General features: G+C 35.6%; 2 protein-coding genes across 2 annotated transcripts; one reads left to right on the top strand and one right to left on the bottom strand.

Moving 5' to 3' along the window:
* The first annotated feature begins 7,093 nt into the window (after positions 1-7,093).
* On the top strand, positions 7,094-9,268 carry LOC140963543 (uncharacterized). Its single transcript, XM_073422908.1, has 4 exons — positions 7,094-7,354; positions 8,106-8,207; positions 8,578-8,738; positions 8,975-9,268. Exons 1-4 carry the CDS (start codon positions 7,258-7,260, stop codon positions 9,089-9,091), a joined length of 477 nt encoding a protein of 158 aa, XP_073279009.1. The 5' UTR covers positions 7,094-7,257; the 3' UTR covers positions 9,092-9,268.
* Positions 9,269-34,702: 25,434 nt separating this feature from the next.
* On the bottom strand, positions 34,703-53,891 carry LOC140962615 (uncharacterized). Its single transcript, XM_073421567.1, has 6 exons — positions 53,602-53,891; positions 38,848-39,145; positions 38,327-38,764; positions 36,925-37,001; positions 35,065-35,263; positions 34,703-34,957 (listed from the first exon to the last, which is right to left on the bottom strand). Exons 1-6 carry the CDS (start codon positions 53,889-53,891, stop codon positions 34,703-34,705), a joined length of 1,557 nt encoding a protein of 518 aa, XP_073277668.1.
* Between the last annotated feature and the right edge of the window lie 14,924 nt (positions 53,892-68,815).

Raw genomic sequence — 68,815 nt, 5'->3', positions numbered from 1 at the left:
TTATGATCATGATTAAAGGATTTATGTCATGTTGAGGATAATGTTAAAGTTTATGCATGTCATGAAATGTTATTTTACTTAAAAGTATTTTCACTGTTGCATGTGATTTTATTATTATACTACTCGTTATCAAGATTATGGTGTGTTGAGTCTTTAGACTCACTAGGTGTGATGGATGCAGGTGGTATTGAGGGAGGTCTTGATGAGTGATACTACTGGACTGAAGGTGCACACAACCCGAGGACCGGCGTTTCATTTTCCGCATTATGCTTTATGATTTAAATTAAAGATTTTAAGACTATTTATTTATGCTTTTGAGAGTTTCTGAGAGTTTTTGAGAGGCTTAGTATGAGCTATACCTTTTCAAACTTATTACTTTTAGATTTGGCAAACAGTAGACGCTATTACTTTATGACTATTTCACTTGAATTTTTAAATGCTAGTGGGTTGACGTTTATTTTAAAGAGGGCAAAATATTTTCATGTGTTAGTTTATTGGCCGAAAAAAAAAAAAAAAATTTTTCGAGTACTTTTAAAGCAATAAAAAGGGCAGACGTTTCAATGAATTTCCCTTTGCTTATATCCAGGTTTGTCTTTGTACTAGTTTCAAAAGTGCTTTTGAAACGTCTGACTTTCTTTTTGCTAAAAATGTGCTAGAAATTTTTTTTTAAAACCCTTACATAGTATCGGCCGAATCATACACATTTGCATAAAAATATTTTAGAACCATTTTAAAATTAAAACAACCAACTATATATTTGAGAAATACAGCCCATACTATAATTCTCTCAAAAATCACTCAAAAGCGTAAATAAAAAATCGTAAAAATCTTTAACATAAATCATAAACATAATTGCAGAAAGCTAGAAGCGCTGGTCCTCGGGTCGTGTGCACCTTCAGTCCAGTCAGATCAACCATTAAGACCTCCCATAACATGAATATCATAAACACCCATCAATCACACCTAGTGAGTCTAAAGACTCAACACGTCATATTCTTGATAACAAGTAATACGTATAAAACCACAAGCAACAGTGAAAAATACTTGTACTTAAAATATCGCTTTCATGAAGATGCATAAACTTTAAAAATGAACATTTTCGTAAACCTTTTTATGATGCATGAACTTTAAATAAAAAAATTTTCATAATGATGTATCAACTTTAAACATAAACATTTTCATGACATGCATAGCGTAAACCTCAACTTTTCCTTTTTCCTCATTTCATAACATAAATCATTTTATCATGATCATCAACATTTTTCCTTTTCCTTTTCCTTTTCCTTTTCTTTTTTTGAATTCAGATCGTTAATTGTGACTTTCATTAAACCTCAAAAAGTCGATGGATCCATCTACATGTAACCACAGCACTGGGCAGCGGGGACTCCAGCGACACTCTCACAGGTCAACTGGGCCTTGACCTATCCTCATCGAATAGAAATACGATCGTCAGGGTTCCCTCTGGGGCCTTTTCCCACAAATGGGTTCCTCGGGGGCCTTTTCCCCTCACGACATTCCCATTCTTACCGTTACCACAAAACTGTTACCACATAACCGTTACCACATATTCGTAATGATGAAAACACGATCGTTGGGCTCCCACTAGGACCATAACCCTCACGATATCTCCAACATTATCGAATTAGTCACAATTACTTCACATCCTTCAACGTTTAACATTCTCATTACTTTATAAAAATCATGCATAACATCACATTTTTCTTTTGAAACCAAGCATAAATCATGCATAACATCACATTTTTCTTTTGAAACCAAGCATAAAACATGTCTTTTAAATGTCAATCTTTAAATCATAAAAATCCATGGACATTTAAAAATCGTAATTTAATCATGAACATTTCATAAACATTTAAAAATAATCATTTTAACCTCAAAACATTTAAAATAACATTTTGACATATTAAATCATAAACATATAAAATTCCCTAAACATTTAAAATATCATTTTAACATATAAAATCCCATAAATGTTTAAAATATAATTTTAACATATAAAATTCCATAAACATCCATAACTATAGAAAATAATCATATTATCACATAAAACAGCATTCAGGACACTGCCATGACGTTTACTAATTTCTAGGTGTAAAATGACCGTTTCACCCATGGACGTAAAATTTCATGTTTTTGAATTTTTCTTTATTTCATTGACTCTAACATATCAGAAATATTTATTTAAGCTTACATGAATTTTCTCATAGTTTTATTTAGCATAAATCGATGACTTTTAAATTAATCTTTAAATGTGACATATTAATGCGTTTTAATCCCGAATTAAACCAAACCTTAATATAAAATTACCAAATTCAAAACTTAGACTTATAATAATTATTTAAGCTTAAACCAAATTTTTCATTATTTTATAAAGCTCAAAACTAGGTGTTTCAATTAACTCGTTAATTAACGTTTCGTGATGCGATTAAATCCAAAACTCGTTATTTTGATCCCAAATTTTAAACATAGTATTTTTATGATTTATTCTACCCTTCCAAGTAACAAGCCACGCCCGTGGACCCATGGATTCAATTTTAGTTTAATTAATCTCGTTTTTGACCCTTCGAGGAACACACCGAGCCATCTCCTAATTTACTCGAGCCACGCCCGAGTCACCTCGAGCCAAACCCGAGCCAACCCATCTAGGAACCTTTCTGACCAAGCCCAAGCCCCTAAACCTAGCCAAGGCTCGCTCAAACTCACCTGGAACTAAGCTACACAATCTACCCAAGGATGAACTCACGCATAAGAACTCCTAGTGACCCTAGGACTCTACCAACTGAGCCACCACCGAGCCCAGCACACCCTAACCTTCCCTGGACCACATCCAGATCCAGCCCAGACCGACCCAAACCCCTGGACGCGAGCAGCCACCAACTGAACAACACAGCAACCTCGCGTACGTAGGAGCTTCCCTCACGTTTTCTGTTGCTAACCACCCAACCATCGAGTCGCCCCTTGAACCAGCCCCCTAAGCACTCTCCTAGGACCCTATGGACCACACCTAGCCCACACCAAGCCCCCTGGCCGAGCCCTTTCTCCTTGCACCAGCTTCTGAAACATGCGCACAATTGCTGCCAATTCTCGGGTAGGAGTCCTTCATGGATAGGACTCCTCCCAGCCCGCTTATTTCGAATCCTAGCATGGCTAGGACCCTACTCAGCCCTAGACTGAGACCACCCCTAACCCTGGACAAGCCCTGGTCGAGCCCCATCAACCCATGCAACAGTAGCCGCACCCATGAAGACCCACAAACTCTCGGTTCTTCTAATTGATGCCTACGTTTTTTTTCCAGCTTTTTTTATTCAAGTTTGCAACTTATTTGGTGTGTTTCTAGGACCATAAACTTTGTGTAAAAACAATCTTAATCCATACCCTAACCGTGGCAGCCCCTTAACACAAATTAAACATGATTTTTGAACCAAAACACAAAAGTTTACCACACACATAGGCATAGTTACGAAAATATCATGATGTGCAATTTGTTTTTCATGCAAAACACAATTAAATAAATACTATGGTGTGATGGATGAGTAAAAAGAGAATTATGGCGTGCTTTTGCGTATTTAACGCACGATTAAACGTTGACGATTGCGAAGAACGGCGACGAACGACCTTGGTTTGATTTTCCTTGCAATATTTGAAAACTTTCTTCCTTGAAATCCTTGTGTGTGTGTCGTGTATTGTGTTGAGAGAATTTGTGAGATTGTGGGGTGTGTGGCGTGTGAATCCATAGGTTATGGGGTGGGTTTTTAGTTTTAAATAGTTAATTAAACACTAACAAAGGTTTAGGCCCATTAGGAAAATTAATTAGGCCCAAAAGTGTTTAATTAAAATACTAAAAATTATGTTGTTTAGAAAAGTTTGTGAATTTATTAGTCGGGTTGCCAAAACGTTCGTATTTTTGTTTCAAAACCCTTTATTTTCAAAAATAAGAAAAATCATTACCCTTAATTTAAATAATTAAAAACAATTTCTTAATAAAAAAATTTTCTACGTTTCAGCCCTCGGTCTCCGTTCCTCGATCGCAACTCGAATAACCTTTAAAAATACATTTTAATGAAACCATATAGAAAAATATAGTTTAAAAATGTAAATATACATAACATATTTAATTCATGGAATTAAAACAATTACTTAAAATACAAGAGAATTTAATAATTGTATGCATGTGGTTCGCGTGGACTTTAAAATTTTCGGGGCGTTACAGCTTTCATCATTAATGAAACCGAGACCACTCTTGTCTTTAGATTGTTTATGTAATTCTTGCATCTTTTCCAATGAAACAGAAGACTTGTTCCATGCATCTATCAGAACTGATAGCTTCTGATTTTCAGATTTCATTGTCTGGTAATCTGCATTCACTCTTTCATTCTCATTTTTCAATCTACTTATCTTAACTTTCAGATCATTACAGCTGTTCTCTTGTAAGAAAGTGAACTTACTGATTTGATCTTTTAAGTCTTGATTTTCAATCTTGACCTCCTTGAATGATTGAGAAAGTCCAGAGTAGTCTTCTACCATGTCATGCAGTGCTTTAACCAAATCATTTCTTGTAAATTCATCAGAATCAAAATCAAATACCTCTCCAGATGTCGAGTCTGATTCGGTGTCTGTCATGAGACATTTGACTTCATCTACATCACTGTCACTGGAATAGTTATCTGAATCAGATGACTCAGAGCTAGAGTTGCCCACTTTGATTTACTTTCCTCAGCAATCATTGTCTTGTGGTCTCTTCTGGACTTCTTATCATTACGCTTGTAATCTTTCTTCTTCTGGTCATCCTTCTTAGGCTTTGGACAGTCTGCAATGAAGTGCCCAATTTTTCCACAATTGAAACATGCCATATCACCAGGTGTTTTTATCAAGTGTCTTGTAGAGAATGTCTTTCGCAACGTTGTCTAGGTTGGCTTTCTTTTTGTCCTCGCCAGTCCATTCACTTCTATGCTTCTCAAGCATTTGTGGTGCGCCTTCAGTAATAGCAACAGCAGTATTAGGCTTTAGACTTTTCAATAGGCCATCTGTGATGACAAACCACATTTTATCGTCTTGAGCTGCAAGATGGGCTTACATCTTGATCTTCCAGTCATCGAAATCTTCTTTAGAGAACATAGGAACCTTGCTGAAATGTGCAATAACTGTTGTAAATTTTCAGAACAAGAAAAAATCTGCTCTGATACAACTTATTGGGGATCGATATAGAGTTTAGAAGGGGGTGAATAAACTCTTTCTTTTGTTGAATGTTTTTGCAAAGGGTGCTAGAATCCTGTTAGAGATCATAACTATTCTTGTTCGAATGATTATCCAGCAGATCACAAAATAAGTGCGGAAATAATCTGATGGTATAGGGTGAAAACAATAAAAACAGTAGGCAGTAGACGATGGTTGTTTCTGGAAGTTCGAAGATAAAATCTTCTACGTCTCCCCTTCTTCTGTTTCCAGAAGGTATCACTAAAAGACTTTGGATTTTACAGTACCACTCTTGTACACACACACTTCAGCAGGACTTATCCTTTGCCTACTAATACTCTTAGTTTCACAACACAACACAAGTAATACAGTAAGATTTTGATAAAGACTCTTTTCCAAATTACAGACTCTTCTCAGTGAAGTATATTAAATTGAATAGCTTCGAAGAGACTAAGAAACAACAATACAAATTGATCTCACAAGATCAGATATATGATATGAAACGTGTGCTGCTTTTCTGTATGTTGAGCTTCTTAATGGATAGTAGTTGAGATAGCTCAAAAGACGTTTTGACAGATAGTGTATTCTCAAATATGATTCGTGTATGTTTCTATGAAGATTGATTCTTATATAGAAACTTTGAGTCCAACGTCTATAAGCAAAACGGCTTCTTTTGACTTCTGAGTAGAATCAGCTTTGTCACCTAAAAAGGGTCCAACAAAAAGGTTTCAAAATTATCAGTCTTTGTTTCATACCACAAACGGTAAGGAGCGTTAAATGTCTTTGTACAACATTAATGGTGCAATTAATACTAGTACTAGGTAAAGTAACGATAACATTTAAGATAACAACGATCAATCAAAGACGTTAAGTTTTGCTTCTGTTTAACCTAAGTTCTGCTTCTGCTTTTCTAAGCTTATAAGTACTCATGAAATACTGCTTCTGTTTTAAGCGATACTAGGCTTCTGCTATATGTACTGTCTGCTGCTTAAACTTGATACGGTCTATATGTTTTGACTCTCATCACCACAATTAAATTAAGTCTAACACATTGTTTTAGGTGGCCAAACATATGGGTCTTTATAATTTTATAAAATATTTAATTAAATTAAATAAAGCTTTGTCACGATAAGTTTATTAAAGTATAAAGTTATCACGATCTTATTCAAATTTTAAAATATCAAATATAAATTATCTCAGGCTTATCCAAATCTGAAAATATTTATTTCAATGTCAACTAAATTATTCCTATCCCAAAAAATTATTAATAAAATAACAAATTTTAAATATCTCAAATTGTTATATAATATTAATTATTAAAAATATTCTAAAAATATTCTTAATGTAATCTCGAAAATCATGCCAAACATGTTAAAATCGATATATAACAAAAATACTCTTGAGAAACTGCCATGACTCAACCTTTTAAGATGGATCTCCGATAGGAATCATAAAAAATATTATTTGTTAATTTTCAAATTATAATTTTTTACTGCAAAAAGACTATTTTTTGGTTTGTAATAATATATGCTGATTAGACCTAAAAAAATTATTTTTTATATAAAAATATATGTATAATATATATCAATTTGAATAAAAAATATTATTTTTATGTTAAAAATATTAATTTTAAAATATATAAACTAAGTGATAGATCTCAATAAATCGAGACATATTCCTTAAAATATTATTGGTTTCAAGTCCCGGATAAATGATAATATAATATGAATAAAAGTTAGCAATATTTCAGTTTCTTAATCAATTTAATTTGTATTATTTCTAATAAAATATTTTTAAAATACCTATTTAAGTTTTCTAGAACATTCAAATCCAAATCAAATATCGATAAAGAAATTATATAAAAAAAAATAGGCGAGGATAGGACAGTTGGCCCTTTATAGTTTCCACACCTATTTTCATTTCATCATATTTTGCTCTCTCTTCAAGCAAGCCACAAAAATTGTTCACCTTGAGAGTTCTAGCAGAAAATTCTCATCAGAAAATTTCGATTTCTGTTCAGGTACTGATATTGGACTCGCGGTGACTATGGCGCAGTTGAAGAAGACGATTGGTGCCCTAATTTGCGTGGTTGGTCTGCTAGTGCCTTTGACTTCCGCTACGACCCGCGAAGTCGAATACTGCAGTATGATTCCCTTTGTTTTTTTCTATCTTAATTTTGTTTTTGATTTTGATTGTTATTATGATGAATGGGATTTACCCTATTTGTTCCCTGATGGAGGAGTTGAACGAATTTCTTCGTAAGTGTAATTACTCGTTTTGGAAGAGATCGGTTTAAAATCTTATCCGAGGATAATTCCAAAATTGAAGATGATATAGACTTCTGGATTGTGCTTGCTGAAGTTATTTTACCCGGAATTTCAAAAAATTTGAAATTGTAATCGAATTGTGTCATTTTGATTCCCGTTTCATGGTAAGTTCGAGCATTCAATCTCGATCTAGCTTTTTTTTAAGCTGATCTTTGTAAATAATTTTGATGAATCCCCGAAATCTTGAAATCTGTCCACTTTCACAGCTCCTGGATTTAACTTATGTATATAGAAAACGGTTGGATCTATTTGGGCATGCATGTTCCAAAATGTTAAGAAGAAAATTCAAATTTTCACTTTTTATTGTCCGAAACCATAACTTTGACCCCAAAAGTAGGTAATCCGCCCCAATCCTACATTCTTGAGCTGCCAATGTTTTCAGCTTATGCTGTCTATTTTTGTGTCCTGCTTTTTGAATTAAAGAAAATGGAGTGGATGTTTGTATGCAACATACCATCTCATCTTAGAATTGGATGGCTTTTTAATTTGCAGAAGATCTATACTCAAAATCTGCTGTAATTTTTGCATTATCTTTGTTGATATGTGGTTTGTCTAATTACTTGGCAGATAAGAAGGCCAACTATGATGTCAAGGTCAGTGGAATTGATATAACCCCTTTTCCCATTTCCAGAGGCGTCGAGACTACCTTTACAATTAACGCGGCTACGGGTAATTTCTTGATTGCTGCTTTAATCTTTTATGGTCCTATAATTGGTGTAGTACTATGTGAATGTAAAGCACCAGTTCCGTATTCTAATCATACTTGGTGGTGGAACATTTGAGGCTTGAGTTTGCGTTGTCCTTAGTTTGGGAGTATCAGTTCTCTTTTTAGAGCTTTAACCATGCTCGACAACATTTGCCTTAGCGGAAACAGGAGAAAACAATCGTCTTTCTGAACTCTTGTTGTCTTCACCGAGAGCACATTATAAACCTTGAGATAATTTATTTTCAGTTAATACTCAGCTTCTCAAAAATTTATTATGACAATTGAATTTTTATGTTCTGTTTTGCTGAAGTCTTACCTGAAGTATTCATGCAGATGAAGCAATTTCCGGTGGAAAACTGAAAATTGATGTTGCATACTTTGGATTTTACATCCACAGTGAGACTCACGACCTTTGTAAAAAAACAGAGTGCCCTGTTTCAAACGGCAATTTTACAATAACTCACAAGCAAGCATTGCCTGGAATCACACCATTTGTAAGTCATTGATCCTATCTGTATTTCAGTACTCTTTTTCGGCACTTTAATATCTGATCTTAATCTCATGGCATAAGCATTCACACGACGTGGATTTGTGGTGTTACAACATGAGACATCAGTACCACCAAGTTCGAACAAACCCCCTGATGAGACAGACTAAAATTTAATACAAGGAAAAGGTCGATAAATCATGCATAAATTTGACACTTAGATGCATATTATGTCGCATGCAGGGATCATACACCCTTAAAATGACGCTGATTGATGCAAAAAAGAAGGAATTGACGTGCATTAACTTTTACTTCAGCATGGGTTTTGTTGCAGCAGCAGAGGGTTTGGCTGAAGCTTAAATTGTTGAAGAATTTTCTTGTGGTTTCTTAATCCCAGTCTTACATATTTCCAAGTGTACTACTACTTCAAGTGCTCCGTATCGAGTGCCTGCTTATACTTCGTTGTTATCTATGCGTATGTATGGTGATATAGACTTGCAGCCACTGTTTAGACTCAAATCACCCTAGGTTGCATTATCTTATCTTGCTTTACTCGTTTACTTGAATATGAATATATCTTGGAGATATTTTTTCCCTTGGTAAAATATGATCCAAAAAGTAGCCCTCTCAAATTAGAGATCAAACACAGTACCTTGTGTGCCGAAACATATTTTCATTGGGTGTATTGATTTACATTAGACATATGGGGCATAACATTTATCCACCCTATAGATTAATACCTCGATCAATGTCGACATCAACCCAATTGTCGAATTTTTCCTAGGTTGCCCTTTTATTCACGATGACTATTATTAAATACTCATTTGTTAGATAAGAGAGTCTCGAATTCAAACACTGGTTCGAAGTTCGTTTTTCCCCTATAGTCGAGATGAGACGAGACTCATAATAATGAGACTCGTAATAGGTTGAGAATGAAAGATGGGAGAAAATAGTTCAAGCATCACACTAGCAGTTTTACCCAACAACTAAGGGGAAAGAAGGTGATTGTTTTGCTTAGACCGAATGATAAGGCCTTCCGTACGTCGTCTCTCCTTGGACCCAACTTTAGCCAAATCCAATACCTTTGCTAAAGTCTCGTGACCGTTTCATTGTCGGGATGATAAAAAATTTACCAATCACAAGGATTTTTCATTATAGAAATTACTTGAATGGCCTTCATACATATAGAATGTCTTGATTGGTTTGATAGAGCATTCCTAGTTTTCCAAACAAACACCAATTCAACTCAACAAGCCACTGCTATCGCCAAGAACACAGCAACGACATGATTTACTGGCTTCACATGTTAGATGGGTACAACCTTGGGGAAGACGTGCATCCATGTCCAAGATCATAAATCCAAGAAAAGCTAGACTCGGCACAAAATGTTTGGACACGTCTCTTTACACCACGATGAAGACCGAAAATCGACAGAATCTGATACTTCATTCAAGACTGCTGCTACAGAAATGGATATCTCTTCTGCAACTCCACTCCACTACCTCGCTTCACTTATAAAAATCACAAAAATGAGATATATTAAAGGAAAAGATCATCGAATTCCCATCGACACCAGGGAAATTTTATCCATCTTTATGACAGAAATCAGTAGTATAATGCACAACCCGCCTCAGAGGAATCAGGAAAACATTCAACCAATATTTTAATATGAAGGAGATTGTAAGATTGTTTTAGAATATTAGTTTTGGATAATGACAATACTTAAATTTAGTGAACTAACCTTTCTGTTGCAGCCTAACAAGGTCAGAGCAAAGGTACTCTAACATGATCAGAGATCAAGATTCGTTTCACATGAGAGATCAAGCTCAGTTCGTTAATAATCTTCCAGATAATCAGTTCAAGATAATCAAGATAGAGTATTAAGGCATTATTCAAAATTAGAGACCAAATATGTTCGTCAGATCAGATCAAATAAAAGAAGAATAATTCATAAAGTTCAAATGTTCCAAGATCAGGAAAAACTTTATGAGAACAAAAGAGAAATTTGAAGTACTCTAATCTTTTTAGAACAGAAGATTAAGAGCATCAGATCAGAAAGATTTCTCAAGTGATCAAGATAAGATCAGTGAAATCTAGAACATGACAACACTGAAGATATTAAAATCTTTAAGATAAGAAAACTAGAAGTATATATCCACAGAAAATTATGATAATCCGACATACGGACTCCAACGATTACTTTTACATTGATAGTACAAGATTAAATGAGCATTAAATGACTAGATACGATTCATCATTAGAAAAAAAGACACTCCTCAACTTGCAACAGATTCGATCATTTTCTATTTATGATTGTTGATCGTTGGGACCTAAGACTATAAATATCTATCATTGGGTCATTTATGAAGTTACGAAAACTCACTGAGTTCTTTAAGATCAAGATCATTCAAGAGCATTTTAGAGCATTTAAAGCTAACTTCAAAGACTACCATGATTGTCCACCTAGCTGATCTTATAATCATACACTAACAATTCTCTGTGTGTATATGCCAAGTTGCAAGCTACCGACCTCGTTTTTATATCAAACATGTGTTTGTATGTACTACTTGTAAATCGTCTTGTTTTGTGATCTCGACGTTTAATTAGTGTGCTGTAAATCATCATGTTTTGTCATCTTGACGTTAGTCGTCCTGCTATGTGATCTTGAAGTTGAGTTGAGACAGTAAATCTGTAATCCATCTTTTTGTGTGATGTAGACGTTTTCTAGCGATATCTTCCTAAGTTAAGAAAGAAGGAGAGGCGTATGATGAGTTTACCTTTGAACTTTCATAAACAAATTATGTCTATTTACTTTCCACACTTATTTACTCTTTGCTTGTTGTATTTCCGATCATATACTTATAGTCTTATCGAGTATGACTGGTTGGAAATTTAAATCAAATTTAGAGTTTGAATTAAAATTATGTCTCATGAATGTGTGAGTGCCTTTTGGCTCTCCACTTTCTTGAGTTAATTGAAGAGTTTTGGCTCTTCATATTCTTGAGTTAATGGGAAGATTAATTGAGTTAATTAATCTTGCATGACTCTTGATGTGCATTTTGGGGCTTATAAATAGTTGGTTCATTTCCTCATTTCATACACATGAAAATTTTATCGTTTTCAAGCACTCTCTTGCATTTCATATTGTTATCTTTCCATTTGGCCTCCGTTAAATCTCGGTGATAAAGTAAATATATGTTTTCAGTTCGCCGTAGTAGTCCCTCGTGCTAAGTCACTGCTGGTTGTTCCGTTGTATCCCGGGAAATAGACGTCCAAGACGATCTTCAAAGCACATACTGGAGGGGACGAATCTGTTTTAAGGAAACTGTACACGCTACAGGCCTCGGTTTGGTTTTGTTTTCTTTTGCACAATAATCATACTGTAAACAACTCACTTGTTTCGGTTACTACTTTATCTTTACAAGTTCATTTGTAATTAGCATATTTGGCTAACAAACTAAAAAAAAAAATTTACTCATTACGTGATAAAGTTTAGATATGGCTACTGAAACTAGCGTGCAAAGGGAAACTGGTCATGTTGTCCCTACTGTGCCTCATATTGTCCCTCATGCTACCCCACGTGCTGCTGCGGTTGCTGTCCCAGCCAGTCACGGTGAAAAACATGAGAAGTTCACTGGTGTGGACTTTAAAAGGTGGCAGCAGAAGATGCTATTTTACTTGACGATGCTGAACCTGACAAGATTCCTCTCTGAAGATGCTCCTAAACTCTAAGAGGGTGAGGGAGATATTGAATATGTTACTGCGGTGGAGGCATGGAATCATTCTGATTTCTTATGCAGAAACTATGTACTAAACGGATTGGCCGATTCGCTCTACAACGTGTTTTGCGAAAAGAAAACGGCTAAAGAGTTATGGGAATCCCTTGACAGAAAGTACAAAACCGAGGATGCCGATGCCAAGAAGTTTCTTGTTGGCCGCTTTCTGGACTTTAAAATGATGGATTCGAAGCTGGTTATCAGCCAAGTTCAAGAACTCCAAGTTATTCTTCACGAGATTCACGGTGAGGGGGTGACTTTGAGCGAATCATTCCAAGTGGCTGCTATTGTTGAGAAGCTACCACTAGCTTGGAAGGATTTCAAAAATTACTTGAAGCACAAGGGAAAAGAGATGAATGTTGAAGAGCTCATTGTTCGACTTCGTATCGAGAAAGACAACTAGAGTTCAGAAAGACGATTGTTTTCTCCTGTTGTCGCTAAGGCAAATGTTGTCGAGCATGGTCAAAGCTCTAAAAAGATAACCTTTTCCTCCTCCAACAAAAGGTTGAAGATGGGACCCAAAGGAGGCGTTTCAAAGCAGAAGTTCTCTGGAAAACGCTATAACTGTGATGGCATGGGTCACAAGGCATTTGTGTGTAAGAAGCCGAAGAGAAACCGAGAGGCGAATGTGGTAGAAAACATTTCTCAGGAAGTTTCGAACATGAATCTCTATGTTGTAATATCAGAAGTTAATCTCGTGGGTTCTAACCTAAGGGAGTGGTGGATCGACACTGGTGTCACACGCCATGTTTGCTCCGACAAGGAGATGTTTGCTACTCTTGAGGAATATGTGAATGGGAAAAAGCTATTCATGGGAAATTCCGCTACTTTTGTAATCAAGGGTCAAGGAAAAGTTGTCCTAAAGATGACATTTGGAAAAGAACTGACTTTGAACAACGTGCTGTATGTACTTGACATCCGCAAGAACTTGCTGTCAGGGTCGCTTCTTAACAAGAATGGTTTCCGCATTGTCTTCGAGTCAGATAAGGTGGTTTTGTCGAAAAGTTGAATGTTTGTTGGCAAATGTTATGTTTGTAATGGGTTATTCAAAATCAATGTAATGGCTATTAAGCCAGTGATGAATAAAGTTAATACTTTTGCTTACTTGCTTGAGTCTTCTTGTTTGTGGCATGGTAGACTTGGACACGTTAATTACGATACAATTCGTAGACTAATTAACATGAAAAGCATTCATGCATACCAAATTGATAAACAACACAAATGTGAAACATGTGTTGAGGCAAAACTAATGAGATCATCTTTTCGAACAATTGAAAGTAGTAGTGAGCCACTTGATAAGATTCACAATTGAAAGAAGTAGTGAGCCACTTGATAAGAGTGAAGTTGAAAACCAACTTAGAAAGAAAATTAAGGTGCTAAGAAGTGATCGTGGAGGTGAATATGAATCACCATTTGCTGAGTTTTGTGCTCAACACGGTATCAAACATGAAAGAACTGCATCTTATTCTCCTCAGCAAAATGGCATTGCAGAGAGAAAGAATCGCACCTTTAAAGAAATGTTGAATGCGTTGTTACTAAGTTCTGTTTTATCACAGAACATGTGGGGAGAAGCTGTTCTAACAGCAAATTACCTTTTAAATAAGGTGTCCCGAAAAAAGCAAGATAAAATTCCATACGAGTTATGGAAATGTAGAAGTCTTTCCTACCAATACTTGCGAGTGTGGGGGTGTCTTAGGGAAGGCAATTTTCCCCGCGGGTTCGGGTCCCCGCGGGGAAAACCCAAAACGGGGCGGTTTCGGGGGAGAGCTTTCGGTTTCGATTTCGATTTCGGGGATTTTTAAAATCCCCGCAATGATTCGGGGGCGGGTATGGGGATGATATCCCCATCCTCGAACCCGCCCCGATAATATTAATAATAATAAAAAAGAAAGTTGGTTATTGGTTGGAATAATACTAATACTAATAATAATAATAATAATAACAATAATAATAATTATACAAATAATAATATATAAAATAAAAAAATATCTAACCTAACCCTTCAATTCCCATTCTCCCCTTCACCACCGATTCACGCCTGACGCCTGACGCCTGACGCCTCAAATAGTCTCCAACTCACACTCCAAGTCTCCAAGTCTCCAACTCTTCACGACAAATGGTAAGTCACCAATTCTATTCTTATGGGTAAAGATTTGTTGATATAATTTTTGTGTAAAGATTTGTTGATATAATTTTTTTGGGCATTAAATCCTTGCTCCTGCTAGGTTTTGATATGGGATTTATCAAATTAGGATAATTTGATGATTTGTTCGCAATTGCCTTGTTCGGTTTGTGCGCGTGTGTGCTTTAGATTGCTCTGTTGCCATATTATTTGTTGTGTCGTCTATATTATTATTTGCCATATTATTTTGCTGTGTGCTTTATCATAATCTGCTGTTAAGAAAAGGTAATTAGCAGTGGTAGGTGGGAGAGTTAATGCTTATGGGTAATGAGATAGTATCAGAGACCGAATGAGTGTGCGAGCATTTCTTATGGGTGTGCGAGCATTTCTTATTTTCTTATGGGTGTGCGAGCATTTCGGTGAGCTATTTTTTTTTGAAAAATTGCAGAGACGGAATGAGTTATCGAATAGTGAAAAAGGTTAATGACCGAGTTGTTTGGACTGAATCTTTTGTATTTTAACTTGAATCTTTTGTTCTTCATTGTTAAATCAGTGCATATTATATGGTTTCATCATCTACCTTTTCCTTGTTTCTATTTGTTCAATGAATTTTGGATTTAGTGAAAACTTGTTCTTTTTTTTAACACAATGATAAGTTTGTTTTAATTATCCATAATTATCTCTTATGCAAATTATTTGATATCATTTCAGATGGAATCTAATGATAAAGAGGTTGAGACTGCTCCAACTGTAGGAAGTCAAGAACTTGCATCGAAAAATGATAGTGTTTTGAACGAGGAAAATGAAATACCTCAAAATGAGAATTTAGATGCTGAAATTATGGGAGCAGATAGTGGAAATAAAAGAAAATTTAGATCTCCTGCATGGGATCATTTTGAGAGGAAGCTAATTGGAGGAAAATGGAAAGCGATATGCAATGATTGTAAGAAGTCTTTAGGTGGTGAAAGTAAGAATGGTACCAGACATTTGCTTGACCACATAAAAACATGTTTGCACAAAAAACAGAAGACTATAAAGCAATCTCTATTGCAACCAACAAAATCCAGTGACGAGACAACGATGCTTGGGACATACCATTTCAACCAAGATCACGGGAGAGAAGAGCTTGCGAATATGATTATATTGCATGAGTATCTTCTATCTATGGTTGATCATGTGAAAGATTCAGGATCTTCATATTTAAGGCCTCCACTTCCTAAGCGTGGTAGTTATGTTGATAAATTTGAGATGTTCATGGATTCCAATACTAATACTGAACTTGAGAAGTCGGAGTTGGATTATTATTTAGAAGAGTCTTTGTTGCCAAGAAATACAAGTGAGTTTGATATCTTATGTTGGTGGAAGACGAATGGGATCAAATATCCCATTTTGCATGATATTGCAAAGGATGTGTTGGCCATTCCTGTAACGACTGTTGCTTCTGAATCAACATTCAGTACTAGTGGGAGAGTTTTAAGTGTTCACCGTAATCGACTTCATCCTAAAACTTTGGAGGCTTTAATGTGTGATCGAGATTGGTTATGGAGTGAAATTCAAGGTATTAAATAGTTTCATGTAAAAATTGTTTATGATGCTTTATTTATATTTTTAATTTATAATATTTTTTATTTTTTATTTGTTTTGTTAGATTCTATATCTTCGAAGGATCAAAAGTTTGACAACGATTCTGATATAGAGGTAAGTAATAATTTAATTTTTTTTATTGTATTAAAGTGTTTGAAATTTATATATTTTTTCTCTCTGTCTTATTATTTTTTAGGAACCGGAGTCATGCACTAACAGTAACACTGATTACAGCATGGACTATGGAGTAATGTGATGTGATATAATGGAGAAGAAAGTAATCTGATGATGCACAAAAGAAATGTACCGATTAGGTTTTCTTTTGTGTTGATGAAATGTTAGTACAGATGGTGGACCTAATCAATTAGTTGTGCTGGTGAAGTTGGATACAATTGATTGTGTTTTGTTCTTGTAATTGGTCGAGAGAAGTTGAAGGTGTTTGTGATCATATAGGTTATTTGGTCAAAAATTTGAAAAACTAGTCGTATTATTCAAGTTTTGTTTGGATGTGGATTATGGAAGTAGCCACAACAAATTATGATTAAATTTTTAAGGAAAAGAAACATGCTTATATATGTCGCGTTAAGGGGGAGAGAGAGATTATAATAATTTCATAATTTTGGAAGAGATGAGAGAGAGTACATGTCAAGTTGTCATGTACGACGTCAAAATAAATTCTTCAAAAAAAAATTCAAACGGGGGACGGGGATGGGGACGGGGATCCCCATCCCCACGGGGTCGGGGATGGGGATTCCTCGATTTTGTAGAATCGAGGATGGGGGCGGGGATATAAAACGGGGGCGGGGATGGGGATGGCAAACCCGCCCCCGCCCCGACCCATTGCCATCCCTAGGGTGTCTTGACAAGGAAGCAATACCCACTCCAAAGAAAGTAAAGATAGGACAAAAAACTGTTGATTGCATTTTCATTGGATATTCTCAAAACAGTAGTGCGTATCGTTTTCTTGTACACAAATCTCAAATACCTGATATTCACAAGAATACGATAATGGAATCAAGAAATGCTTCGTTCTTTGAACACATGTTTCCATACAAATCTAAGGGAGAACCAAGTTCATCCAAAAGATTATATGTGACAATTGATAAAGAACAAGAGCTTGATCAAGATATTGAACTTAGACGTAGCAAGAGAACTAGGACTGAGAAATCCTTTGGTCCGGATTTCATCACTTTTACGAGGAAAGTGAACCTCAAAGTTTCAAGGAAGCAATGAGTACATTTGAGGGACCTCTATGGAAAAAGGCTATCAATTCCGAAATGGAATCCATTTTACAAACCCATACGTGAGAATTAGTAAATCTTCCTCCGAAAAGCAAACCACTAGGCTGTAAATGGGTTTTCAAAAGGAAATGAAATCAGATGGAACCATAGATAAGTATAAAGCCAGTTTGGTAATTAATTGTTACCATCAACGTGAAGGGCTTGATTACTTTGACACATATTCTCATGTATCAAGAATAACCTCTGTTCGTGTGATACTTGCGATTGCCGCCTTGCGAAATCTTGAAGTACACCAAATGGACGTAAAGATAGCTTTTCTAAATGGAGATTTAGAAGAGGAAATTTACATAGAACAACTTGAGAGATTTTCTGAGACTGGGCAAGAAAATAAGGTTTGTAAACTGATAAAGTCTCTGTATGGCTTAAAAAAAGCACCAAAGCAATGGCACGAAAAATTTGATAAAGCCATGATGGAAAATTGATTTAAATTCAGTGAATGTGACAAATGTGTATACATAAAAAACACTGAAAATGGATATGTCATTTTATGTCTTTACGTAGATGACATACTTATCATGGGTAGTAATGATAAGATGATCAAATCCACCAAGAAGTTATTGAACTCAAGATTTTACATGAAAGATTTAGGTTTAGCCGATGTAATCCTTGGAATTAAAAGGATAGAACATCAGAAGGGCTAGTTCTAAGTCAGTCACATTATGTTGACAAAATACTTGAGAAATTCAATACAGATGAATCTGCATTGGCTAGAACCCCGATAGATACCAGTCAACATCTATCAAAGAATCGAGGTGAGAATATGTCTCAATTAGAATACTCTCGAGTCATTGGAAGTCTGATGTACTTAATGAGTTGTACGAGACAAGACATAGCTTATGCAGTAAGCAAATTTAGTAGATTCACGAGTAATCCAGGAGTTGAATACTGGAAAGCAATTATCAGATTGCCAAGATACTTAAGGTTCACTCGTGATCTTGGGCTGCACTATAACAGATATCTTACTGTTATTGAAGGATACAGTGATGCAAATTGGATATCTGATATGAAATACTTGTATTCACTTTAGGAGGTGCAACAATTACGTGGAAATCTTCTAAACAAACTGTAATAGTCAGATCCACGATGGAATCTGAGTTTATAGCTTTTGACAAGTATGCTGAAGAGGCTGAATGGCTACTTCACTTCTTAGAAGATGTTTCAGGATGGGAAAACCCAGTGCCGGCCATATGCATACATTGTGATAGCCAATCTGCAATTGGAAGGGCACAAAATAAAATGTATAATGGTAAGTCTAGGCATATACGTCGTAGACACAATACCATTAGACAACTACTCTCAACTGGAGTTATCTCTGTTATATATGTAAAGTCAAAGTGATGTGAATCTGATCGGGCGTTGAAAGAAGATTTAGGAAGCGTTGTTGTCTCGGAATTTCAAGCTTAATGATGATGAATCAAGCATATTCAAGTAATGCTACTAAATGAGAGTGAAAGGGAACGAAAGTGGCGCTTAGAAGAAAATTGTGAGCGGCAGCGAGACCCGCGCATATGCGCGAATCAGAGGCGCGCATATGCACGAGAGACAGATTTCGAAGATAATACGGGCAGAGACTTCCACGCATATGCGTGGGTATAGGCGCGCATATGTACACGGGGCAATATCTTAAGGCAGAAACATTCGCGCATATGCGCGAGTTGGGGCGCGCATATGCAAGCGGCGCAGACTTTTCCTTGTTTAGAGTTTAATTATTTTGGGTAACTAGATTTGATATCTTTTGATTTTGTAAACATATATGCACGAAATTTTGGGGACATTATTCAGATTATTATTGATTGAATATCAAAGTTTTAGAGTTTTTCTCTCAACTTTTCAAAGCTTGGCTTTCTATACACCTTTGTGTGTTTCTCAAATCAAACTTATCAAAATTTAACACTTTGTGGTGTTTGTCGATTGTTCTTCACTCGGATTGTCAAAGACGAGTTCTTTGAAGGTTCGCTAGAATTTCGATTGTTTATCTCGTTAATATTTGTTGCTAAATTCTTCGTGATTTAGAGGTGAATATTACAACCTTACTTGTTCAAAAAGATCGGGACAACACAACCGTTTCTTTGTTTCATCGAATCGAGGGAGTGAATCCGTTTTTGAGCGCGTTTGCTTTTCGTGGTTCGAAGGATCGCATCATTTGGTATCAGAGCTTTAGGTTCCCTTTGATTCAAGTAAGTTTATCTTTTTTATTTTCAGATCTGTGTTTATCTATCGTTTGTTATCAGATCTGTTTATCCTATAGTTCTTCATCTTTCGTGGATCTTGCGATTCTCGAAATTTTTGATTTTTTTTTCTTTTTTTCGAGTTTGCACACCCATCCTTGTGCAATTAAAAAAAAAAAAACCTTGGACCAAAAAAAAAACCTTGATATTCATATTTTTCTACTAACCTTACCTCGTCGCGATTGCACTTGCTTTCATATGGATCATCCCCTTGCATTCTCACACTATCAACACTTGCTCTCCTCCTCAGCATGTCATCACCATGATTCTGCAAATGAGAAATAACAATGCTCGGGATTGAACCGGCTATATCATCACAAGGATAATAAACCACTTTGTACAAAGGTACATGAAATGGTTTATGCAAGAATAAGCAACTCTCAACCTCACTCTTTTGGGCCTTTAATTTATTTTTCTTTTCTTTTTCATTTTCTTTGGCCTCTTGTTCTTTTTATTTTTCTCTCATCTCATCATTCTCTTCTTTTTTTCTTTCTATGGTCATCTCACTCTTTTGTTCTCTCATTCTTTCGATCATATCACATTTTTTTCCACTCATTTCAAGAAAACTCAATTGATCATCAAGAAGTTCTTCTTGTTTCAATTTATAAAAAGAAATATATCTTTATTCAAACGATTTTAGCAACAAAGTTTCTCCTTGCCTACTCTCCTCTTCCATAGTAGACAAATTAGGCACTTCTTTCCCACCTAATGATTCAGTCCCACTGTATATTGTTCAACAAAATTCAACTTACTAACTAGTGGAATAACATCATCATCAACTCTAGCCTCAACTCCGGATTCAAGTTCAACTATGACCTCAACTTGAACTTCAGATTCAACTACACCCTCAATCACAATTTGCTATTCAAGCTCAACAGATGACTTTACTAGTGTCACAGCGTAACTTGGACATTGATTAATATCATGACCAACTGCTAAACACAAACAACATATAATATCACAAGTACTAGAATTTGAGTTTTTAATTGTACCTTGATATTCATATTTGCTAGATTCACGTCTCGACTCCTTCTTTGTCCTAGCAATGATTTTCTCTTCCAAGAGCGTCCCCCTCGTGGATGCCAACAACTTCCTATGCACATGACATTCACCTCTTTGGCCCACCCTTCTATTCTCCTCACATCGAATGTCATCATCACGATCCAATTGCAATGTTTTATTCCCACCAAATCTTCTACCTCGCCTATTCTCATCAACATGTCTATCATACGTCTCCTCTTTTTCACACCTCTTATACCTCTGACGTAGAGGCTTAAACTCCTTCTCCCACATTCTAACCAACCCTCTTAACATTGTTTGAAATTGTTGATAGTCAATCATTATACCTGCAAGAAAAGGTTAGTAGAAAACAATAAAGAATAAATTTTCTCACCACGAATCCTCACTAGCCAATCCAATGAAAGTTCACTCGACTCTCTTTTTTTTTCTCTTTTTTTTATTTGTCCTCACTACAAATACCTCACACGTCACTCCAAGAAAGAAACGCTCACACTCAAGTATTTTCACTCGATTTCTGAGATTTCTCTCGTAGGGTACACTTTCAGGCTTTGTATCTTGTGTGCATCAAACTCACAAGTTCAAACTTCACGACACTTGCAAACTGACTTACACGGACTGCGTAAAACAAGAAATTTGAAATTTTTTTTTGATTGTGAGAGTGACTATGACTCACAAAGGAGATAAGAACAAGATTCAATGCTAAATAATAGCACAATTTTTTTTTGATTGTGAGAGACACTTGAATATACCTCCCACAAGATAATAGAACAAAATACAAAAACCAATTTATGGCAAAATTTCGAAATTTTGGCATTTTTTTTGAATTGCACAAGGATGGGGTGTGCAAACTCGAAAAAAAGAAAAAAAAATCAGAAATTTCGAGAATCGCAAGATCCACGAAAGATGAAGAACGATAGGATAAGCAGATCTGATAACAAACGATAGATAAACACAGATCTGAAAATATAAAAGATAAACTTATTTGAATCAAAGGGAACCAAAAGCTCTGATACCAAATGATGCGATCCTTCGAACCACGAAAAGCAAACGCGCTCAAAAACGGAGTCACGCCCTCGATTCGATGAAACAAAGAAACGGTTGTGTTGTCCCGATCTTTTTGAACAAGTAAGGTTGTAATATTCATCTCTAAATCACGAAGAATTTAGCAACAAATATTAACGAGATAAACAATCGAAATTCTAGCGAACCTTCAAAGAACTCGTCTTTGACAATCCGAGTGAAGAACAATCGACAAACACCACAAAGTGTTAAATTTTGATAAGTTTGATTTGAGAAACACACAAAGGTGTATAGAAAGCCAAGCTTTGAAAAGTTGAGAGAAAAACTCTAAAACTTTGATATTCAATCAATAATAATCTGAATAATGTCCCCAAAATTTCGTGCATATATTTTTACAAAATCAAAAGATATCAAATCTAGTTACCCAAAATAATTAAACTCTAAACAAGGAAAAGTCTGCGCCGCTTGCATATGCGCGCCCCAACTCGCGCATATGCGCGAATGTTTCTGCCTTAAGATATTGCCCCGTGTACATATGCGCGCCTATACCCACGCATATGCGTGGAAGTCTCTGCCCGTATTATCTTCGAAATCTGTCTCTCGCGCATATGCGCGCCTCTGAGTCGAGACAACAAATCTTCCTAAATCTTCTTTCAACAATTTGCACGTAACCTCGCAGATCAAATCCGCACTTTTTTCTACAACCATTCCAAGAGCACATTATAAAACTTGAGCATCTTCATTTTTTCTGAGTACTCTTACCTGAAGCATACATCCAACTGTTGGACCTTGTTTTCTCGTGCCCAAAACGCAGCGGAAGTTTTAAAAATTTTAGATCTTGACATTCAAGATGTATTTGGACACTCGTATGGTTTTATAAATAAAAATTCATACAGTGTTAGAATCTAAACCTTTGGTGAAAGATTCACAAGGCTCCAACTATTCCAAGGTTAGCGGAGATAGCTCTTGATGAATTCCCTACGAACTTTGATCAGAAACTCCTTTCTTTATTCTTCGAATCAGGTCCACGACTAGAAGATTTATTCCTCTTCTAAATTGCATTAGAAATTTAGAAGATGTTTTTCGTTGGAGATTAAAATTAAAGGTGACACAAAAACTCCTAAAATCCTAGGAGTGGTGGCCGAAATTTCGAGGGAGAGGAGTTTTGATTTTCGAAAATCACAAAGGAGGTGGAGGCTAAGGTTTTTCAAAAATTGTGAAAGAATTGTCTTTAACCCTAAGCCTAATATACATATATATAAGCTTAGGGCCCATTAATTAAATTAAATACTTAATGGGCTTAATCAATTAATTATTCTAATCCAACTAGTTTAATTAATTAATTAATCTTTTAAAGTCCTATTAAGAACTTTAATAATATGTATGTTAGTCTTGTACTCCTACAAGCTCATTATACATATACCCATTACATTTAATTTAAATCCCTTATAAATTTAACATTTGAATTTAACATTTAAATTATAAATTCAACTCCTTGAATTTATCACCTCCAAAATTTAATATTTAATAAACTCAACTTTTGAGTTTAATAAATTAAATCCACAAATTTTTATAAATTCAACTCCTTAAATTTATTCTCTCCAAATTTCATAAATTCAACTTCTTAATTTACTATCTCATAAATTCAACTCTTTGAATTTATTTTCTCAAAATTTAATTATCATAAATTCAACTCCTTGAATTTACTATATCATAATATAAATTCAACTCCTTAAATTTATTCTCTCAACTGGAACAAATGATCCAATGCTTGTGTGACCCTCAATGGTTCAGGATACAGCTAGCCGTGGGTTCACAACTTTTTGTGATTCAGAACATAATCTTTTATTCGGGCTTACCTTAATTTGTCACATTCTATGTATCAACAATTGATCATTAGAATGTCAGAAATCATATTTCTGATTAAACCCATCGAATCATGGTAAGAGCGTCTAGTAACATCGCCCCATGATTCATTAGGTATCACTGATAGTGCATGCAAGGACTTGTCGATTATGATTAACGTACAGTACGGTCTCTTCATCTCCTATATTCCGATCGAATCTGCAACCATTGATTCATCGAGGGTTGCATAAGAATTCGATAACTATGTGCCACATATAAATTGTGGCATCGCATGTACAACTAGAGAACTCCTTCTCTCACACACATTTCATACTCTGGCCAGAGATTCCATGCACTATTATTTCATCAGATCATATAGGATATCCACACTCGTAGGTGAGCGGTGAATTCCCGACTATAATGCACTGGCTCCTATATGTGTTGCAACTGTACCCAATCTCGCCACCTGATGACTCTTCTGGAGCTGGTAAACGAGTCAAAGCACAGCCCTATCATATAGAGCCTCAGTGTTGTCCCGGGTCGTAAGGACTAATGGTGTAAAATCATAACCATGAACTTATCATCTCGATGAATGATAACCACTTGGAAAGTCCGAGGGAGGGTACTTTGGTATAATAATCATATGACTACCCATCTGCATTTTTGGACATCTCTATGCCTTTACCAAGAAACGCGGTACACAACATCACAGATGCTAGTCTCGAGCTCAAGCGACCTTTATCCATGTTTTAGGCGGCTGAATCGACTAGAAACGAATTTAGATCATACAGTGTTTGAAAATGAGTTTCAACATCGAATTACGATTCATTTGTATTAAAGTATAATCAAGGTCTTTATCTATGTTGTTCACATGGGTATGCAGATAAAGAAATAACAAACCATGAAATAATGAATTATATTAAAATAAAGATTTTTTTTATTACAATCGAGTCGATAAAATCCCTAGCCAACAGTTGGCTTACAGAGCATCTACTCTAACACCAACATGCAGGACGTGATACATGAGGGCAAGTATTTGATTTGCTCTGGGTTTGGAATCACGGCTGATACTTTTCCAATAGAGGGATTTTCTGAAGCTTAAATTGTTGAAGGATTTTCTCGTGGTTTTCGTTATTCCCATCTAAACGCATTTTTACTTGAAGTTCTTGGCATCGAGAACCCGTTTCTACTTCGTTATTGAGCCTGTATGGTCATTGAGTCTTGCAACCCCGTCTCCAGACCCAAGTTACCAAGGTCGTGGTCACCTGTCTCTGGCTTTACTTGAATATTTGAATAAATTTGGGAGACATTTTTGCCCGTGTTACAACATGCAGTTCTCTCAAATGAAACATTGGACTGAGACCAGGCTTCTAACTAGCTGATCTCACATGCTCCCTTTCTTCCTAGACTAGAATTCGAATCCTCTCTCCCATTGTACTAAAAAAAAAAAAAAGATATCATTTTTCCGTTCGACATTTTTTTATGAAAGTAATTTAGAACGACCAAAATATCTCCACCATTTATATAATATTTCAATTATATACTCTTGTAATTTTATAAAGATGGAGAGCCTTAATTTTTTTCTCAAGTTTTTTTCTCTCTTCCTCGATATGATAAGATGATATGATATCCCTCATGTTTGAAATAAGAATTTTATGTTTTAAATATTGACAGCTATTCTTATTTTTAATATTTATGTTTTTTTCTCTCTACATGTAAATTTTTAATATTAAAATAACTATTTGAAAGAATCTTCGTGTACCGAATAACATTTAATGATGACTGTTATATACTCGAATAAAATAATTCATTACTAATTTTTTTGTCAACATTTACTCAAACAAATTAAAGGTCACATTAAATGATTTAATTTTTTTCTTATATTAAAAAAATATATGTAGGAGAAATTTCGATACTATAAACTAATTGTTATATTTACGATAATATTCTGAAACTATTTTCTATAAAAAAAAAACATGTCAAATAATATTTATTTGTATTTTCCACAGTATGGTGTCTTTTTTAATAATTATAAAAATTTAAATATCTTAAATACCTAATAATAAAATTAATATTATTTAAAAGGTTGTATAAACTCATTTTCATAAATTTATTTTGTTAGAGTTTAGGGAGGATGAATAAAATATTTTTAAAATTTTCTTTAAAATCTGTCAAAAAATGCGACTTGTCTCGATAGTGTTACTTAAACAAGACTTGATTTTCTCAACATTTTAAGAAATGGTCGGATAACAAATTTGTGCTGAAAGCAGTATGATGATTCTTATGAAGATTATATACTGAAATATAATGGATAAATAAGATAAATAATTGTGTAAGAAAATGACACAAATATTGACTAATGCTCCTACGTCATCTCTTCTTCCACATAGGAAAGATTTTACTAGAAGACTTTGATTTTACAAAACTTGTAACAACATATTTCAATTTTACGATTTATCCACTACCTAAGTTGAAACTCATAGTATTCTTACAACCGGTTAAGACTTGCAGTATAACAACCAATATAACACGAATGAAGTAAAGTAATGAACCCTTCGATTCAATTTGTCGAAAAACTCCTCAACCTTTCTCGACAAAAAACGGTCGAGTAAGTTGATAGAAGCCATTGATTTGAAGATATGATGAATGTTCTTTGATGAGTGAGGTGTTGAGCATTAATGCAATAGTACTGTTGTCCCTGTCCTTTCCTTATATATCAGACATTTTAATTAATGATCAATTTGACCTTTACAAAATCTGGGTGGAAACGGTCACCGAAGACAAAAAGTAAATAGCTCTTTGCGTAGAATTTTAAGAAAAAGTCTGATCTACTGATATCCAGTTTTGTCGAGCATGACCAGTCACCAAATTTTCTGATAAAATTGATGAGATTCTTGTAATATGTGTGTGTCGGGATCAGTTGGGAATGAAAATAGTTGAGTTACAATTGCTCGATTCTTGAAATATTGAACACCGATGAATTAAATTGAGTTTGGTGTTAAAACCAAGCGGAAAATGCTCGAAATAATCCTTCGTAGAAACCAATTAAATATTTTGTAAAGCATTTAAAAAGATGCAAGTTGAATGAGTAAAAATATTTTAGTTGAAGCATTTTATCAAACACTTTGTATGCAATATTTTGGTATTTGAAGAACACATAAAATGTTTCAACAATGCATCTTCAAAACAATGAAAATAATAAGTAAATACAATAAATAAATAGACACGAATTTGTTTATGGATGTTCGGAGACTTCAAATGCTCCTACGTCATCCTTATTCCTCTTGGGAAGGATTCACTAGAAGACTTTGATTTATACAACTCTTTGTACAAACCCACTCTGGAAGGGCACCACCTAACTAGAACTCCCAGCACTCAAGATTGTAGGCAGCACCTCACAATCAGCATATTGTTTAATGTCTCATATGCAAAGACTACAAACACATTGTTTAACGTCTTTGTGTTAAGACTCACTCAACTAATATTTGAAGTTCAACTATCTTGTATATGTGTGAGTGATTGTGTGTTAGAAATTTATCAGTTATAGTGTACGTCTCAAAAGTATCCTCACACAAGGGCTTGTGCTATCAACTAGCTGATTTCTTCATGCTAACTGCCCATGCTTTGAATCCTCTTCAAAAGCTCTTGTTTGATCTTCAAGATGTTTTATTTGCAAGCCCCAACAATGATATATACGTTAGATACAAGAATATGATCGTTTGGAAAGTTTCTGTACTGTTTCTGAAATTGCAACGGTCAAATTCGCCTTGCTGAACATTTTCCCTATTGGTCAACTCTGGTCAACTTAGCTGATCGTTCAGTTCAACTAGTCGTTCAGTTCAGCTGGTCAGCAACTGGTTTAGTTCAGTTCAGTTTAGTTCAGCTGGTCAGCTGCTGGTTCAGTTCAGTTTAGTTCAGCTGGTGTGCTGAAATCAGCCTAGCTGATTTCAGTTTGTGCAAAAGCATTAGCTTCATCGTCATTTATCAGCATCTTAAGCTTCGATTTAGACTTTTACTTTGAAGATTATTTGTAGATCATCGTCTTATCTTTCCAACGCATACTGAATTTCTTCATTTCAATAAACGAGCTGAGAGATATGACCTAAATACCGCACCTGCTCAAACCCAACTTATTGTTGTTTTCGTGCAATCAGTTCTGTACTTCAGCGATCAGTTTGACCTTGATAACATCCGAATTTGCCCAACTAACGTGAAATATGACTTGTTGTAAATTACGTTTTCTGATCATTTTAGTTAGCGGATTGTCATTTAAAGCATCCAGCTGAGAGATATCATCAGAACACCAAAGCTTGCTAGAAATTCAGTTTGTCCAGAATTAAGTTTCAGTTTGCTTCTTGTGTTTGAAACTTCACACATGAGTAATTATGTTAGAAATACAATAACAAGTTTTCTTAACATCAAAATCAAGATTGCGAACATGAAATGTTCCAACAATCTCCCTCTTCTTGATGATCACAAAACTTGGATAAACAATCGATTCAACTAACATATTTCTCCCCCTTTTGTATGAATCGAAAATTCATATTTTCAAAATATTTTAAGCACAAAATTTTCTCCCCCTCAATATTTAAAAATAATCTCTCTATTAAAATTATAATGATTTCTCCCCCTACATTTTTGAAATTTTGAAAATTATAAAAGAAGAGAGATAACTAACCAATTTTCTCCATGACTCATTTCTACCGCAGCACATATGCTCTGAATTCAATGAATAAACTGCTTTTCTCGAGCATAAATAGGCTGCAAATTTTATACAGCTGTAAACCTCTATAAGTCTAGTTTGCAACGCAAAAAGCGGTTTGTCATTTGGACCCTTGAGCAAGGAGATATGTCATTTTTCCTACAGTCGCTGCAAGCTGCACGAAAATTCAGTTTTGCATATATATGTTTAAAAAATTTGAAATTTTCGAATTTTAAACATCAAAATCAGTTTCAATGTTCTTTCAAGAACAACTAGCTCTGATATCACTTGTAGGGATCGGTTGGAAGTGAAAATAGTTGAGCTACCATAGCTCGGTTCTTTAAATATTGAACACCGATGAATTAAATCGAGTTTGGTGTTCAAACCAAGCGGAAAATACTCGAAATAATCCTTCGTAGAAATCGATTAAATATTTTGTAAAGTATTTAAAAATATGCAAGTTGAACGAGTAAAAATATTTTAGTTGAAGAATTTTATCAAACACTTTGTATGCAATATTTTGGTATTTGAAGAACACAAAAAATGCTTCAACAATGCATCTTCAAAATAGTGGAAATAATAAGTAAATACAATAAATAAATAGGCACGAATTTGTTTATAGATGTTCGGAGACTTCAAATGCTCCTACGTCATCCCTTCTTCCTCTTGGGAAGGATTCACTAGAAGACTTTGATTTATACAACTCTTTGTACAAACCCACTCCGGAAGGGCAGCACCCAACTAGAACTCCTAGCACTCAAGATTGTAGGCAGCACCTCACAATCAGCATATTGTTTAATGTCTCATATGCAAAGACTACAAACACATTGTTTAACGTTTTCGTGTGAAGACTCATTCAACTAATATTTGAAGTTCAACTCTATTGTATATGTGTGAGTGATAGTGTGTGAGGAATTTATCAGTTACAGTGTACATCTCAAATGTATCCTTACACAAAGGCTTGTGCTCTCAAATAGCTGATTTATTCATGCTAACTGCCCATGCTTTGAATCCTCTTCAAAAGCTCTTGTTTGATCTTCAAGATGTTGTATTTATAAGCCCCAACAATGATATATATGATAGATACAAGAATATGACCGTTTGGAATGTTTCTGTATGGTTTCTGAAATTGCAACGGTCAAATTCGTCTTGCTAGATATTTTCCCGACTGGTCAGCTCTGGTCAACTCAGCTGGTCGTTCAGTTCAACTGGTCGTTTAGTTCAGCTGGTCGGCCACTGGTTCAGTTTAGTTCAGTTCAGTTCAGCTGGTCAGCTGCTGGTTAAGTTCAGTTTCAGCTGGTGTGCTGAAACCAGCCTAGCTGCTTTCAGTTTGTGTAGAACCAGTAGTTTCATCGTCATTTATCAACATCTTAAGCTTCGATTCAGATTTTGACTTCTGAAGATGATTTGTAGATCATCGTCTTATCTTTCCAATGCATACTGAATCGCTTCATTAGAGATATGACCAAAATACCGTAGCTGCTCAAACCTAACTGATTGCTGGTTTCGTGCAATCAGTTTGATACTTCAGCGATCAGTTATACATTGATAACATCCGAATTTGCCAAACTGACGTGAAATACGAATTGTTTCAAATTGAGTTTTCTGATAAGTTCACTCGGCGGATTGTCATTTGAATCATCCAGCTGAGCGATATCATCAGAACACCAAAGCTTGCCAGGAATTTAGTTTGTGCAGAATTAAGTTTCAGTTTTCTTCTTGTGTTTGAAACTTCACACATGAGTAAATATGTTAGAAATACAATAACAAGTTTTGTTAACATCAAAATAAAGATTGCGAACATGAAATGTTTAAACAGTGTGGCTTGCATCTGAAGACAACTTTACTAGATCATCGATTAATTTTCCTAGATAAAAAGAATGGTCGAGTAGTCCATGTCATAGACTGGTGCGCAGAAGCGGTCGAATAGATTAATTATGTTGCTGATGATGAAGCGATTGAATAACTTAGCATTACATGAACAAATGAATGAATTCTTCTGAAGAAGTCGAGTACCTATAATGCAGATCAAATACAAGATAGATCTAATACAATATGTTATTATTTGTATCATCAAAACTAAATGATCTAACAATTTCTCAATTTTTGGTGCTGAAAAAACCTCACTCCATAGATAATATGCGATAAAGGAAAAATAAATTTCCTCGAGATAATGAATTTCATTGTTACAAAGAATAGAAAATATTAACAACCTATTACACTTGCATAAATAAAAAAAATCTAATCTACTTTCTAAATCAAGAGCTTCACCTCCAGATCTACCACCTCTCTTCTGATAGTCTCTCTTATTTTTCTCATCTTCAGTTGCTGCTCTTCGTCTATCCACCGTCTAGCCTCTTTTTACATTTGATGCTATTCTTCCTCTTTTTTGGAATCACTTATCTGAAAATGATATGACATTTCTTGCAGCTAAGTGCCAAAGGTATCCTAAAGACTGTCAATATGAGACCCAAATCTTTTTTCAGTTTGTGTTAACTGTCTTCAAAAATGTGACTATGACATTGTTGGTGTGCTTCTTTGAACTCTTTAATTCGTCCATGCAACTTTTGATATTGGATTTCAGTTGTGAGACATTGCACATGATAGCTTGGCGAAGATAAGAGATTCTGACGTCAGATGCGAGCTGATGAGCATCAAAGTTGACCATGAGCTTTCTAGCCTTTTCAGTATGGAAGTTGACCTTTAAAAAGTGTGCATCATCCTCAATTGGATAAGGTTTACTTGAGGGTTCAACATTAGAGGTGTTGTTTGAATCCAATCAATCATATTCATTGTCATTTACCTTCTTCACATGCTCCAGGTCATTGGATCCAGAAGTACCTTCATGAATCATTACTTGGGAAAATGATAGAGGCATATTTTGGAATCTCGGACTCGACCAGCGGAGAAGAGATAATGGGAGAAGTAACATCAGTATTAACCTTCGAAGAATGTGGGGACTGGGGGACTTCCTCTTCAAAGATAGTATCAGGAGATGCACTCTTGGGACCGGTATTTTGATCTGTGTCCATGTGAGCGGACCGGATACCAAAGAGATAAAAGTTCGTCATAGACCTCACCACTTCATCTACCGGTAGTGTATCCACATCAGCAACTGTGGAAAGACTTGCTTTAGGATTATTAAATTCATTAGAAGAAAGAGGCTATTCAACCGCTGCTTGTTTTGCTTCCCCAACCGCTTCTTCTTTTTCTTCATTTTCTACGCCCATTGAAGAAAGAGGTACCTTACCAAAAAGTGTTGCCATGTCATTGTTTGTTAAAATTAGCTGAACAATTGAGCAGTGTTTCCATGGCATTTTTTGTTAAAAAGTTTCGAAATTCCTAGAGAAGAATCAAGGATCCCACTGAAGAGATTTAAGGATGAGAATAAATCCTTTAAAACAGATCTTTTGACAGAAAGAGATTTAAGGATGAGAATAAATCCTTCAAAACAGCATGATCAGAATTTGTTGGTGTTCGAGGGAAGCAAGTTAAAGTAGGCTGACTCAGACTATGAGTTATCTGAATTAAGAGAGTCAAGTAGTTCAAGTGAAGATGAATAAGTGAAGTGTTTGTGACCAATGATGCTGATAAGTGCAAGAATTTCACCTAATTTATATGAGAATCCATTTGAATTAAGTTAGTTTCGGACATAATTACGCTTGGTATTTGTTATTTTTGTGTCGTGCATGATATGAACAACTATTGGATGGGTGATGGCAATTAGAGTTGTTTTAAACGTGAGATATTGGTGAACAAGAGCCGCAGCGCCAAGGATCAAGCGCCGCAGCGCTAAGGCTTCAAAAACCAGAACAAGTGCCTAAGCGCTACAAACTAGCGCCGTGGCACCTGAATTGGCAAAGGATGAGCGCCGCGGCACTGGCCAGGGCTCTACGCACCCAGTGCCACGGCGCTAACTCTCGACCCTACGGGCGCCTAGGCGTTGCCCAGTGCTAGTACCTGCGAAGTGAGAATCGGGATTTTTTTACGAGCCCGGACGAAGCATAAAAAGGAAAGATAGGGTTTTCAGAGAAGAGCAGCCGTTTTGGGAGGAAAACGTGAGAGAGACGAAGAGCACACGTTGGAGATGATCTGGAGCGCAAGGATTGATCGCAACGACGAAGAACGAAGAATCTTGGGACAGAGACGACACTTTTGATTCGCTATCTAATCTTTCGCCCCTTTTTTTAATTCTTGTATCTAGATGTCTAAACTTTCAAACATGCATTGTTTTTTTTTAAATTTCGCTATTAACTAACTTTTTCATTCTCGAGGATGATGTAGTTTAGTTGACACAATAACTCTGACTCAGTTGTTCATACGACTGAATTCTCTTTGGTTTAATTGTGTTTTCTAGTTCTTATCGTTTTCAATTTAATGGCCATAATTTGTTTGTTATCTGATTAATTCTACAACTCGGGTGATGGACTAGAATTATGGATCATTAGAGACACATCGTTAAATATTTATATTGTTCGAAAGACGTATAACTTTAGCGAGGCCTATGTAAGATCATCGTTTGAATATATCATCTAAACTTAGATTTTTATTAGGAATGTTTGAATCAAAGTTTGAAAGACACAATTTATTCGTCATTTGGGAAAAGAGAAATAAAATAATTAAGTGTTCTTGGCCATTAAATGATTAGAATTCATGAATATAAATTCAGCTGGGAACAATTATCATGGAAACTAAGTGAAATCACTCCTCTATATATTTTCTCTTACTGATATTTGCATAAATTAGGTTCTTCAACTCCTACTTATTTATTTTCAGTTAATTTGTTTTCAGTAAATTTAACATTTTATTGATTCTTCAAGATAAAATCGTGATTATTTTAATTACAAGCACTGTTATATGTTTATTAATACACTCTTCAATTCGTGAGAACGCTACTTTACTCTCTTATATTAACACTTGACAACCGTGCACTTGGATAGTAAACTTATCATTTTCACTCATCATCCACTTATTATTTTCTCAGCATTCACATCCTCGATTTTCCTTTTTTTTTTCTTTCTTCACCACTTTGATTCATTCTTTTCATTGTTTTTCTTTTTTTTTCGTTTCTTTTTCAACTCCTTTATACGCCATTTGCTTTTCTTTTTCTTTTCAAGGAGTAGTTGAATCATTTCAACACCAATGATCTAATTTATCTCAAAATTATGTTGGATAGTAATTGTATAAGCTTCATTTTGTAGTTGTTGTGGGATATAGAATAGATAAAATAGATAAAAATGGGGGCTAATTGTATGTCGTTGACACACTCCACTTGATTTTTTAGTAAGCTCAAAATGAGACACTATGGATATTTCATTTTCATTTGGTAGGCTCGAAGGCTCAAACGGTTCCAAAGATTGCCTAAATCATTTGTATGTTACATATTATCCGTATTTCGCCTCGAAAAGTGTTCAAGCAAGTTCTAGATTACCTTCAATCCATTAGTTATCTCATACAGAACAATCACATGCACTACTCAACGAAAATGATATCTGAGATAGGAAAACAAAAAATTTCAAGCATCTCAATCAACTCGAGGCTCAATGAGTTTACAATCGATAATAAACAATGAAAGCAGACCAAAAGATATTGAAAAACAATTGCCTAGATCATCTCTGTGTTCGCAAAAGAGTCAGTCAATATCATGTGAGAATTACTAAAAATCATATCTCCATTGTCTATTTAGCATCACAGGTATGTAAACTGTCTCTAAGCATCGATAGCGTCAACAAATATGACAGTGCAAAAGATGTGACTCCTAAGTTATCATGAATACGTATATGCTTCAGAACCACAACTGTGTTGATGTTTGTGTTGTTTCAAAGAAGAATTTTGTGGAAGATGGGCGATTTTTCGATGGTGAAGAGGAGAAGAGGCGCAGCTCTTCTTTATTTTTAGGGTAGAATGTGATTTCGGATTTGTTTTTTTTTCTTATAATACGATATAGCGCCGCAACACTTGGTATGTAGCGCCATGGTGCTTGCTCTTCGGCCCACGGAGCGTCGCGTTGCTTAATTTTTAGCGTTGCGGCGCTAAGTCTTGCGCGTGGTTGGTGCCACAGTGCTTCATGTATGGCGCCTAGGCACTTGATCTTTGCAATAATTGGCACTGCAGCGCTGACCAATGGTGCCTAGGCGCTTGTATGTCCGAGATTGGGAATACTAGAGCTCCTTTCCACACCTCGTTTCAACTTTTACTTACATAATAAAATATATCAATGTCTAATCTTCACATGCATAATTCAATAAAAAAAAATGCGAAAGCAATTATACTAGTAAAAATAAAAAAATAACGAAAGCATCGAAAGACACTGATTGGGTTGCCTCCCAACAAGCGCTTAGTTTAAAGTCGTCAGCCCGACTGTCCTTCCTATTCAAGGTGGGTCATGCGATCTCTTCAATCCCCTGATTTCCACCCTTTGACCTTCAACCTCCATGGTCAACGTTCTTTGTTTCACGTGAATGAAGGCTCCAGCAGTAGCAAAGAATAACTGTCCTAGAATGACAAGAACATTATGTCTGTTCTCCATGTCAAGCACAACGAAATCTGCTGGAAGCCTCAGTTCATCGATTTGAACTTCTACATCTTCCACAAAACCCAACGGTACCTTGACAGATTTATCTGCCAACTGCAAGATTAGTTCTGTGGGCTTCATTTTACTCAGTCCACGTTTCTCGTAAAGACAACTTGGCATTACATTCATGCTTGCCCCCTCAGTCACAAATAGTTTCCCACCATTTGTCCTACTATTGCACATGGTACAACGAATTCCCCGGAGTCTTGCAACTTTTGTGGAAGATTTCTTTGTATCCCTTCATCGCCTCCTTCAGTAAGTGCCACTTTCTCCTGATCTTCAGACTGAATGTTAGTGTGTAGGTTCTTGAGATCTTCAAGACCTTTTTTCTTTTGAAACTCAGCATTCAATTGTATAAATCTGTGGGGGTAGGGAAGTAAAGAAATATCAATTCACTGATCCAAATCGTATCTCTTACCTTTCTTACCTCGGATGCCTTTGCTTGGAGTTGGTTTCTTCCCGGATTACTGAAACGACCTCGACATTTTTTATATATATAAACTGTAAATTCGAAAATACCAAATAAAATAACTTATCATACCATAAATCATAATAATTTAACATTTGAAATCTCGATTGCATAAAAATATCTAATAAAATCATTAACAATAATCAATTAAATATTTTTTATATCAATCTAATGCGGAAAATAATCTTTTATCTATTAAGCTAGTGCGGAAGATAAATGTCCTTCGGGAGTATACTGCCGTACTCGATCCACTCAAGCGTCAGCGCCTCCCATAATATCATCAAATCCTGCATCATACAAACCTAATAAGTGTAATGACTCAGCATGTTCTAAACATGAGTAGCAAATAATACATATACAATCACAAGCATTTAAAATCATACTTTTATTTTAAAATAGCTTTTAAGCATAAATAAACCATTTAAAATAATTTTAAGAATAAATAAATCATATATCATCGAATCATTTTAATCGTAAAGCTTTCAATCCTTTATCATTTTGGATGAAGTTTGATCCTCTAAAGTGACTAGCTTTTATCCTCCGGTCGACTGATCAGTCTTCAGTTCCACATGGCCCATGGGGGCGGGCACTAGGCTCCGCCATAGAAATACAATCGTCGGAATCCCTCAGGGGCTTTCTCATAGACGGGCTCCCTCTGGGGCCTTTTCCCATAAATGGGCTCCCTCTGGGGCCTTTTCCCTTACGACATCTCCACAAAAATTGTAAGTTCACCGTTACTTCTTAAAACGGATCCCTCACATATCATATATCATTTGTCACAATCAATTCACATCCCTCAAAATATTTTTCTGTTTTTTAAAAAACATAAAATATCATAGCTTTCCAAAAATATCATTTTAACAGTAAAAATTGCACAGCTTTAGCATAAATCACAAAATATCATATTTTCATTAAAATCATCATTTTTAATCATTTAACATGCATTATGATCCTTCGGGACGCTGCCAAGTATTTTCCGTTTTTTCCAAGTGTAAAATGACCGTTTTATCCCTAGACAAAAAATTTCTCGATTTTGATTTTTTCTTACTTTTAATGACATTGACTTATCCCAAATAATTATTTATGTTTGAATATAAATTTTTATAATTTTATTCAGCTTATTTCGAGGCTTTTCATCTAATTCTTTATTTAATAATTAGTGAGGCGTTTAATTCATTAATAAATTCAAAACTTAATATTTTCTTCCCAAACTTTAAACATAGACTTTTTATTACTTAAACTACCCTTGTGAGCCATGAACCACCCCCGTGGACCCATTGTTAGAAATTATGTTCATTAATTTTTTATTTTGACCCATTATCAAGACCACCGACCCATCTCTCGATTCCACCAAGCCACGGTCAAGCCACCTCAAGCCAGACCCTATCCAACCCATCTAGGTATCCTCCTGACAAACCCTGACCCTTATAACCTGACCCTAGCTCGCGCACGAGCCCTGCAACAAGGATCCATATCTACGTGTCAGCTTCCCACCTTCACTAGGACTCCTAGCCAACTAGAACTCTCCTACTCGAGCCACCACGGATCCCACCTGATCCTCACCAACCCTGTACCACGCCCAGACCCAGCCAAACCCAGCCCAAGCCCTGGACTAGCACCGCAAGCCACCTGCCATCAGAACAAGAGATGTGCGCCTCTCCTAGTTTCGGCCCTCATTCACCCGAGCCACCACGAACCATGGCTGCACCAGCCCTTAACCCAAACCTTGACCATCCTCCCTAGACCCTATTAGACCAGACTAGCCTGCCCAAGCCAGCCGCGAACCTCTCCTCTCCCGAACCAATCCATGAATGCGTGGGGACTAGGACTCTTCCCTAGCCACTCCCTCGAACCCTAGCGCCCTAGGATCCAACCTAGCTCTACACCGAGACCAACCCAGACCCTGGACCAGCCCTGGCCGCTCCCCACGTGACCATGAAAGCTAGCCGAGTCACCTTCCCAATTTTTGTGCTTGGAAACCTTATGCAAGCTATCCCCTTTTGCCACCTATGGTTCCAGCCTTATTTTCTTTGAAATTTATTCATGTTCCAATCATATTTCATCCTACGTTGACAGCGTATTCGTTGGAAATTATATCATGATCATATATACCTAAAAACATTGAAAGCTTTGGAAAATATTTGACAAAATATTAAACCATCGAACGTAAATATTTTTCATGCAAAAATAATTGAAACATGCATATTATGATTTGAATGATGCGTAAAAGAGTTTAGAAAACGTGCCTTTGCGTTTAAAACCTTCGAGTATTCAATCGTTGGCGAGGGTATAAATTTGGACTACCGGACGACGAAGAATCCTAGCTTTTCTTCTTCTTGATATTTTTGAAATTTATGTGTGTGCAAGTGTGTATTTTTCGGCTGATTGTGGCTCTCAGAAAGCCTAGGTGACTTAATTATAGTTTTAATTGCATGATAATGGGCTATGTTTTTGGGTATCAAAGTATAGGAGAAATTGGGCCTACTCAATTTAGTTAAATTGGGCCTAATAACTCTTATTTAATTAAAACATAAATGTTTATAAATTTTAGTTTCTAAAAATAATATTTTTGATCTTTTAAAACTCATTTTTTGCCCAAAACTGGATTCCCGTAGAAAAATCAAGCTTGACTCGTAAAATAATGAACTCCAACATTTTTAGAAAAGTTAAATAATTTTTAATCATATTAAGAAGCCTTGAAAATAATTAAAGAAAAATAAATATTTTTGTCTTGGTCGTCCTCGGTCTCTTTTCCCCTGCTTGTTATCGAATATTCGGGTAAAATCCTTCAATTTCATGAAAACATGTCATATAATCATTTAATCATACAATCATACCTTTAATCGTTTAATAAATATCATGCAATCATTTAAAATCAATTAAATAAAACAATTAAGCAATTCAAGTAATTTGCATGCATGTGGTTTACGTAGGTTTGGTTTTTCAGATGTTACAGGTGTGGGATCAATTTTTTCCTCTTCTCCATCTACCATTCCAATCTCCTCATGCTGTATGAAAATGGCGTTCACTTCTCTCAAATTCGGGTCTGCAGTATTTGATACTGCGCCTGACGGTTGAGACATGAGTTGCCTCGTTACCTGCCCAACTTGCGACTCAAGGATTTTCAAGGAAGCACCAATATTCACCGTGTGTGTCTCTAGGTTGTCAAGTCTAGAGTAAGTCCTAGACATCCTCTTACCAGATTCAACAAAAAATGTCCCAACTAAATCCTCAAATGATGGCTTCCCTTCCCCATATGATGTATAGAACACCGGTGGAGGATTCAACACATTATTATTATTTGCATATGAAAAATTCTCAGGATTTCTCAAAACAGGATGATAAGTATTAGGGGGAGGGTTACCTCGATATTCGTCATAGCCACCAAAATTCTTGTTGTTGATGTATTGAGCTTCTTTAGCAAGATGTGATTCTTCAACAACAATCGGCGCACCTTCACCTCTGCTGTGCTCACCTTATTCATAGCTGTAATCTTCGTAGTCAATGCTGATACTTGCGCAGTGCGTGATGTAGGATCCACAGCATAAACTCCAGCCGCTGCATTAATAGTCATCTGCTCAAGCAACTCGTAAGCTTGATCAGGAGATTTGACAAAGATCGTGCCATTAGCTGCTGCATTCACATTTCCTCTTGCTTGCCCATTGAGACCATTGTAGAATAATTCAATTTGTACCCATTTTTCAAAGCCATGATTTGGGCACCTCCTCAGCAACTCCTTATACCGTTCCCACGCCTCATACAACTTGAAACGTCTACTACACGTTTTTCTTTAAAATATACTAGAAAAACAATTTTTTTCCCAATACTTTCAAGCTTCGGCCAAATCATACTGTGCATATAAATATTTTTTTCACCATTTTAAATAAACCAACCAACTTATTATTTAAAAATAAAAAAGAACACAATGCAAAATATAAAATTGAAAATCGTCAAACCAAACCTAAAACTAGTATTTTTCAAAAATAGCATAAACTCTTAACTCCTCTCCAAACCACTCAAAATCATAAAAGTCATAAAATTCATTAAAATCTTTAAAATCATACTAATGCGAAAAACTAGCAAAGGTCCTCGGGTTATGTGTATCATCATTCCAGCCAGTTCAACCATCAATTCCTCCAACATCATCAAAATCATGCTCACCTGCATCGATCACCCCTAGTGAGTCTAATGACTCAGCAAACCTTAACCATGATAGCAAGTAATACATATCCATTCACATGCAACAGTGAAAATACTTTTAATAAAATAGCTTTATCATAAACATACATTAACTTTAAACTTTTTTCCTTTCATCATATATGTACATGTTTACCTTTTATCATGAACATACATTAACTTTAAACCTTTTACGAGGGAGGAAGCTTGCTGTGTTTTTGTGCCTCAAAACCAACGTGAATGTGCTGATGTGTGGGGTGTGTGTGTGGACGAGAGCAACACTAGGACTCTATAGCTTGGTGTGCGTGAATTTGTTGTTTAGGAAAGTTTTCGAAAATATTATCCGAGTTCCCAAAAAATTCTAATTTTTGTCAAAAGTCGATTACTGGTTTAAAATATGACTCGGCACGTAAAACCACCTCAGAAAATACAATTTTCGAAAATTACATAAAAAAATATACCGCGTTTCGAATAACACTTAAAAACACAGTTTTATGCATTCTAATAGAAAATCATATTTTAAACATGTAAACATACCTACCACATTTAATTAATGAAATTAAAATAATTTAATTAAGCATTTTCCATTATTCATAGATTTGCATGCAGTTGGATTACGTTATCGCAATTTGGACCTTACAATTCATCCCTTCCTTAAATGAAATTTCGTCCTCAAAATTAAGACTTATCGAATAACTCGGAGTAGCGACTCCTCATGTCATTCTCGGTTTGCCAAGTTGCTTCCTACTCCGAATGATTTAGCCACTTGACTTTGACCATGTGTATAACCTTATTTCGAAGCCTTCTTTCTTGCCCATCCAGAATTTGTATAGGTCTTTCATCGTATGACATATTCAGAGTCAAATGCAGAGGTTCATAGTTTAGTACATGTGAAGGATTCGACATGTACTTTCGCATCATTGAGATATGGAACACATTATGCACTCCTGCTAACGTTGGTGGCAACGCCACTCTATAAGCTAATGCCTCAATCTTTTCTAAAATATAAAATGGTCCTTTGAACCTCGGACTGAGTTTTCCTTTCTTATCAAACCTCATAACACCGTTCATAGGTGCTAATTTCACAAATACGTGGTCACCCACTGCAAAATCTAGCTCCCATCATCGCTTATCAACGTAACTCTTCTGGCGACTTTGAGCAGTCTTCATCCTATCTCAGATTTTGACTACTAGCTCTGTTTTCTGCTTGATCAAGTCTTAACCAAATTGTCCTCTTTAACCAACCTCGTCCCAATGTATCGGTGATCTACACTTCTTCCCATAAAGTGTCTCGTAAGGAGCCATACCTATAGACGACTGGTAGCTATTGTTATATGTGAACTCCACTAGAAGTAATTTCAGTTCTAACTTCCTTGGAAATCGATCACACAAGTTTGGAGTAGATCCTCCAAAATTTGAATCACCATTTCGAACTGACCATCGGTTTAAGGATGAAATGTTCTACTGAACAACAACTTTGTTCGAATCGCTGAATGCAGACTCTTCTAGAAGGACGATATGAACCTCAGATTTCTGTCCAAAACAATAGACATTGGAATTCCGTGCAGTCGCTATCTCTCGGATGTACAGCTCTGCATACTGTGTCTTGGTGAATATCGTCTTAATAGGTAGAAAGTGCCAGATTTTTTAAGATGATCAACTATCATCCAAATGGCATTAGATCCTCTGATAGTCCTTGGCAATCCCTCTACAAAATCCATAGTAATATTTTCCCATTTCCACTCGGGAATAAGAAATGGCTTAAGCTTCCCTGATTGCCTCTGATGCTTTGCCTTTACTTGCTGGCATGTCAAACACTCGGACAAAAAACGCAAGATGTCTCACTTCATGCACGGCCACCAATATAGTGTTTGCAAGTCCTTGTACATCTTCGTACTTCCAAGATGAATAGAGTACGGAGTGTTATGAGCTTCCTTCATAATAACCTCTCTCATTAAATTGCCACTAGGAACCCACAGTTGATCTTGATATCGAACTATGTCATCATCCTCGGAATACAGCTTTCGGCCCTTAGCTTCATCTCTCAGTCTCCATTTTTGCAACTGCTCATCAGAAGACTGACCTTTATGGATTGTATCCCTCAGAGTATACAGTTATCTCATAGTGGAAATATTAACCTGCTAGCGAACACTGCAAGCTCTAATAATTGCATCTCTGCTTGCAATGGTCATTGAAATGACAATTGAGTAATAACTACTGTCTTTCTATTTAAAGTATCCGTAACTACGTTATCTTTTTTTGAATGGTAATTAATATCGCAGTCGTAGTACTTCACCAATTCTAACCATCTTCATTGCCTCATATTCAACTCTTTTTGGGTGAAGAAGTACTTCAAGCTCTTATGATCAGTGAAAATCTTGCACTTCACTCCATATAAGTAATATTTCCATATCTTGAGAGCAAATACTACTGCTACAAGCTCGAAGTCATGTTCTTCTCATGAACCTTCAACTGCCTAGACGCATATGCTATCACTCTATCATTTTGCATTAGCACTGCACCTAAACCAAGTTTCGAAGCATCTGTATAGAGAACATACTCTCCTTGCCCTCATGGAATCGATAGAAATGGTGCTGAAGTCAAAGCTTGCTTCAGCTTCTCGTAACTCTATTGGCATTCTGATCCCCAAATAAACTTTGCATTCTTCTTCGTCAAGGCGGTCAAGTGTACCGCAATAGAAGAGAAAATTTGAATAAATTTCGGATAGTAGCCAGCTAGACCCAAGAAGCTACGGATCTCGGTTACACTCTTAGGTACCGGCCATTCTCTAACTGCCTCGACTTTGCTTGGATCGACCTCGACTACTTCTCTTAAGATAATGTGGCCTAAGAACGCCACTCTCTCGAGCCAAAACTCGCACTTGCCGAACTTAGCAAATAACTTTCTATCTTGCAATATTTTTAGTGCTGTTCGTAAGTGTTGACTATGCTTTTCTTTGCTCCTGGAGTAAATCAGAATATCATCTATGAAGACTATGATAAACTGATCTAGATACGGCTGAAATATGCGATTCAAGAGATCCATGAAAATCGCTGGCGCATTGGTCAACCCGAATGGCATCACCATAAACTTGTAGCGCCCATATCGAGTCCTAAATCCCGTCTTATGAACATCGGACTCCTTCACCTTCAGCTGATGATATCCCGAACGAAGATCTATCTTCGAGAAAATCGAAGTTCCTTGCAATTGATCAAATAAGTACTTGATTCTAGGTACGAGATACTTATACTTGATGTTGACTCTGTTCAGCTCTCTATAATCAATGCAGAGTCGCATATTGCCACTATCCTTCTTCTTCACGAATAATACCGGTGCGTCCCACGGAGAACGAGTCGGGAAAATAAAACCCTTGTCCAACAACTCTTGAATTTGATCTTTCATCTATTTCATCTCAGCCGGTGCTAGATGATAGGGTTTTGATCTACATTCTGAATAATAGAGGGTGCATTCAATAATAGAAAGTGCATTCACCCTATTAAATTTACACATAGGGTTTCAAGATTTTTACAAGATTCACAGGTGTCAAAATTATATTCTCCCATATATTATAATATAAATAGAACATTATAAGAATATAAATAGAACATTATAAGAATAAAAATTAGTATAGGTAGCAAACATAAAGAGATGACGATATGGAATTTGAGATCGGGACTATGAATTGAATGAGAAGACCATAGAAACATGTTTTTTGGCTTTAGCAAATAGTAATTGTGGCACCCAACTTGGGACTTAGCCCTGGAGGAATGACACATTCCCTAATAACACATCGTGTGGAAATGTTATCTCATTTGAAGTGTTGTAGGCAGTAAAAAAAACTACTATGCTCTATTAACGGAAGCGAATCGTAAAAGGTACAATTAAATCATAATAGAGTTTTACAAGACCAAACTATAATAGAAGTTAAAAAGAAGATGACAACGATTTATTATAAATATTCTACACAACAAATGACATATCATTCACTGACATTTCCTTCTTCATCAAATTCCTGGATACCTGGCTCTAAAAATTACAATAAATAAAAAAATAGAGTAGTTGAGTTTTTAAGGACATAATGAGAATTAAATAATGATAAATATGATATTAAATTTAACCTAGTCATACGATAGATAATAGGATCAACATCAGGTTATATCAGTGCAAAAAATAATTTGGTTAGTAAAGAATAACGAGTCAAGCGAACTAATATAACAGAACCAAATCACGTTATTCATTGAACTCAATCTCCATACAAAATTCCGTTGTCCAGGGCTCTATCTCGGTCAATCACTTTATCATTCAATCATTCGTTCTTTCATTCGATGATTAACCAAAATCTCATTTAGTGAAAGCTTGATAACAATCACACTTAGTGTGATGATATTAAAATGAGAACATTTTATTGAAGCATTGAATAAAATCATTACGGAATAATAGTAATGAGTAAATAAAGTAGAATAAATTGTTAAATAATATGCGAACAAGATAAGAGGTTTGATCGGTAAGAATTATTTTGGCATGATTAAGGATTCAATGTGATAGAAAGAGTGGCTATCGGAGTTGTGCATGTTAATATGCATCGATGAGATTAAGAGATAGCATAATTACGCGCATGCGAAAGAAATCAATAAAACATGACAAATATCATTTAAGAGTATATCATATAATAATTTTCAGACCAAATTCCAAGGCTATAGGAAGAACGGTAAAAATTCCTCACTTTAGTGACACATTATAGATGATTGCGAGAATCCAAATTTCAAATCAATCCTATTGACCAAGGTGATTATCATTAGTACAGTATAATACTTTGTAATTTGCATTAATATATACTATCCATAAAATTTATCAAAATAACGAGTATTGGCCCATAACTTTATAGCAAATTATTCTCAAATTATGTAAAAAATATTATTCTCAAGGTAACATAAATTTTTTGAAGTTATATTATTTTAAAATATTTTTCTAATAGTTAAAACTATCTTATAAAACTCAAAATAATTAATATATGACTCCAAAAAATCGTAACATTTCATATAACAACTCTAAAATATTATACTAATGATAAAATGTAAAATAAATATTTGGAGTTATATTATCCTTAATCGATTTTTTTATATCGAACATATTACTCACAAAATCATAATAAATAATTTGCAAGTCCAAAAATTATAAAATTTCATAGTTACCTAATATATATTTAAACTATTGAAGGCTAAAAACATGTATAAAAAGGTTTAGATGATCAGATAAGTATCAAATCATATCTAAAAATCATAGTATTAGCATTTAAAAATTTACAGTAAATATAATAATTATCCAAAATTAACGAAACTTGGACAATATTCTAGAATAACATAGAAAAAGGTTTGGAAAAAAAAAATTTGCGTTTCACATACGCGCATATTACACGCGCCGGTTACGGCGGCACGTGACCTGCTTTTGGCTGAGACACGGCCCATTTTTTTCAACATATGAAACAAATAATTTCCAACAATTTTTGTGTTATAAATTTCTTAAATTTATAGCCGAATTATGCCAGAAACAAAATAACTAGTGTAACTCATACCCTTACTTTGACTGTCAGAAATAACTATTTCCGACGTCTGTTCCGGGAAACCACTGACATAAATGAGAAATATGACATATAATCAACAACTCATGTTTAGACTAAGGTATAATACGGTCAGAATATGTACGTAAAATAGGAGTAAAAACAGTACCTAAAAAATGAGTTTTCGACACTATTTCCTTCGCGTGAAATGGTGGTTTCTGAATTTAACGAAAATCAGCTAATGATATTTCGACACCACATTTTGTCATAGATTTCTGAGTAATGAGAGTATTTTGGAGTATTTCTAGAATTTTTGTAAGAGTTTGAGATATATAATAGATTTTTCCCTTTTTTTCAACTTTTTTAAAGATCTATTCTCTCTCACTATTCTAAACCAACCCCTTAAACTCAAATAGGCTATGAAACTATTGGAATTTTTCAGGTGAAGGGTTTCATTTTATAGACAAGAACCAATTCTTTCCTCCAATCCATGTTAGACAACTTCTGATCACCGGTTGAACAAGGAACGAGGTGATGTGTTGGTTAATAAGTATGATGATGCTGATATTACATCTTATGTATGTATGTATGTGCGCGCGCGCACACACACATATACGTATTTGTTAATTATGTGTGTATATTTTTGACTTAGTTATTTCATTTTTTATTATTAGCACTATATAATAATTAATGAATTTAAGTAGTGAAAATAAAACATTATATATGTATATACCTTAATTATGGGGTATCACAATCTCCCCACCTTCAAAGAATCTGGTCTCCAGATTCGAATAGCTCAGGGTATTGTTGTTTGACATCTTCTTCTTTCTCCCATGAGGCTTCCTCAATATTTTGGTTCCTCCAGAGTATTTTGATGATTTGAACTTGTCTATTGTGAAATTTTTTGATTTTCTAGTCATGTATACGAACAAGTTGTTTTTTGTATGCCAAATCTCCTTCTAGGGTTACATGTGCAGGGTCCACCATGGGTGTTGAGTAAGTGAAGCATTTTCTTAATTGGGATATATGAAACACATTGTGTATTCCAGATAGTGTATTAGGTAGCTACAGTCGGTAGGCTACAGTTCTATTCTTTTCAGAATTTCAAAGGGACCTACGAAGCGAGGTTTTAACTTTCTCTTTTTTGCTGCCATTCGGATTTCTTTCTTGGGAAATATTTTTAGGAGAACTTGGTTTACTGCAAATAATAAGTCCTTTATTCTTTTGTCAGCATAGCTCTTTTGTCGACTTTGAGCTGATTGTATTCTTTGCTTGATGATTTGTACTTTATCAATTGCCTCTTGTATAATATCTAGCTTTATGGAACACATTTTCTCATCTTTGGTGCATCAACATTCTTCATGGTCCCAGTTCAGAGGGGTGCGACATTTTCGTCCATATAAAGCTTCATAATGAGCCATTTGAATTGTAGTCTGGTAGCTTTTGTTATACGCAAATTCTATAAGGGGCAGATAATTTCCACAAGTGTTTCTGAAATCTAAAACATAGGTGCGGAGCATATCTTCTAAAGTATGTATAGTTCTTTCAGATTGTCCGTCTGTTTCAGGGTGACAAGTTGTGCTAAAGTTCAATTTTTTACCAAGGCATTCCTGAAACTTTTTTCAAAATCTTGATTAAGTCGAAAACAATTGTTGAGGGTATCCCATTCAAATTAGTGATTTCATTTCGGTGTAGATTAGCTAGCTTTTCCACTCCATATTTACGACTCAGTGGAATGAAATGAATGGATTTCGTTAAACGGTACACCACAACCCAGATACTATCAAAGCCTCCTTTCAGAAGAGGTCACCCTAACACAAAATCCATTGTTACTTGATCCATGTCCACTTAGGAATGGAAAGTGGTTATAAATGTCTTTGTGGTCTTAGATGTTCTGCTTCACCATTTGAAATGTAAGGCATTTCCTTACAAAATTTGTAATATCATGTTTCATGTATTTCCACCAAAAGTATTTCTTTAAGTCTTGGTACATTTTGGTTCCTTCAAGATGGTTGGTGAATCGAGATCTATGAGTTTCTTCCAAAACTTCCTTCTTAAATAAGACATGTATACATATCCGTTTACGATAGAAGAGTATACATTGAGGGTTTGTGGTGAAATCAGATTCTTGCCGTCCCTTGGTCTCTTTGAGCTTCATCACTTCGAGATCAATGTCATGGTTTTGCTTGATTCTGGTGTTGAATTCTTGTTCGATTCTTAGTCCTGCTAGATGACCATGGGAAAATATGTGTACCATGATTTTTGTCTTGCCTTGCTCGAAAATTTTGTTTTGATGAGCCTTGTTTCTTGCCATGCTAAATCTCGCTTCCATATTTCCTATTCTTTTGGCTGTTCTTGGTGAAATTGGGGTTAAATGATCTTTTTTCTGCTTCTTCTCTCTTAAGACTGTTTTGATCTCTGACTCCACTCGTAGAGCCTGGTTGATTGCAATATTATAATCAGTTACCTATGAGAATAGCATGGAACAACGGTTCTAGTTTTAACCCTTCTACGAACTTTCTTTTCTTCTTAGTTTGTCTTCCATAAATTCAAGGGCATAGTGGATCAAGCGATGAAACTCAGCCTCATATTGAGCTACTGTCATAGATCCTTGAACCAAATTCATAAAAACTTTCTCGAGTGTTTCGTACAACTTGGATGATATATTTTACTTTGAATTTTGGGGGTATTATTTCGGCTCCACTGAATATCTATGACTCTCCACCAGTTGTATGCAACATCCTTGAATTGGTAGATTTATTTTATGTTCATCAGAGTAGTTATGAGCAAAAAATATATTCTTGATCTTTGTCAGCAAAGACTTAGCTTGGGTTGCATCTGAGGTCCCTTGGAATCTTGGAGGATTGAATCAAAGGAAATGTTCAAAGATCCGATCACCCGCTTCTTGGTTTCTTGGTGGATTCTGGCAATAATGAAAGAATTGTTGCATCATCTCGAGCATATGGTGAGGATTAGGTTCTTCTTGTGGTATGTGTTCCTCTCTATGCCGATGATTTTGATCCTCCTGACTCCTTGTTTGGTTGCTTCCATTTGAAGATGCCATCAATTTGCTATAATGAGAATATTCTCATTGTTGAAAATGTGAAATATTTGTGTTGAAAATTATAATGTTGAATGTTGAAAATTAGGAAAAATTAGGTGTTGAATATTGAAAATTAGTGTGTGATGATGTATGTAATGATGAAATTATTTTTGGATTGTTTTCCAAAGATATCCTATAAATAGGTCTCCATTTGTAAAGATTTGAGACAATTGAGTTGGGAGAAAAATATTATAAAGTGTGTTGTGTGATAATTTTGAGAGTTTAAAATTTTTACTTTTTACCTTAAATTTTTACTTTTTCACAACACGTTATCAGCATGAAGCTCTAAAAGTCCTCCATATTTTTCCAAGCTCCAAAACAGAAGAAAAAGATAACAAAAGTAATAATATTTATTTTATTGTTTATTTATTTATTGTGTATATATTTAATATATAATATAATGTTATTATATAATAAATATCAGAAATAATAAAAATAAATTTTTCAAAAAACTTGTTATAATTCTGGGAGGATGTTAAGACGACATCCCACACTCTCGGTAAGGGATATGACAAGTCTAAAAGCCTATAAGATTTTTAAACAAAATATGACACCTCATTATAATAATGTGATATGATATACATAATTATTTAAACATGACTAATAATATATACACCATATCATTACCATAAAATATACAAATACATACATTTATTTTTTTGTACACCAACGGTAATAAACGGTAACAAAACGGCTAGTTTTTGCCCTATAAATATGATCTCACAAACACATTCAATCACTCCAACTTTCTCTTCTTCTCTAAAAATTATTATTCGTCAAATTTTCGAAGAAAAAAGAAGATGGCTTTCTCAAGATTATTTTAAATTATTTTGGTTATAATACTCACGAATCTTGTATTTACCGGAGAATATCCTCCTCGTGTGTTTTATTTATATTTACGAATGCTTGTATTTGTTGTTTATCCATTACTTTGTATTGCAATATTCATTAACTAATAAAATACATCATAATTTTTTTTAGTACCACTATGTCAAACTTGGCAAAGCTCGAATTTGTTGCACTCGACATTACAGGGAAAAATTATATGCCATGGACTCTAGATGTAGAAATGCATCTTGAGTCATTGGGGCTAAACGAGACTATTAAAGAAAATGGTATATCTTCATCACAAGAAAAAGCAAAAGTTATAATATTTTTGCGTCGACATCTTGATGAAGGTTTGAAATGTGAATATCTCATTGAAAAAAATCCCATGGCTCTGTGAAAAGGATTAAGAGAAATATTTGAACATATAAGGGAAGCTATACTTACGACCGTCCGTGATGAATGGAATATGTTGAGATTCCAAGATTTTAAGAAAGTAAGTGATTACAATTCGGCAATGTATCAAATAATCTCGCAATTAAAATTTTGTGGACATGAGGTTACGGAATCGGAAATGCTTGAAAAAACATTTTTCACATTTCACGCATCAAATAAAACTCTACAACAACAATATAGAGTGCGTGGATTTGCGAGATATTCTGAACTTATCGCCTGTCTTCTTGTGGCGGAAAAGAACAACGAGCTATTAATGAGAAATCATCAGTCCCGACCCACTGGATCAACAACATTTTCAAAAGTAAATGTTGTAAGTAAAAATGAATTTAAACCTTGAAACCAAAATCAAATTCAAAGACAAGGTTTTGGTCGAGGTCAAGGTCGAGGTCGAGGTCGTGGACGTGGACGTGGAATTGGTCGTGGTCGTGGTCGAGGCCGTGGTTTTGAAAAAAATCGAGATATTTATTTTTATAACTCATCTCAAAAGGGCGTCACGAACCACCCACTGAAAAGGCATCAAGAGAACATGAGTGTTAATGAAAATCACTCGAAAAGATTTGAAAGTTCTTGTTTCAGATGCGGCACTCCAGGACATTGGTCTCGTATTTGTCGAGCCCCCGAGCACCTTTGCAAGCTCTATAAAGAATCGATAAAGGGGAAATAAAAAGAGACCAACTTCACTGAACGCAGTGACCGTTTGAGTAATTCAACGCATTTTGATGCTGCTGATTTTTTGAATAATTTCTCTGGAAATGATCAATATGTTGGTGGGATAGAAATGAAAAATATTGATGCTGCAGATTTTCTTAATGATTTCTCTGAAAATGAACAATATACTGGTGGAATATAAATGTACAATAATTTATTTTTCTTGTATTCATATGATAATGTTTTATTTTACAATTATGATATGTGTTATATTTACATATGTATTTTCAGTAATTTTTTTTCATTGCTTATTTTTGAAGTTCAAATATGGAAAATGCCATGAACAAAGCTAAACAAGGAACTAATCCAATGAAAGTTTGCATACCTGATAGTGGTACAACGCACACTATTCTCCGAGATAAAAGATATTTCTTGGAACTAAAACCAACAAAAACAATGGTGAATACAATATCAGGTCCTGTAGACTTGATTAAAAGTTGTGGTAAATCACAATTTTTGTTACTTAATGGTACAAAATTTTTGATCAATGATGTTTTATATTCACCACAGTCGAAAAGAAATTTGTTGAGTTTTAATTATATATATTCCCATGGGTATGATACTCAAACAATAAATGAAAGGAATGAGAAATATGTGTGTCTTATCACATATAAATCAGGAAAGAAATATGTGATTGAAAAACTATCAATGCTCCCTACTGGATTGCATTATACACATATAAGTCCCATTGAATCAAACATGGTAGTTGATAATTCTTCAATATTAACTAATTGGCATGATCGATTAGGATATCTTGGTTCAACAATGATGCGAAGAATTATAGAACATACACTTGGTCATCCGTTGAAAGACCAGAAGATCTTTCAGAATAATAAGTTTCAATGTAAAGCATGTTCTCTTGGAAAACTTATTATAAGACCATCACCAGCCAAAATCCAAACTGAATCACCAATGTTTCTTGAACGTATTCAGGGTGATTTTGTGGACCAATCCAGCCACCATGTGGACCATTCAGATACTTTATGATATTGATTGATGCCTCCAGCAGATGGTCACATGTATGTTTATTATCAAATCGAAATGTTGCATTTGCAAGATTACTTGCTCAAATAATAAAATTGAGGAATCAGTTTCCCGATTATACAATAAACAAATTACACTTGATAATGCTGGTGAATTTACTTCCCAGACTTTCAATGATTATTGTATGTCTATGGGAATCATTGTTGAGCATCCTGTTGCTCATGTACATACACAGAATGGATTGGCTGAATCATTGATTAAACGTTTGCAAATGATTGCTAGACCAATGATTATGAAAACAAAGATCCCTATTTCTATATGAGGACATGCAATTTTATATGATGCTGGATTAATTTGCATCAGACCAAGTGCATATCATAAATACTCCCCATTGCAGCTTGCATTTGGTAAAGAACCAGACATTTCTCATCTGAGAATTTTTGGATGTATGGTGTATGTGTCTATTGCACCACCGCAACGAAAGAAAATGGAACCTCAAAGAAAGATTGGAATTTATATCGGTTATGATAGTCCATCAATCATTCGATATCTTGAACATCAGACAAGCGACGTGTTCACAGCACATTTTGCTGATTGTCATTTTAATGAGGAAATCTTCCCAATGTTAGGGGGAGAATAGAAACATACCGAAAAGAAAATTACATGGTATGTATCATCATTGTTACATATGGATCCAAGTGTGGGGCCCCGGGTCTGATATCTAATACTAATAATTAAAATTGTAACAAACCAAATGCTCGAGTAAAATACATAATTTGTGATTCACAAATCCACATAAACATCGTCAAAATAATTTAATTGTCTCAAATGTTTGAAATATAATTTTCAACATGCCAAAATAAAGAAATCCCAACATCATAAAATAGCTCCTAAGACCCGAGAATCCCACTCTAACTCGTATCTCCTCGCCTTGAGCTGGACTCTGGCATCCCAAGCCTCGCCTCACCTACCGTCAAGCACATGAAAACAAGAGGTACCGGACATGCCGGTGAGTATAAACCCAGTATGATACAATCAATAACATATGAGAATTAAAGTAACAAATATTTCATATTAAATTCATAAAGATGCAATATAATGCAATGCATGATCAAAAGCTGTGGGCTATCAATAAATCTCAAGATCAAGTGAATCATCTGGTCATAGGGTACCCAAGGAAAGAGAATCCCCCAGCAACATCCACCGACTCATCCGCTCGAGGTGGGGTGCTGTGTTCTACAATCTCAGGACTATGGTGCGCATATAGAGAGTGTTCAGGCCATAACAGCGACCTCCGCATACACTATGCCAACTCAACTATAGCCCCATACGTCCAACAATTCAATAAATCAAGGCGGCCTCCGCCATATCAAATCTGAATCAACAAGTGGCTCAATATGCAATGTAATGATGAAAATCAATATAATCATTTCGATATTATAATAAACTCATCTCAAGGCCACTATCCTCATCAAATCACAAGTAATTCATCGAGCCATAGAATTTTCAATTTAAAATAAAAATGATACTTTTACCTCGTATGTTACCGACCGTAACATACCTTTCAAATATTACCAAAAGAAGATCGAAATGTGTAGGTGAGAAGTCTTGAACCTTCGAAGTCTACTATAACTCAAGAACTCGGATCATTTATCAAAACAGAGCAATTTCTGTGCAAAATTCATAATTAATTCAATAATGCTTCGAATCAAGATCCGCAATTTTGATATTCAAGAAAAACTCAAATCCCAACATTTGTGTAAAGAAGGAATCCATATCATTTCTTAACCGTAATATGACATAAAAACATTCGTTGAATCATTTTGTCAAACACGTGACGTGCGTGCTAAAGAGTTAGCTCCTCTACAATTCCATTTCTTTTCCAAAATATCAATACATACAATACCATCAATCATTATATTAACAACTTTACCTCAACACTCAAACCAAACAACCCATTGTTTTCCCTTCAATCACTACCCCAAAGAAATAAGCTTTCTTACCTTGTTTCTAAACTCTTGAGGAGAAAAACTTCTAATCTCCAAGCAAAGATTAAGGCTTCAATAAAAGATTAATGTCTTGGAAGAAATTGGATTGATGGAGAAATGAGGAACCCTAGCTCTAAACCGACGGAGAGAAATGAGGATGAGAAGAAATGATACAAAAATCATTCCCCAATCTAGTATATACCATCCAAACCTCAAAACACGTTTTTTGTACAGTAACCCGCGCGCTAGGGCGCCGGATCCTGCGCGATGGCGCGCAGTATTCTGCCCAAAACGTATTTTTAACTTCAGAATTTGCGAAAGTGGTAAACTAGAAAGTTGTAGCCCTATGTCTTGGCTTGCATCTCCAATTAGCCTCATGTCATTTGGAGGTCTGATTAAAAAGTTATGCTCAATCTCCCAACATGTGTCAACAGTTCCATCTCTTTCGCCTGACGAAGAGCTGGCGGAAAGTGATGATTGATAAAGGCCTGACGGAAATGTTCCCAACGAATCCGCCCATGCTGCTGAACTAGAATGGCAGAAACAGGTTTCCACCATTTCCGAGCTTTTCCTTGGATCATGAAATCGGCTACCTCCATCTTCTCGTCCTCGTCATAGTGTAGCACTCGAAAACATTGCTCCATGATATCAACCCAAGCTTCAGCAACATCAGCATTATCATCTCCGGTCAACGGTGGAGGTCCAATCTTCATGAAATCCATAATGTTGACACGGTTCCTACGTCTCCTTTCATCATGATCTCGGTGACGCCTTCCGTCACGATCTCTACGACGATGTTCTCGGCCAGCCTCATCGTCGCCATAACGACCATGTCCCACACTTCCGTGACTGCTTCCGTCTCCTGACATCTGAAAGGAAACCAAAATCAACCTCTAAATCCTCAAAACAGAATTACTAATGTCCCAAAAATCTTCGCATGCTCTGATACCACCAAATGTAGCGCCCTTACCCGAGCCACTACTAAACAGACTAATAAGCATGCAACATTAAAACTTAATAACAACAATTAAACAGCGGAAACCAAATAACTTAATCATCTTACAACCCAAACGAAAACAGAACAAACAACAGCAGTCTTAAACATTAATACAACCATATCGAAAACATAATTCTGAACGAGAAAACGATAAACCACACATAAAACCTCCACTGGATCACCACCGAAAACCCAACTGCTCTAGCCACTGCCCTGGTCGTCCGCACCGTCCAACCTAAGACCTGCCCCGTGGAATGGGGTGCCCAAGATGAAAACAAGGACGTGAGCGACAATCGCCCAATACGAGAATGTACGAGTATACAAACTGATATGATGCATGCGAAATGCAATATGCTCGGATATCAAGGATCAAGTCAAGAATCTCATGCTCAGTCTAGAGGCGCCTGAGTGTGTAGTCTCTGATCTGCCCTAGGCATGTTTTGGCTCCCACACTCATCATCAAGACGTGGACCTACAATGTCCAGGTCATCAGAGCCCGCGGGTCCCGTCGGACACTGTAGCTCTCGATGCCCCATCGTCCACAATACAGAATAGGGCTGAGCGGCCCCAACAAACGAGGTATATCTCAAAAGATATCAGGCTCAACATGATATGTCATGCATAATATGTCAAAGCAGTAAACCATGTATAATGCAACACATAAATATACAACATATAAGTGTGTATACTATGCTTAGATATCTCAGTCAGTACATCACGTACCTCACTAAAACAATCTGACAGAAGGATCTTAACCTAGACAATACCAACAATATGAAATCACTATCAAACCTGATTCTGAATTACCAAACATGCTATAAAGTTCTTCCTAAAGGCTTTAGGATTATATCTGCGTCTGTCAACAGCCCGCTGATGATGTCTCGATCTCAGTTCACCGACCCCCCTTCGAGTCGACACTAGCTCCGAAACTTCCCGACACCAAGGTGCCCTAGAAACTGGCTAGAAAACCTAAGATAAAAGACTAGAACTCTCTCTCTGAAGAATGCGGTGTAGGAAACAAAAAAATTCGGCTTCTATTTATAGGCTGCATCCGGACTATTTAAGAAATCCGAATCAATCTTATCTGTCACGCTTCAAAAATCTCATTCGTCTTGTTAGATTTCTCGACATAACGTAATCGGAAGTAAATCCGGTTATCCATTTAAAATTCGGTGGATCCAACAGATTAATCCCAAATTATCAATTCGTTAATAATACTTAATTAACAACTCTTTAATTATCTCTTAATTAATACTTCATTCAAAATAAGAATTCGGGTCATTACACCAAGAACAAAACAATGTGAAAAAATGTACAGCAAATTGTGCACTTGCAAAGAATAGCAAATCAAATACCAGAAGCATTTGCAGACACAAAAGGGGTAACTAAATCATATATACATGCTGCAAATGCCCCTGCTCGAATTGAAATTCCGAAAGAACAAATTGAATATACTCATGATGTCATTAAACGCCTGAAGCGTGGAAGGCCAGTCTGTTCCAAGGATAAAAATCCTCGAAAAAGAAAATTCATAGAGAAACACGATGATCGCAAAATAAAGAATGATGTTCTTGAAGAAACACATGATGATCACAAAATAAAAAATGATGTTCATGAAGAAACACATGATGATGAAAATGTTCTGTCAGAACCACAAACTGACGAGAATCGTGAAATCTCTATCAATTATATTAATACTGGAAAAACATGGAACCGAAAAGATATAGAAGAAATTGATGAAATATTTTCTTATAATGTGGCAATAGACATCATAAATGATAATGAAGATCAAGAACCAAAATCTTTTGGTGAATGTAAAAATCGGCAGGATTGGATAAAATGAAAAGATGCCATCCAGGTGAAATTAGATTCGCTAAATAAACGTAATGTTTTTGGACCTATAGTCCTTACATCTGAAGGTGTAAAACCTGTTGGATATAAATGTGTTTTTATTCGAAAGAGAAATGAGAAAAATGAAATAGTAAGATATAAAGCTCGACTTGTTGTACAAGATTTTTCTCAAAGGCCTGGAATTGATTATGAAGAAACGAATTCTCCAGTGATGGATGCAATTACGTTTCGGTATTTGATTAGCTTGGCGGTATCTGAAAATTTAGAAATGCGTCTTATGGATGTTGTTACAGCTTACTTATATGGATCAATTGATAGTAATATATATATGAAAATCCCTGAAGGATTTAAGATGCCTGAAGCACAAAGTTCAATACCCAGAGAATGTTATTCTGTGAAATTACTAAGATCATTATGTGGGTTAAAGCAATCCGGTCGAATGTGGTATAATCGGCTAAGTGATCACTTGATAAAAAAGGGATATGTAAATAATGCAATTTTCCCTTGTGTTTTCATTAAGAAAACAACATCCGGATGCGCAGTTATTGCTGTATATGTTGATGATTTAAAAATCATTGGAACAAATAAAGAAATTCAAGAAGTTGTGTCATACTTGAAGGAAGAATTTGAAATGAAGGATCTTGGAAAAACAAAGTATTGTCTGGGTTTACAAATTGAACAAAAAGAATGTGAAATATTTGTTTACCAGACAAATTATACAGAAAAGATCCTTAAACGTTTTAATATGGATAAATCAATTCCTTTAAGTACTCCAATGGTTGTTAGATCATTAAACATAGAAAAGGATCCATTCCGTCCATGTGAAGATGATGAAGATATTCTTGGTCCAGAAGTACCATATTTAAGTGCTATCGGTGCCCATATGTATCTTACAAATTGTACAAGGCCTTATATATCTTTTGCCGTAAATTTATTAGCAAGATTTAGCACATATCCAACAAAGAGACACTGGAACGGAATTAAACATATATTCCGTTATCTACGAGGAACGACAGACTTGGGACTTTTGTATTCAAAAGATGCTAATCCAAGTATAATTGGTTATGCCGATGCTGGATACTTATCTGATCCACACAAGGTACGTTCCCAAACTAGATATGTATTTACTCGTGGAGGCACTGATATTTCTTGGCGTTCACAGAAACAAACGCTCCAACAACTTCATCAAATCATGCCGAGATTATCGCACTACATGAAGCAAGCCGTGAATGTGTGTGGTTAAAATCAATGACCCAACATATCCAAATCTCATGCGGATTATCATTCGACGAGAAGCCTGTAATACTATATGAAGATAATGCTGCGTGTGTTGCTCAAATGAAAGAAGGATACATAAAAAGCGACAGAACTAAACATATTTCTCATAAGTTCTTCGCATTCACCAACGAGCTTGAGAAGAATAAATATATTGATGTTCGTCACATTCAATCAAGTAAAAATTCATCAGATCTCTTTACAAAAGCACTTCCTACGACAATATTCAGAAAGCACATATATAATATTGGGATGCGTAATCTACGAAATTTGTGAAGAATTGTTCATGTCATAATGAGGGGTAGTTTACGTGACTGCACTTTTTTTCCCTTACTATGGTTTTTATCCCAATGGGTTTTTCCTAGTAAGGTTTTCAACGAGAAAGTATAAAAACACGTAATGAAGACAATCATTGTATTATGATCATCATCACAAGGGGGAGTGTTGAAAATGTGAAATATTTGTGTTGAAAATTATAATGTTGAATGTTGAAAATCAAGTAACATTAGTTGTTGAATGTTGAAAATTAGTGTGTGATGATGTATGCAATGATGAAATTATTTTTGGATTGTTTTCCAAATAAATCCTATAAATAAGTCCCCATTTGTAAAGATTTGAGACAATTGAGTTGAGAGAAAAATATTATAAAGTGTGTAGTGTGATAATTTTGAGAGTTCAAGATTTTTACTTTTTACCGTAAATTTTTACTTTTTCACAACACTCATAATATAAGAACTAGTGCAATAAAATTTTAAGAAAATCAATAGCACATACAATCTTATAATTATCATACTACAGAAGTAGTAATCATTTATAGAAAAAATCGATAACAACTAGAGAAATTAGTATCCAATCAGCAAATTTATACCAAATCAAATATTTCTAATAGGACCTACTGATACGAGATATCATCAACTGTGCAAATCAAAATGTGACAATTTAGTGTTCTTTTTAAAAATAATACTAGAGATCAAAAAAAAATCAATATTGTTCATAGCCAAAGTTTGGTACTACTCCTTAGCAGTAAAAGTCGACTCGGCATTAGATGCAACCTTATCTTCTGATATCTCTATAATAACCTCGTCACCAATATTTCCAAACACAGGTAAAATATCATCTCCTTGAAAAGGTTCTAGATGCGCTATCAATGGTGGCTCATCGGGAAACTCCTCCGGGTCGACTTCATAATCTGGGTCTGTCAGCCACACATCCTCCTCTAAAGCTGGTGGCAAGGGAGGTAACTCGGGCTCCATAAGTGGAATAACGGGTGGATAAACTGGAGGAACTGTTAGAGTAGGTGTCCGTCGAGCCAAGTGTTGGCTGAGTGTTCATGTTGAAACTCTATGCATAAACAATCTTTATTTAATTATATTTGACATTATTGTTTTGGCACATCTTTATATGTATATCCATGCTAGTTGCATAGATAAAGTCCTTGAATATACAAATAGTAGAAATAATATGAGATGCTCATGTGATGAGTATCATGAAACTCATATTTGGAATACTGTATATTCTAAACAGTTCCTAGTCGATTCAGCCGCCATTAAGAAGGATAGAGGTCGCTCAAGTTCGAGACTAGTATCTGCGATGTGAGTACCATGTTTCATTGGTAGGGGACATTGTTATGTCTGAGCATGTAGATAGGTGCTCCTTGTAGAGTGCACTGAACAACCCTCCATAAAGGACTTTCCAAGTGGTTCTCACTTATCGAGTGGAAACGTCCTAGTTTATGGTTGTACACCATTAGTCCTTATGACCCGGGACAACATTGAGACTCTATATTCTAGCATTGCACTTTGACTTGTTTACTGACTCTCATGGGGTCATCAGGTGGAAAGGTTGGATGTTCTGTTGAAACATATAGGAGTCGATGCATTGTAGTTGGGGATTCATCGGTTACCTTCGGGTATGGATATCTTATGTGATCTCATGTGTATGTAGTTTGAAATCTCTAATCAGAGAGTTGGTGGTAATTAAGAAAGGGTTTCTTAGATTACACCATCGATGCAACTACGACTTGACACATAGTATCGATTCTTTGACAGCTCTCGATATACCAATAGTTGTCGAATCGGTCGGGATATATGAGATGAAGGGACTGTGCTGTACGCTAACCATAATGGATTGGTTCTTGCAGGCACTATCATTTGATACCTTGGGAATCATGTAAGCGATGCTGCTAGGCGTTTAACATGATTGGTTGGGTACTATCAGACTTGAGTTCTGACGTTCTTATTATCAAAGAGTTGATAAGTAAGAATGGAGCAACTGGGATATGCTCGTATAAGGAAATGTTAGTCCCGAATCACATTGAAATGTGAACCCACGGCTAGTTGTATAATTAAACCATTGAGGGTCACACAAGTGCTAACTTTCTAGATCCCGTTGAGAAGGAAAATAGTTCAATTTGTTGAACGGCTTATAAAAGAGTTTATAAGCGCAAAGAAAAATAGAAGTATGACTTCTATAAGAGAATTATGGGGAATGTAAATTTTAATTTATGAAAGTGTTCCTAAATTAAAATATGGCTCAAATAAATAATGTATTTGAAAATTGTCATTTTCATAAACATTATTATGGACTAAATTAAATTAATTTAAGTGTTGGATTAATTAAACACTAGTTGACCTAGTAGAGTACAAATAATTAAATTAAATTAATTCAAGTGTTGAAATAATTAAATAACATTGGGTCTTGTAGAGCCCAATAGGAAATAATTATTCAACTAGTGGGTTTGAGTAAAATCAAGTAAAGTTTAAATGATATCAAATATGTTTGAGACATTTAAATAAAATTCCATGGACTTTGTAATTGTTATATGCACAAATAAAAATGCATGCATGAGAGGTGAAATGTTGGAGGCTACTTTTTCAATAAACAAGAAATGGCATGCTCATGCTTTTTTCACTTTTTCAAGCACCAAGAAAGTTTCCTCCACTTCTCTCCTCCTACACCATGGCCGAAATTATCATCTCATTTTTCTCCCATTTTTGCTTCTTCAATTGTTGAGGATTGCATACTCTTCTCAAAAGAAAAATCCTCTAATTTTTCTAGTGCAAAACTTAGAGGAGATCTTCTTTGTTGATGGTGGACTTGATTTTTGAGCAAGGAGTGCTCATAGGAAGCTTGTAGATTGTCCATCCATTGAAGAGCTAACTTGTTTAACAACTTAGTTGGAGCCGTCATTAATCCTTTGTGATTGATAGGTAAATTTTTAAAACACCGTATGTATGACATTTTGTGTTTTATGTTATTTGCTACACAACTAGTAGAGGTGCTCGATTTTTCTTGTATGAAAAATATTTTGAAACTTTCGTTGCGCTTCCGGCACCGTAAACGATCCCCTTTCACAAGAATCATCTTAATCCCATTTGTAACGGCAAACTTATTATTGTTTTACCGAACCTGTAAAAATAGTAAAAACTTATAATTATACAACAACTTATATTTTATACAATTTTTTATAAAACATATAATATTTAAACATTTAATAAAACAAAAATTATAAATTTATATTATAAAAAATTTAATTAATGTACAATTTTTTTATGTTTATCACACCCCCAACCAGCTTTTGCTAGTCCCTAGCAATTTAAGCGTTAAAAGTAATACAAAACATATTGAATAATTTAAATAGAAATGTAATCGTAACTATCCAAGTGTTTAAATTAAAGTTGAAAACTTTCAAATTTATATCAAGATCATCATAATTATAATATATGAAATAATCCGAGCTGATCAATTCAAAGCTTATTTTCAGGTAATTAAATGTACTTGGCCTTCAAAAATTCCTAGTAAGAGTCTCAACTACATATCCTCATAGGTTAATAAAGGTTTCAATTCATGTGAACGATTTCTCTCATGGATTTGGAATACAGATAAATGCTCACGAAAATGGTTTGCAGAATGCAGACAGACAAACGAGCCAAATTAATCAAAAGATATGAAATCCATTGATTCAAAATCTAGTTATTCTTATCATATATATTTTTTTCCTGATCTTTTTTTCGTAACATCCTGGAATCAGACTAAATTTATGCTCTTTGATCACATATTTATTTAATTTGTACAATATATTTCTCTCTTTCTATTTTTTTAAGAGATAATTGGGTCGTAGCATATAACTTTAAAATTACATAAATCTTCAACATCTTTTTTTTTCTCTTTTTTTTCCAGGAAATATCTATTTTTCAAGATCTAAACAATAGATAGCCTCTCTAATGATCAATAAAGGCTCGAAAGTAGTTTTCTCAGTCCTCTCCACTCACTCACAAAATATGTGTGAGTTTAAAATTTTAGTCACTCTTATAAAGTATATCTTGGGTCATATGCTTTAATATATGATCTTATCACAATGGTTAATCAATCAAAAAGATTTCATAAATCATATTTTTACAGTGATTAGAATATTTAAATTGAAACGTCTGCCTTTCTTTTTCTTAAAAAGTACAAGAAATTTTATTTTTTTTTTTACACTCAATTTTCGGCCATGACATTTAACACATGAAAATAATTTTATAAAATATTTTACTCGCTAAAATAAAACCTCAACCACTAGTATTTTAAAAATCAATGAGATAGTCATAAAAATGAAATCGTCGCTAGTTTTACCAAACATAAAAAGCAATAAATTTGAAATGTACAGCCCATACTAAACCTCTCAAAAATCTCTCAAAATCATAAATAAATAGTCTTAAAATATTTAACGTAAATCATGAAGCATAAATCATAAATGCGGAAAAATAGAAGCGCTGGTCCTCGGGTTGTGTGCGCCTTCAGTCCAAGCATAAATAATAAAACTCAAATTGACATTTAAATAAATAGTCTTAAAATATTTTACATTTCTAGCACTTTATAAAAATCATGCATCACATATCATTTTTTTTTTTGAAACCAAGCATGCAACATGTCTTTTAATTGTCAACCTTAAATTATAAAACTCAAATTGACATTTAAAAATCATAATTTAATCATGAACATTTCATAAACATTTAAAAATAATCATAATATAATAAAAACAACATTTAGGGCACTGCCATGACGTTTACTACTTTTTAGGTGTAAAAAGACCGTTTTACCCCTGGACGTGAAATTTCCCGTTTTTGACTATTTCTCAATTTCATTGACTCTAACATGTTCCAAATAGTTATTTAAGTTTACATGAATTTTCTCATATTTTTATTTAGCTTAAACAAAACCTTAAAATAAAATTTCTAAATTAAAAACTTAGACTTATAATAATTATTTAATCTTAAATATAATTTTTCATAATTTTATTAAGCTTCAAACTAAGCGTTTCAATTAACTCCTTAATTGGCATTTCGTGCGGCGATTAAATCCCGAATAAATCTAAAACTCATTTTTTTATCCCAAATTTTAAACATAGCATTTTTATTATTTATTCTACCCTTCCAAGACATGAGCCACCCCCGTGGACCCATGGATTCAATTTTTGTTCTAAAATTCAAAATATTGACCACTAATCAAAACCAACGAGCCATCTCCCAATTTACTCGAGCCGCGCCCGAGCCACCTTGAGCCAAATCCTAGCCAACCTACCTAGGGACCATACTGACCAATCCCAACCCAAAGAACAAGCCCCTAAGTAACTCAAACTATCATGGATAGAAGCACAAAATTCCGATGTGTGTGGGCGTGTGTTTTCCTTTATAAATAAGACTCCCACCTAGTCTAGGACCCTTCCAGCCCTTAACCACCTGACCCCTCATGACCCTAACCTTCCCTGGACCATGCCCAGCCCAAGCCCCGACCAACCCAAGTCCCTGAACTCGCGCACAAAGCACTGTCCATGACAGCACTTCTCGCGCAACACATGCCACCCTCACGTTTTCTTGTTTTCTCTCGAGCCAACAGCCAGCCCACCACTCCAGCCCCTAGCCCAACCCATGCCCAACATCATAGGACCCTGAGGAACCACCTAGCCCAGCCCCCAAAGCCCCTGGCCAAGCATTCTCTCCTCCCTGCATGAGCTGAGACCTGCGCTGTTCTAATTACATTCTCTCGGGTGGAGTCCTCCTTGGCAGGGACTCCTCCCCAGCCCATGGTCTCGAGTCCTAGCGTTGCTAGAACTCTTCACTCGACTCATACCTGACCCTAGATAGCCCTGGCCCCAGCCGAACCAAGCCATGCTAAGCTTTGCCCCAAAAACGTGCCACTCCTTCACCAAAAACAGAAAATTGGTTCCAGTTTGTTTGTTCCTTGTTTGCTGCGATTTTTTGTGTGTTCTAGGCCTTTAAATTTCATGAAAATCATCCTTAACCAAGTCCTAATCATGGCAGCCCCTTATACAATTAAAAACATGATTTGGGAAGCAAAAACACAAGTTTAAGACACCAATGCATGTAGTTACGAAAATTCCATCTTGTGTGCCATGTTTTTCATGCAAAACAATTTTAAATAATTACTATGGTGTGAAAGATGAGAAAAAGAAGAAATATGGCGTGCCTTTGCGTTTTTAACGCACGAAAAAAATGTTGACGATTTGCGAAGAACGGACAAGAACCTTGGATTGAATTTCCCTTGATCTTTTCCGAAAATTCCCCTTCAATTGTGTGAGTGTGCAGTGTGTTTTGGTGGTTGCAAAAATTCAGAAAAGAGACGTGTAACAGTATGAGGTTTGGGGAGGGTTTTTTGTATAATATATATATTAATTAATTACTAACAAGGCTTTAGGCCTATTAAGCCAACAATTTAGGCTCATTAGTCTTAATTAGGATTTAATTAAAATATTAAAATAGTCTTAGTAAAAATAAGTTTGTGAGTCTAATAGCCGGGTTACCAAAAAGTTCGCATTTTTGTTGAAAAACCAACACCGATAAAAATACGTTCCGGCGTATAAAATCACCTCAAAACCCTTTATTTTCAAAAATATGAAAAACCATCAACCATATTTTTAAACAATTAAAAATAATTATTTAATAAAACATTTTACATTTTTTTCAGCCCTCGGTCTCCGTTCCTCGATCGCAACTTGAATATTCCTTAAAATTACAATTTTATGCATGATGATAATAAAAATCATATTTAACATGTAAGCATGTATGTCACATAATCAAGTAGCAATTAAAATCAGTTAATTACTCATTTTCCATTATTTCCTAGATTCGCATGCAGTTAGATTACGTCGTCTTTAATTTTAGACCTTACAATTCCTCCTCCCTTAAATAAAATTTCGTCCTCGAACCCTGTCGGTTTCCCAAGTAGCTTCCTCTTCCAAGTGATTCAGCCACTTGACCTTGACCATTGGAATGACTTTGTTTCGCAATCTTCTTTCTTGCCTTGCTAAGATCTGATCGGGTCTTTCTTCATATGTCATATTTGGAGTTAATTGAAGAGGTTCATAATTTAGTACATGTGACGGGTTCGATATGTACTTCCGCAGCATCGAAATATGGAACACATTATGAACTCCTGAAAGTGTTGGTGGCAATGCCACTTTATAAGCTAGTGTCCCAATCCTCTCCAAAATCTAAAATGGACCAATAAATCTTGGGCTTAGCTTCCTTTTTTTGCCATAACGCATAACACCCTTCATGGGTGCTATTTTCACAAATACATGATCTCCCACTGCAAACTCTAAGTCCCTCCATCGTTTGTCTGCATAACTCTTCTGTCGGCTTTGCGTCGTCTTCATTCTATTGCGAATTTTGACTATAAGCTCGGTAGTCTCTTCAATCACGTCTGGACCAATCTCTCTTCTTTCACCAACTTCGTCCCAATGAATAAGAGATCAACATTTTCTTCCGTAAAGTGCCTCAAAAGGAGCCATCCCGATTGATGATTGATAGCTATTATTGTAGGTTAACTCCACTAGAGGTAATTTTGTTTCCCAACTACCTTGGAAATCAATAACACATGCTCGAAGTAGATCTTCCAAAATCTGTATAACTCTTTCTGACTGTCCATCGGTTTGAGGATGAAATGCTATACTGAATAATAACTTAGTCCCCATCGCTGCATGTAGACTTTTCCAGAAAGCTGACGTGAATCTCGGATCTCTGTCAGAAACAATGGATACAGGAATCCTATGCAGACGAACTATCTCTCGAATATACAAGTCGGCGTACTCAATCATGGTGAAAGTTGTCTTGATAGGTAGAAAATACGCTGATTTAGTAAGGCGGTCAACTATCACCCATATAGCATTGAATCCCTTAACTATCTTTGGCAATCCCACAACAAAGTCCATGGTGACATTTTCCCATTTCCACTCGGGTATAGGGAGTGGCTTCAATTTCCCCGCTGGTCTTTGATGCTCTGCTTTAACTTGTTGGCAAGTCAAACACTCGAATACAAACTTCAGAATGTCTCTCTTCATGCCTGGCCACCAATATAGCAACTGCAAATCTTTGTACATTTTCATACTACCCGGGTGAATGGAATAAGGTGTGTCATGAGCTTCTTTCATAATAAGGTCTCTCAAAGAATCGTCACTGGGAACCCATAACCGATCTCGATATCGAACTATACCATCCACCTCAGAATATAGCTTCCGGCCTTTGGCTTCATCTCTAGCCCTCCATTTTGCAACTGCTCATCAGTAGACTGCCCGTCACGGATTTTATCTCTCAAAGTCGACTGTAGTGATAATGTGGCAAGATTAGGGGCCTCGCCTCTAGCATACACTGTAAGCTCAAACCGCTATATCTCGGACTACAACGGTCTTTGGAATGATAGATGATTGATAACTGCTGCTTTTCTACTCAGTGCGTCTGCCACTACATTAGCCTTTCCCGGATGGTAGCTAATGTCAAAATCATAATCCTTTACTAACTTAATCCATATGCGCTGTCTCATATTCAGCTCTTTTTGGGTGAAGAAGTATTTCAAACTTTTATGGTCGGTGAATATCTTGCACTTCTCCGCATAAAGGTAGTGTCTCCAAATTTTTAGTGCAAAAACTACTGCTGCAAGCTCAAGATCATGAGTGGGGTAGTTTTTCTCGTGAATTTTCAACTGTCTCGATGCATAAGCTATAACTCGGTCATTTTGCATCAGAACTGCGCCCAATCCAAGTTTAGATGCGTCGGTATAAAGAACATACTCCCCTTGTCCCGATGGCATAGATAACACTGGTGCTAAAATCAAGGCTTGCTTTAACTTGTCAAAACTGTCTTGACACTCGGATCCCCAAATAAACTTTGCATTCTTCTTAATCAAGGATGTCAATGGAACTGCAATGGATGAGAATCCATTCATGAATTTGCGATAATAGCCGGCAAATCCCAAGAAACTGCGAATCTCGATAACACTCTCCTGTACTGGCCACTCTTTCACTGCCTCGACTTTGCTTGGATCAACTTCAACGCCATCACTAGAAATGATGTGGCCTAAGAATGCCACTCTATCGAGCCAAAACTCGCACTTGCTGAATTTTGCATATAGCTTCCTATCTTGCAGTACCTTTAATGCGATTCTCAAGTGACGTCTATGCTCCTCTATGCTCTTGGAATAGATCAATATGTCATCAATGAAGGCAATAATAAACTGATCCAGATACGGCTGAAATACGTGATTCATGAGATCCATGAAGATCGCTGGCGCATTGGTCAACCCGAATGGCATGACCATAAACTCATAGTGCCCATATCTCGTGCGAAATGCCGTCTTGTGTACGTCTGACTCTTTTACTTTCAATTGATGGTATCCAGATCGCAGATCAATCTTGGAAAATATCGATGCTCCTTGCAACTGATCAAATAAATCTTCAATTATTGGCAGTGGATACTTATTCTTAATGGTGACCCTTTTAAGCTCTCGATAATCGATGCAAAGACGCATACTACCATCTTTCTTCTTCACAAATAATACCGGTGCTCCCCATGGAGAATAACTAGGGCGAATGAAACCCTTGTCTGGCAATTCTTGGATTTGATTTTTCAATTCTTTCATTTTAGCGGGTGCTAGACGATAAGGCGCGTTAGATATTGGAACGGTGCCCGGCATAAGATCAATAGAGAATTCCACTTCACGATCAGGTGGAATACCAGAAACGTCATCGGGAAAGACGCTAGGAAAATCTCTCACAATATCAACATCTTCTAATTTCTGACTGATAGGAGCATGTGTAGTAGTTACACATGCTAGAAAAGCTTGGCATCCTCGTTTAATAAGTTTCCTCGCCCATAGACATGAGATAATGTGCGGCATTTGCTTGTTTCTTGCCGCCTCGAAGATAAAAGATTTTCCATCAGGTGGTCTGATAGATACTGAATGCTGAAAGAAGTCAATCGAAGCTCCATTCGCTGATAACCAATCCATCACGAGAATAATATCAAATTCAGGCATAGGAAGTACAATAGCACTACAAGAAATTCTGCTTACAACAACGCACATACGACAACGGTTTTTCACAAAAACCGTTGTCGTATGTTTTTTAACAACGGTTTTATCGAAAACCGTTGTCTTTTGGGAAGCAAAGACAACGGTTTTCGGTTTTTGGGATCAATGACAACGGTTTTATAGAACTGTTGTCTTTGAGCGTTTTTTTTGGGTGAACGACAACGGTTCTATGAACTGTTGTCAATTAGCGTGTTTTTTTTGACAATTGACAACGGTTTGAAGAAACCGTTGTCGATTAGCGTGGTTTTTTGACAAACAACAATGGTTTTGGAAAACGTTGCAATATTTTGCGACGGTTTGTCAAAACCGTCGCTACATTTAAATTCGCGACGTTTTTGAAATAACCGTCGCTAATTTTAGCGTGGTTTTTTTGACAAACAACAACGGTTTTGGAAAACGTTGCAATATTTAGCAACGGTTATTTCAAAAACCGTCGCTAATTTTAGCGACGGGTTTGTCAAAATCGTCGCTACGTTCAAAACCGTCGCTAATTTTAGCGACTGTTTTAAAAAAACCCGTCGCATCTTTAAATTTAGCGACGGTTTTGACAAACCCGTCGCTAAAATTAGCGACATTATTTTCAAACCGTCGCTAATTTTAGCGACGGTTTGAATCCAAACCGTTGCCAAATAAAAATATGCGACGGTTTATCATTTATCATCGCCAATAGCGACGGTTTAACAAAAACCTGTCGCAAACTGTCTATAAATATCTCCATTTTCGTTCCATTTTCCTCCACAACACTTCACAACACTTAAAATTTCTCTTTTACACCATTTTATCACTTCACACAACACTTAACATTTTTTTCACCACTTCATAACACTTAAAATTTTTCTCTCTTACACCATTTCATCACTTCACACAACACTTAAAATTTGTTTATCTTACACAATTTTATCACTTTCACACAACACGAAAAATTTTTCTAACCACTTTATAACACTTAAAATTGTTCTCTTTTACACGATTTTACTACTTCACAACACTTAAAATTTTTTCTTTTACACAATTTTAGTTTGGATTATTAGTTTTTTTTAGATTTATTAAATTATTAAAAGTATTTTTGTGGGGACCCGGACGCTAATCATCTTCTTAATCGTCATTGGGACAATTAGATCAATGTAATTAATCTGGGTCTCCATTTTTTTTTTTTTT

Source organism: Primulina huaijiensis, chromosome 17, assembly GCF_012295235.1.
Source record: "Primulina huaijiensis isolate GDHJ02 chromosome 17, ASM1229523v2, whole genome shotgun sequence".
NCBI lineage: Eukaryota > Viridiplantae > Streptophyta > Magnoliopsida > Lamiales > Gesneriaceae > Primulina > Primulina huaijiensis.
The sequence above is the reverse complement of the archived record's forward strand: the minus strand, read 5'-3'. Positions and strand labels throughout refer to the sequence as shown.

What these genes read in the sequence shown, in the direction of transcription:
- LOC140963543 (XM_073422908.1), top strand. Translation starts at nt 7,258, where the DNA reads ATGGCGCAGTTGAAGAAGACGATTGGTGCCCTAATTTGCGTGGTTGGT. An exon ending in TACAATTAACGCGGCTACGG is followed by an intron (nt 8,208 to 8,577) that starts GTAATTTCTTGA and finishes GTATTCATGCAG; the next exon opens with ATGAAGCAATTTCCGGTGGA. An exon ending in TGCCTGGAATCACACCATTT is followed by an intron (nt 8,739 to 8,974) that starts GTAAGTCATTGA and finishes TGTCGCATGCAG; the next exon opens with GGATCATACACCCTTAAAAT.
- LOC140962615 (XM_073421567.1), bottom strand. Translation starts at nt 53,891, where the DNA reads ATGGATTTCATGAAGATTGGACCTCCACCGTTGACCGGAGATGATAAT. An exon ending in CAGGCGAAAGAGATGGAACT is followed by an intron (nt 39,146 to 53,601) that starts GTTGACACATGT and finishes AACGTGTAGTAG; the next exon opens with ACGTTTCAAGTTGTATGAGG. An exon ending in ACAGGGTTGGTGAGGATCAG is followed by an intron (nt 35,264 to 36,924) that starts GTGGGATCCGTG and finishes CTACCCCCACAG; the next exon opens with ATTTATACAATTGAATGCTG.